Source organism: Mixophyes fleayi, chromosome 5 (assembly GCF_038048845.1).
Source record: "Mixophyes fleayi isolate aMixFle1 chromosome 5, aMixFle1.hap1, whole genome shotgun sequence".
In the NCBI taxonomy this organism is placed as follows: domain Eukaryota; kingdom Metazoa; phylum Chordata; class Amphibia; order Anura; family Limnodynastidae; genus Mixophyes; species Mixophyes fleayi.
The window spans coordinates 239,785,322-239,857,410 of NC_134406.1; the positions used below are offsets into that span (position 1 = coordinate 239,785,322).

A 72,089-nucleotide genomic window follows, 5' to 3' on the forward strand; every position below is an offset into this window, starting at 1 on the left:
TCCTGTAGTGCCCTCTCTACCTTCCTTGCGTTACCAATGGTTAGCTGTCTTATTTTATTTTGGATTGAGGGACTAGGCAAGGATTCTCCCTGATCCCCTTCTTTATGCCCAGAGACATTGGTGGCCAGATCCAGAGATCTCCCAGCCATGAAGGATTTATGAGTGGGAGATGTGTGTGGAAAAAGTGGGGCTTTACTCAGACAGCATTTGTGCCGATTTATTTCAATGGATGGAATTTTTTCCTCATGTTAAAATAGCACACTGTGTTCTTCCAAATTACCGCCCCTCCAATTCAATTTTTTTAAATATAGTTTAACATAATAAAATACTCATTAAAACCCCTCATTCACCACTTCAATTTAAAATAAATTATCTTTAATCTCGCAATCTAATGGGAAATTCTCTTAGTTTTTGTCAACGGGATAGAAGTCCTCAGCCCTACCTATGGAATCTGGGAAATATATACTGTGTATATATATATATATATATATATATATATATATATATAGCACGGTGGCTCAGTGGTTAGCACTTCTGCCTTACAGCACTGGGGTCATGAGTTCCCGACCATGGCCTTATCTGTGTGGAGTTTGTATGTTCTCTGCGTGTTTGTGTGTGGGGGGGGAGGGGGTGTGTGTGTGTGTGTGTTAGGGAATTTAGACTGTAAGCTCCAATGGGGCAGGGACTGATGTGAGTGAGTTCTCTGTACAGCGCTGTAAAATAATTGGCGCTATATAAATAAATGATGATGATATATATATAATATATACATGGTATATTTATTTTAATAATATAAGTGCTTTCATTATTTTTTTTAAATACAAAAATAAATAAATTATGAATTACAGTGGGATTTAAGCACAATGGTGCTGATGCACATTGGTCGCAAAATTGGCATAGTTTATTATTAAAAACGTTACATGCAAAAATATAAAATCTACATCCATATATGCATGGATCTTATGGATATAGGAATAAATGCATGTATATAAGTAAAACATGATGTTATGCTATTAAGCGCCCACCTGCCTGCTGTCCCAGAGTCTTGGGAGACAGCGGGATTTCTGAGAGTTCTGGCAGGGTTCCAACAGAGCAGTGCGCTCGCTAGGATCCCGCCCACTTCCAGCAGAGCAGTGCGCCCTCTAGGATCCCGCCCACTTCCAGCAGAGCAGTGCGCCCTCTAGGATCCCGCCCACTTCCAGCAGAGCAGTGCGCCCTCTAGGATCCCGCCCACTTCCAGCAGAGCAGTGCGCCCACTAGGATCCCGTCCATTTCTCTCGTCTGTTCTGCATTTTGCTAAATTCCCTAGGGGAAAACAATATTTGTGTATTGAAACTTGGTCAAGGAGCTATTAGATAAGTTCCCTCCAGCTGAAAATCGACATTTACATGCTGATTTACAACTGAAGTCTGGTAGAAATCCTAATAGAAAAGGGGGATTGCTTTTATGTTTGAAGATTTATATTGAAGTGGTTACATTGTAAGTGTAAAGAGTCTTTTTAAGTTATTTGAAAGTATTACACGATATGTGCGTATATGTGTTTTGGCCACCAGTGCAGCATAAACTCATAGAACTTGTAGACGAGGTCTTCACCTTTAGCAGCCGCCTTTCCCGTAGAGACTGGTTATACTCACAGGTACTCAGATGCCCCCAGGTCTTATGCTCAGAGTAGTATGAGTTTATGCTTACACGGTAGCGTACAGGTATAGGAGGTTGCACACAGAGCAGCGACAGGGCAGGTGTCAGCGGACTGGGCTGGGCACCAGAGGATATGTCAGGTATAGGCAGAAAAATCAAGGTCACAGGCACAGGTTCAGAGTCCAGGGACAGGCGTAAGATCAGGGTCACTAGCAGAGGTTCAGAATCCGGGTTCAGGCAATAGATCAGGGTCAGAAGTACAGGTTCAGAGTCCAGGAACAGACAAAGGTCATACACGGGTAATCAATCTCAGGTTAAACACCAAACACAGGAACAAACAGCAGGCAGCAGTACTGGAACAGGACGCTATAACCGGCTCAGATCTCACTGCCTTAAGTAGTACTAAGAGCCAATCAGGACAGAAGAGGACAGGGCTGACAATCAGCCTCAGGAGGCAACTAATTTATTACTAGCTAGAACTAGCATAGGTAATAACATAACCAGGAAGCATGTATAAAAATATAAGTGAACCAGTTTAAATCATATGAGAGCTCCCCCTGGTGTTGGAGGATGTCCCTACACCCTCCTACATCTATGCCACAAGGATAATAACAGAGCACAGAAACTAAAGCACACGCCCGGGTGCTAGTTCACGCCAGGATGTGGCGTACCGCCGCGGCTTGTGACAATATGGACGTGTGGCAAGAATCTGAAAATTCAGTCCCTAATATCATCAAACACATGAACCTATAACCTCAAATTTACCACAAACTACAGCAAAATCAAAGATGAGTTTTTGGTCCTACAAATTTTCATGCAAGACAACAAACCAGAAACAAAAACCTTCCACAAACAAGTAGATATCAACAACTACATCCTGGCAAACAGTGGACATTACCCAAACTGGCCCCAAAATATACCACGGAGCCAGTTAAATAACATAAGATGGCATTGCTCAACTCTGGATAACTATTCAACTTGCCATGTGGGCAAGTTGAATTAAACCTTCTGCGTCCTACAATATTTGAACTGTTGGTACTTTTAGGACACTAACTGGATACTCTGGACTTTTCTCCTATATATTTATATTATCCAAAGATGCTGATAACTGTAAGAACAATAATTTTGCTTTGTGATTGCACCCACACCATTGAGCTATTTGACATATATTAGGGCCTATATACAGTAAATACTGCAGTCAGTGCTGTTCTGGGGCATGTGAGGACTGAGGAGAATGCAAATGTATGCTGGTGTTACTGGAAGGATTGGAAGTCTGCCAATGTATTATTTGCTTGTGTTCTAGGAAAGTCCCAGGGGCCTCCCGTATATAGGTGAGTTTCATTTTGGTTCTCTAATGTTTTTCTTTGAACCTGCGACAAGATTTTTTACATTTTCATGTGTTCCTGTCTCTAAAATTCACTGCCAACAGATTGGAAGAATGAACATACAAACACAAGATGATGCATTGATATTTACTAAGAATCTTCTGATGTAATCTGCTTTGCAGAACATCCAGTCATACAAACACATGTATAAATCGAATCAATGTTAATTATTTAGGGTGCATTTTCCTCTGTATTCTCTCTATATATACTGCCATAATTCTCCGAAAAATGAGGGTTCCTTGACAGGCTTTGTTCATTTGGTTTGTACGAGTAATCTGGATAATGTTGACGTTATTCATGTTCTAGATGCATTTCATAGCATAAATATATATCAGGTTGTATTTTCCCTGGGTGCAGAGGTATTTGGCTAATTTATAAAACCACAATATACTACTCAAGGAACAAAGGGAGTAAGACATGAATTATGCTAGAGAACAGTTGTATTAGGAGATATTGTAAACATCTGCAGCCCGGCCCTCAGTACCCCTGAAGACAGTGATATAATCAATACTGTATACTGTCATTCCCGACCATGGCCTTATCTGTTTGTATGAGTTTGTATGATCTCCCAGTGTTTGAATGGGTTTCCTCCCACACTCCAAAAACTTACTAGTAGGTTAATAGGCTGCTATTAAATTGACCTTAGTATGTCTCGGTCTTTGAGTGTTAGGGAAGTTAGACTGTAAGCTCCAATTGGGCAGGGACTGATGTGAGTGAGTTCTCTGTACAGCGCTGCGGAATTAGTGGTGCTATATAAATAAACATTAGGTAGATTTATATTCTTTCATTTGAAAAAAAATGTTGACTGTGTAAATGATAAATAAGTGTGTTTGGTGGGGGGATGTCCGGGTCTATTACAGGACTGGTGCAGCTAGATGGGACAGTGTGTAGGATGTGGGGTCTCTATGCCATAGTGGAAACCACTAGTCAGCCTAGGGCTGGAGGCTCTATGCCAAGAAGCGGAGGCATAAAGAAACACATGCCCATACTTCCCAGCACTGAAAAGCGCTGGGGCTCTTACTGGTTTTAAGCCCCCCAGTTCATTATACTGAAACTACAGTTATTGTGGATGCATTGGCAACCCACCACTGTAAAGGCATGCTGATGTTTGTTGTTCTACAAGTGTCAGCATGCCCTTACAGTCAATGGCTGCAGTAAGCAGCTGGTGACAGTGTCTGTGACGTGCTGAGCCCCTGCTGATAAAATTTGCATGAAAAACATTTAGCTTTGTGTGCAACTTCCTTCTCGCCCAACCCCACACTTTTCACACAAGCTCCAGTGAGCAGATATTTATTTGTTACAATTTATTTAAGGAATACTGTGAGCATTATAAGTCGGCTAGTTATCACGCCAAATTAAATAGACCCCTCATCTAGAAATTAGTTTCCCTGGAACCCTGAATATATTAAGCTTTTCTTGATCATTGAAACCCAGTTACTCCCATTTCTATAGATAGACTAGAATATTACCATAAAATATTTTTTTAGGTTTTAAAAATGTAATAAATGTAAAAACGATTTACTGTACTCAAATACAAATTGGGGAACACTTTCTAGCACTGCTATGTAAAGCAAAAAGACATGTTTTAAGTTATGAACAAATAATCAATGGAGAATATTTTTCTTACTAGTACTGAGGCGTGAATCTAAATCTGCAATACTTAACGTCACTGATAGCGCAAACAATAGAGATAAATAAATGCATATTTGCAGAAAATATAATGTATCACATTCAGCAAGTAAGAAATTATGTTAAACAAATTGCTCTTTGAACTGGTTTTACCAGGAAGTTTTCTGTAGACAAAACTGTATTAATGCTCCTTGTGTCAGTAAAGCTAAGAATGTGTGAGAGATGGGAGGAGGGAACTGGCAGTGACAAGAGCGACTGTACGCTGTATAATGTTCATTGTTTCCTAGCGTTTCCAAATGACAGCTACTATATCCACAAACAAGGGACAGAATATAACCAGTCAGGTAATGGTATTTTATATTCTCTAATGAGTTTGAAGGATCTTCTGCTCCTGACCTCTTATGCTGCTACTGTGTAACCTCTGCTTTCTATTATTCTCTTATGGGTTATGTGCTAATGTTATTGATTTTTATTATTATACATCTGTTTATGTCATTTTTGTTATAGAAAAATTGATGTTCATAGAATTAACATCTATAGCAAGAAAATGTCAAACCAGATATTAAAAGATACTCACGGTTCAGAATTAAGCTGACAAATAGCCATAAATAATGGTTATTTTCATAAATTCTTAGAAATGACTTAGTTACTGTCTGTAGTTTCTGTGGTAAGGAACTAGAGCTCAGGCCACTGCTTTAATACATTGCAGGTTGGTCATTTCTAACATGTATTGTTGTGACTCACAAAAATTACTTTCCATGACATTAGGGTGAGTAAACATGATCATCTGTCTGAGAAATTCTAATGTAGTCAAAATAAGGAAACTATGGGGAAAGAAATGACAAGCAGTGCACTTTAAGTCATACAACATATGCAAAACACTATTATCATCATCATCATCATCATTTATTTATATAGCGCCAACATATTCCGTAGCGATTTACAATTGGGGACAAACACAGTAAACTAATAAACAAACTGCGTAAAACAGACAAAGAGGTGAGAGGGCCCTGCTCGTAAGCTTACAATCTATGGGACTATTAATCACTACACTATTAATTATTTTGCCATTTTAATTAACTGACTGTTTCAACAAGGAAAATTTAGTTTATATAGCATTGTGTATCCTTTATACCTAAATAGGGTTGTTCTGTCTTAATGCTGCATTTCCTAATTGCTGTGCCAGGTCAACCAGACATATGGGTTGATTGCTGTGACTCAATTGCCTTTTGAAAATGTTGTCTTGAGTTTGTGGAAGCTTTGCCAATACACTGCATGCATATACAAAGAATGCTATGAATAATATTACTAAAGTAATTGGGCAATAATATTAACAATGTGTTTTGCTTTTTAACTAAAAATGTCTATCAAATAAAGGGGAAATCAGTGTATCCAAGTAGAATTCCTGAATGTACAAATGAAATTATCATCATCACTAAATATTCTATAGAATATTATATTATTACAGAACCGAGTTATAAATAGCTCTGGACCCTCTTCCTTACTACTACAATTCAGTTACAGCCCTTACTGACTGTATAAGCCCTTTTACTGCACTACTGACACTTAGTGTCCCCACTGATTGTTTTATTATTAGTCTGTCTGTATCACCCAGTATTGATTCATTAATGTGTTTGTTCCCAATTGTAAAGCGCTTTTTACCTGTCTTTGAAAGTACCTATGCTGAGGATTATACAAGGAACATTTGAGTTATAGTCTGGGTCAAGGGCCAGAAGGCAGGGCCATAATTAGGGCTGTCCGATAGGGGCGACACCAAAGAGGGGGGGCAGTTTATGAATGTTTTAGGTTCATGTGAAGGCTTGGGGGGTTGGCTGTATTCCTTCCCACCTCAGGCACTAAAATTGTAAGTTAAGGCTCTGCCAGAGGGTAGACTCAGATCTTTCCCATATATTGTCATTAATGTTATTTTCACCTTGCCTTGATAAAGTGAGTTTGGGGTGAAGGACAATGAACTACTGATACTCTTGTTGCTTTCAGCAATAAAAAAAATTGCTTCTATCTTGTTGAGCATACTAACGATGACGTGAGGTGAGGGTTTTGCTATATGTTATAATGAAAATACTAAATCAGAACTGGTAGGTAGTGAAGAATAAAAAATGTAGTGCATTATTGAGCATCACAACAGGATACGTATATATGGAGTCGGGTCAATGGCTTGAGCATCGCTCATGGTGGCCCCTTCTTGGCCATTGAAAATGTTGGAAGGTGTGTACGAACCAATTAGTCAAGGGTTTAGCAGGGCACCTCTGTGCTGCTCACACTAATTGTGAAATATGTAAATGGAATATTGCACACAAATAGGAAAATGAATGTTAACACTTCATAACCAATGTAAATGGCAATGTTTGTGAGGCCTCCTTATATACATCGATGGACAGGCCATGGCTGCCTTGTTGGTTCTTGCCATGCCTGTCTAACTTATTGCTCAGATTTGGCAAAGTCTGGAAGATCTGTGAAGAGTTATGTAAAAAAGGGAAACCTCCTAGCCCAGAGTTACCTGTAGACAAGATGTATGCATAAAGGAAGAAACCATTGAACACCCTGTGATGAAATCAGAGTATTTATTATATATAGTTTCCTGGGTATTATAAGCTACTGCAGTAAGATTTTACTGATTTTACAAAATTATTTCTGAAAATGTATATAGCACTGACATACTCTGTACCGCTTTAAAATTGGGAATAAATACAGTAATAAAACTAGATTGGTTATTAACAAATAGACAAAGGTAAGAGGCTGCTCGTTTTGGTTTACATTACTGGTACTTAGACCAAACTCTGTAAAGAAGAAAAAAAATGACAGTTGTCATCAGTCAAATTTCAAGAGCTGTAAGTTTATCAGGTCAAACAAGATTGCAAAGTGTCAGGGGTGGAGATCCTAATGGGGTGACTTATTGGCTTGAATATTATTCATGAATTGCAGCCAGACATACTTCAAGCGCTGCCCTCCAACCTTCACCAGTGTCTCACATTACCCTTCATTTCAAGAATTAAAAAACAGCCCCAAAAAAACCTCAGCACCCCCACATCACTCATCCAAAAATGCTCCCACGTGCCACTCACTTTCTCTAAGATTACAAAACATGCCACGCAGAAGCCCCACTTGCCACAAAATGCTCCACAGGAACTTAGACCCCCACTTTCCATAAAATGCCTAAAGATTCTATATACCCCCAGATGCCACTCAGATTTCCCCACATGCCACACATATAGCATTCACACTTCCTCAGATGCCATCCAGACTTCCCCCACATGCCATTCAGATCTCCCTACATGCTACTTAAACCTCCCCACATGCCAGACTCATTTGGTGTGTTGTAGTCAGGATGCAGATAGAAGTACCAGCAGTAACATCCAACACTTGTTGTATTCAGCAGGAAGATCTCCTTACAACAGAAGCAGGGAAGATGGAACTTCCTTTTCCTAAACATTACTAAATCTAATTCTAACTAAATTCATTTTACACATACAACTAGTAAGTATGATATTTGAAGTGCAGTGTATACAAACAAAACAGTGTATGAGTAGTAAATAAGTAACAACATTTTCCTCATAACCTGCTAAGTTACAGGCTACGTAGTGTCTTGTCCACACCGGCAGCTATCTAACTCTAGCAGTACATCTTACAGGCACAGTGTCGGGTGTAACACCTCTTGCCAGTTTGGTACAATTATCCAGAGCTGTTGGGTTATCCACGGCCTCATCACTTCTCCTATGAGAAGCAAGTGGCAAGTATGAAGTGTTCCAAATACGTCCATCTGACAATTTGTAGGTATACGGGCCTTTGTGCTCCAGGTCCTGCAGTTCCAATGTAAACTTGGATTGTCCTTCGTGCATAATTCCAGGTTCTCGCACTCTGATAATGAACCACATTCAAAGTTCACATCCTTTGCTCTATGTCTGTAGTCAGTGCATGCTTTGTATTTATTTTGTTTCACTATGACCATGTGCTCTGTCTGCTGCGGAGAAGGTGCATTGGGTTGAAAAGTCTGCATATACGTGACATGCCGTTTTGAATACATTACTCTTCCATGCAGTAATTCACCCAGCGAAATCTGGGTAGAGGCATGGCTAATACCTCAGTATGTTTGCAGAAAGTTTGTAGTGAAGGTTTTCCATGCTTGTCTGTCCAGGTTAGCTGTATGGAAGCTCTCTTCAAACTTCTGTTTAAACATTCAATTTCCGACGGTGGATAGTAAACAGAAGATTTCCTGTGTTTAATATTTCTCTCCCCCAAGAAGGACTGAAATTCCAACAAAGTAAATTGAGATCCATTATCTGAGATTAACTCCTTTGGGTTACCTTCTCTGCTAAAAACTGTGGAGAGGAAGGTATTACTGTAGCAGAAGTTACTTGCACTGTGAAATCACCATTTACTGTTGGAAAATCAACTAAAAGACTAGAATGTTACGACAAGGCACTCCAGTCCACTGATTATCAATAAAATGTATTCTTTATTAAATTTCATTTAGAAAAGTTCATTTTACATATCTGAACCTACTAAAGGGAAAATATTAAAAATATATGTGCTCTTAGAACATTAAAAAAGATATATTTAATCCGTCCCTAGAGCCGAGACATTATGGTAAGTCTTTTAATCGTATGGTAGGTATTCACTCAGTATTAATATTTCAACTTGGAGGATTCAGCATTGCCATTTGTTATTTCAAATCATTACAGTTCATTCATTCTGTACATGTATTCCAACATGGAAAATCTTAACATTGCCATATTTGGTATTTCGAACATTACCAGTCGTTTATGTTGTAACCAATTATGGATTGTATGTTACTGACTCATAGTTATTAAAATCAAAAAAGTATTCTGTTGTTAATGTATAGTAATGATGTCATAAATGTTAATTAGCGTTAGCTATCTGAAGTGTTTTTCTTTCTCTTCTATGTTTTAATATTATTTCTCACAAGGTCCAAACTGAGATTTTTTAGAGATATTAGAAAGTACAACATACTATTATTTATTAATTATGATTGCCCAGTTGTAATTAATAAGTCAATGTTGTACTAAGGAACAGGGACAATTATTGTTGGTATTAGCACAACTGCGTGTGAGGAACACTCTCTGATTTATAATTGTACCGGGTGTCTTAAAACTTTTTTAAAATTTTGTGATAGATTTCCTTAAAATTTTCCAATTGATTTGAAAATAATAACTTGTAACAATTGACATCTTTCAATTGCCTATACATTTATTTTTTTATACATTGATGTTGCCCATAAAACAATATTCCCTCCCTTATCTGAGGGTTTTAAAACCCCATTGTCCCACCCTTCAAATTATCTAAGTAAAAGAGCAGATGAATTGAGTTTAATTGAGGGATCATCACCAATTGATATATCTCGAGGAGAAACAAAAAGAGAATAGTAAATTTAAATTAATTAATGATTTCTACAGTGTGTGGAAACATACTTAATTGCTACTGCAAAAACATTGGATGATCTTACTATCTGATGATGGACTAACAGGTGTTCTAGACAAGAGAGTCTCGTTTAGTTGGAGGAGGACAACCAACCTAAGAGACAGCCTTGTAAAGAGCCATTTTGTCCAATACAAGAGAACATCTAATCATATCAAAGATCCAATGGTTGCGGTGGTGGCAAAGCATGCAAATATATAAGAAGAAAACAAATTACAGACAAATATTGGGAAAATCCTATAATTCAGGAATATATAAATTGCAATACCAAAGGAGTAATTTATATAATAAAATGATCCTGCAAAAAAGTATATGTGGGCATGACCACAAGAATTTTAAAGCAATGCATATTAGAGCATGTGCAAGCAACTAAATATGCCCAAACATATAAGGAAAGATTTAAACAACTCACCTCTGCGGCAAGACACTTCCTGCAGAGCCATGGTGGGTGTTTTTATGGACTCATTGCTTTTAGAATTCAAAAAAATTAAACTTGGAATAATTGGTGGTAATCTAATGAAAAAACAATTGCAGAAAGAAACTAAATTGTAATTTCAATTTAATTACCTTCTACCATTTGGTCTCAATGAAAATACTAACTATGTAAATTTTTTGGACTAAGCTCCTACAGAACAAAGTCAACTATAAAATGATTTTTTATATGAATTACCTTACACAATTGATATGATAATATACCATATTATTGGTATAACAATCTGTGTCACTCTAATAATGAGTATGTAGTACATCGCTTTAATAATTATCGTGAGATAACTGTGTAATAAATTATCAATGCTTACCTAGAAAATACAGTAAATGTTTACAGCTATGCTATAATATTGTAATGTAATTACATTTGCATATGATACTTATATTTGTGATGCCTGTTTTGATTTGACTGGGGTGTGCTGGCTGCTGGCCTGTGTGGATGGGTGGACAAAAATGGTAGTACGATCAATTGTAAGATATCTCCAACACTTCATTGTGAATGATCCAATGATAGAACCCATGTGAAAAATTTGGACACAATTAGATTATAATAATAGTATTTTATCATTATGTTTAGCACATAGTACTTAGATCACTGACTACCACATAGATCACTGTTGCATTATTATTTTTATTTATTTATTGTTTCATTCATTTATAATGCGCCGCAGATTCTGTAGTGCCAGATACAGAAGCAAGTAGCAAATAAATGAGGTAATACACATAAGTAGCACAGAGTAATGCTATGGGGGCTTACACAGAGCGCAGCAAAATACATGACAGGACATACAAGGGAGTCAGACAATGGACAGACGTGGACAATAGGTAGAGTGGACCCTGCCCATGAGAGCTTACATTCTAGAATTTGTACATGATCTTCTAAGAATATATTAGTTTATAGAATAGGGATAGCAACTTTTAACTTTTCACAAGGATAGTTTAGTTTATAGGCTAATTTAGTAGAATATAATTGATATAATAAATATAGTAATAGTACATATAATAAATTAGTTTGAGCACAATCATAATACATGGGTCAATATTCACTATATGAAATAAAAATATAATAAAATAAAAAAATACAATAATTATTGTTAATAGGATATTTTTCACATAGATGTAATCTATTATCAAATGAGAATAAAATTGTGTTATTATAATAATGAAAGATTATTATCCTTTGCTATAAGTACAAGAAGTATAAGTACTCCTGGACTCAGGTTCAGCTTGCTTTAGTGCACTCCCCACTTCACCCTTTTTCTAGTGAAAAAAACAGACAGAAAATGGAAAACAATAATAAATAAATAAACAATATTATGGTTTCAAAATCCATTATCAGGTAGGATATATATATATATATATATATATATATATATATATATATATATATTTATTCACTAAAGATTTACCATAGGTAATGATGGTTTTTCCTAAGAGATTGTACCAATAAATCCAATGTAATTGGTAAAGATATATGCCTTTTGGAGAGTTGGTACTTAAGATTAAGTATTTTGCTGGTGCATTACATTGACAGTGGAATTGGAACTGTCAATAGGATAGAAGGGCTGCCAATTAAGGTGTAGAAGCTCTTATTGGCTGAACCCTCTATAAATAAGTACGATGACCTGTAGCAAGGTCTATCCATAGGCTAAGCCAATGGGTGAAACGTACGTTGAATAGGACGTCCATCCGCGACATCCCTAACCCAGAAGTAGAGCTCCAATATAGAGGCAAATTTGCCTAATACCACTCAGTAGAACGCTAAGAAGCGCCTGTATAAATATCATCTTCCTGATCAAAGTAAAACATCTTTCCCTGCAATATGACAGGGCAGAATTTGGCAACACTGCCAATCTAATAACTTAGTTTTAGCATTAGAAGTGGACTCAATATTAATGTTAAAGTGCTGAGAGATACAACCCATAATAATATCGCACATAGTTGGAAATCTGACCACAACAGTGCTTAGTGTTTAAAATAACAAGTGTGTATAACAACCGTTCTGTCACAAGCTGGGCTGAAATAAGGAATTTAAAACATAACTAATAGGTGGCAATGGTAATTCATCCTAACTAACCTTATGTTTACCAATAAAGGTTGCTGTTAATTGATGAACGAAACAACAGAAACATTTAGTTACTAAATGTTCATATTTCAGAGGAGATTCAATTCAGCGCGAGGTGTCTCCGGAACGTCTGTGGAGACACCTCACACCGATGTTATGGCAGGAATCTCCGCTCATTTTCTCTAGCATGCCATAGAGCTGCGCAGAAAAATTAGTGGAGATTCCAACCGTAATTGCCGGCAAAGTGCGCAGCCAGATATTGTCTGAAATTGAATCTCCCTCTTTATTTGCATTGCAAATATCCTCTAATGGTTCTTGTCCAATAGAAACAGTTTTAAGCTGTTTTGCACATACCAATAGAGGGCATTGGTAATTAATCACAGGAACAGCTGAAACATTCAATTAGTGAATGTTTATATCTAATGAGCAAACGATAATATATTCCAATAAACGGACTTCTGTAAAATAATATATTGACTCTCAAAAGGATTTGGCCTTTGAGCAGCTTATTAGGAGGAAAGTTGGAATAGACACCTTTGTCTCTGTTTAAAATGAATGCGTATAGAAGTCTGCTAATACCAACAACAATTGTCCCTGTTCCTTCATCGTCATCATCATCATCATTTATTTATATAGTGCCACTAATTCCGCAGCGCTGCACAGAGAACTCACTCACATCAGTTCCTGCCCCATTGGAGCTTACAGTCTAAATTTCCTAACATACACACACAGACAGAGCGAGAGAGTGAGAGAGAGAGAGAGACTAGGGTCAATTTGATAGCAGTCAATTAACCTACTAGTATGTTTTTGGAGTGTGGGAGGAAACCGGAGCACCCGGAGGAAACTCACGCAAACACGGGGAGAACATACAAACTCCACACAGAAAAAGCCATGGTCGGAAATCGAACTCATGACCTCAGTGTTGTGAGGCAGAAGTGCTAACCACTAAGCCATCGTTCTTTAGTACAACATACGAATTACTGGGTACTCATAGTTAATATATATTAGTATTATATCTCTAAAATATCTTAGTTTGGACGTTGTGGGAAATAATATTAAAACACAGAAGAGAAAGGCAAATGCTTTAGATAACTAATGCTAATTAAAATTGATGACATCATTAATATAAATCGACAACAGAAGACTGTTTTGATTTGAGAAAAATGCATTAATAAGTAACATATAATCCATAATGGGTTACAACATAAATGATTGGTAATGATTGAAATAACAAATATGGATATCTTACATTTTTCCGTGTTGGAATATGAATACTGAATGATCATTGATGATACTAAGCAGCAAATATAATTTCATGGCCATATGGATCGATTAAATATATATATTATTACACTAAGAGCACATGGCTTTTCAACTCTTTTCACACATGCCCATATATGTTTTTAATATTTTGAAAGATTTCCCTACACTTGCCTCACAATTCCTCAAACAACCTGTTGGACCATTTTCAGTGGGGCTACCAACACTCTACAGAGACTACACTTATTAAGGTGGTCAATGATTTGATAATTACTAAATCTAAAGGCCATTAGTTGTTTTTAATACTCCTGGATCTCTCAGCTATATAACTTTGTTGACCATTCTATTCTCATACAAACTACAATATGTAGGTCTTCCCATCCTTGTTCTAAACCTACTTATCTAGTCGCCCTTTCAGTGTTCCTTCGCTTTATCAGTTGGAGTACCACAAGGATGAGTCTGTACTCCATCTATACCACTTCTCTTGGAAAACTAATAAGCATCTTTTTATTTTATCATCTCTATGTGTATGATACTCAAGATTACATATTCCCTCCGGATCTCTAACCATCTGTATTGACCTGCATTAATGAATGTCTTTCTGCCATTTCATTTTCTATATCCTCCCACCACCTCAAACCCAATCTTTATAAAACAGAGATAATGATATTCCCACCAACCATTAGGATCTACGTACCAGACATCTATGTTTCTATTGAGACCATGACAATAAACCCTACCCTCAAGCTTGTTGTCAAGGTGTTATCCTTGACTCAAAACTATGTTTTGTTCTTCACATCCGATCTGTATCTAAATCCTGTTTAATACATCTAAGAAACATTTCCAGAATACCCACATATCCCTCATAAAGCACTACAAAAACTTTAATTCATGTATGCATTCATTATCTCTCCCATTGATTATTGCAATATCCTCCTTACTAGTCTTCCATGAACCAAACCCTCACCAGTACAATCTATTTGGTACACAGCAGTTAGACTGATTTTCTTTGCGTGTTCTTCCATTGCTGCTCCAATCTGTCAGTCACTACATTGGTTGCCTGTTTTTTACCAAATCCAATATAATATACTTCTACTAACATACAAGTCCATCAACAAAACTGCACCAACATCTTTTTACTTGTCTCAAAATATTTCCCAATCCAAAAACTCTGTTTTACATAAGATCTGCATTCTTCATCCACGCTCATTACCTGCTCCCATTCCTGTGCATTACCCTTCCTCGCACAACAAGACTAACCTCCTAACCTTCAGGCGTTCTCTGAATACCCACTTCTTCAGGCAAGTTTATCAAATTCTTTAACCACCCTCTTAACTTCCCCAGGCTATACTACTCGATATACATACTGCACACTAGTCAAACAACCCTCTGATCCCCTGACCAAAACTGCTGTGTAGCTGGATCATGTAGCTCACTAAGCACTTTTTACTATTGCATCTGGATGGACCAATATGCAATGTATAGCACTTACCCTCATGTATCAAACGCCTATTGTCAGATAGATTGTAAGCTTGCGAGCAGGGTCATTTTACCTCTCCGTCTGTATGTGTTACCCAGTATTGTTTTATTACTGTTGGTTACCAATTGTACAGCTCTATGGCATATGTTAGTGCTATATAAATAAATGTTTATAATAATAATAATAAAATATGAACTGTTGTGAAGCAGCAATGTAACGTGTGTGTATGTGTGTGTGTGTGTGTGTGTATTTGTGTTTGACAAGCTTATATTGTGATATTTTCTTGTGTTTCACAGATCATGAAAATAGATGCCCGAGGAAATAGCTGCCTCCAGGTTCGTCATCATTGCTTTCTTTCACAACGCTAGAAAACCAGTAGGCGAGGTCACTATTACAGCACAATCTGTGTAGCAAAAAAAGTATTTTTAAAAATGATTATTGCAGTACCGTGTTAGCCAGAAAAATCTATGTAATGTTAAATACTTTTTTTTTTCTTTTTTTATGATTTTCTGTATCTGTATTTTTAGAGAGCTCTAAGCGGTATAATGGCTCCCTCTATGCCTTTATAACTATTGGTATTACCCTTTGGTTATGTAGACATATGTCTGGTGAAATTGGGTGTATACATATGTCCTGTTTTAAATGTATAAATTGATACCTGTACCTTTAAGATCTCATAGACCACAACTGATATCTGTACCTTTAAGATCTCATAGACCACAACAGATGATCATGTGAGGAAATACTCCCTTTAAAAAGAGCAACACACCCACATGGGATACTATGGCTTGATAAAGTCTGTTTCACAGACGAAACGCGTCGCCTTGCTCTCTGTTGCCTGCTATACCCCGAGTGTTCTTACCGGGTTACAACTTCCATATTAGTGGGACTCTTTATGCCTGTTTGTTGTTTGTCTGGATCCGGACTAACGGTGCGCACCGAAGATTCTGTTTACTACCTGGATTCAGATACATGGTAAGGAGTCCTTATCCTCGCTTACGCTGACAAGCATTTGCCATTTGTTGATCACAATCACGGAACCACGGAATGGACGGTTATATCCTGGAGGTATGTGGAACGTTTATTTTAGTTAGCCGCTGAAGCGGTAAGAAGCTATATCTCAGCTGGATGTCCAACGTATGCTCTATGGTTTCACACACGGGATCCGAGTATTTTCTGTAGCCGCGGCTAGGGTAAGATATCCCACTTTATCCGAAATTACTCTCAGTCTTACTGATCGTATGACTGTATACCCGTATACCGGCTATTATTAACATCTGACTATAACAAGGATGGTTCTGAGGACCTAATTTCATGAAGCTTTAGTTCACTGCATGGACAGACATCGATCTATATACTCGTATATATGCCCAATTTCTTCAGAGTCATCTCTAGGGAGAGTTTGGTACCTTCTCTACTACATCTTAAAGGAACGAAACTTTATATATTTTTTCAATGATTTTTACCAGCTGGTGATATATAAATTATTGGAGTATATTCCTTTACATGTATGCATATTTGTAAACTAAGATCATGTGGTCTATATCTTATTGAACCTATATTAGAGTTCTTGTATTTTTCATCTCAAAAAGGACAAGTGTATACTTAGCTTATTTAGTTTATACCACTTCATTGTGGCTGTGTGTGCTTGCTATATGCACTCTGCACATTTTATTATGAATTTTTATTAAATGCTTATTAAGGTACTTCTGCGCAACTCTCTGTTTTCTTTCTCTATGTTAAATACTTTTGTGTCAAAAAAGACAAAAGTATTATAGGAGTGATACTGTTATTGGCTAACCCAAAAAAATATTATTATATTTGCTAGCGTTCAGAGCACAGAGGCCCCTTCATCAGGCAACTTTACAAATGAATGACTAAGAAATAGGCACAACATTTAAACCTCAGTTTTATTAATTTAGCTTATCTTAATGACAGGGCCGCCTTCAGAAAAAATCGGGTCCAGTACGGGCCCCCCGTGATACCCGGGCCCCCCCCCATGAGCAACACATACTTACCTGGGGCCCGCCGCTGGTCTCCGCTATTCTGTCTTCAGCCTGGCTGTCACCATGACAGCCAGGCACCAGGATTCGATCGCAGGGGTGGAGGAATCATTCCCCCTGCGATCATGTGATCTGTCACAGGCAGTTTCATGACCTTTATAAAATTTTGTGTGTTATATGGTAAAGGAATGCCATACTAGTTAATATGCTTTTACATAACAGTAGAAGAAACATTTTCCCACAACCTGTATTGTATATTGCATTTGCTATTTGCTCATTTTCTGCTGTTTGTTACGTATAAAGTATCTCTGCTTATAGATGCATTTTTAAGTCAAGGCGTATGTACTAACAAGAATTCTCGCTGAATGTTGACATTACAGTTGAGAACACATTTACTGACATTTATCTCATCACCATATTTTAGATTTTCATTAATCGATGTATGCTGTGGTTTTGCTGCATAGACAGAGGTAAAACTATAATGGATTTGTTATTCATGTATGTTCATGTTTATTGTAGCAGATCATTTAAAGGGTAACTTACTACAATATATTTAATAGTTGGCTCTGAACAGGGGAGGAACACTGCATGCCGTCGGTCATTCCGCAGCACGTGCTCTATATATGTTAGTGTGCATGGGGGCCTGTGCATATGCAATGAAGCCCCGTATTGCCTTTACGGTGTTTGCTCTGTGAATAGATTACAGCCAGTGGCAGAAATATACTGCTCTTACAGGGTATGCTGTGGCTATGGGCCCACCTAACCACTGAGCACTGTGTCTACCAAACCCCCTGCAATGGTGACAGTTCCGTCAGTGGTTCTAAAAAAGTATTGCTTGGCAAGTACAATATGAATATAAAAGGTGCCATTCCTGTCTAACCACATCACCAAGCCCAGCCAGCTTAAGCGTCATCAAGTTGTGTTCACCTCTTTACACATATTGCCTCTAGCTGAGATCTCACAATATTATTAATAACAGCTGATTTACTCGTTGACAAAGTGGTCACACCACATTCTATTCTGCCGAGTATCTTCAGTCTTTTCCTGTATAAGACATACCAAATTTGTGAGGTGGACCTGGAACAGAGTTTCCGTTAACTCCAATTTTAATCAGAACCCATAGGGGTTGTTTTTCAATTATGTTTGTCTGCAATAGAAATGCTTGTACAGGCCGTGGAGCAATTCTTAAAGTTTGATGAATCAATACAAAAATTCGAAGATTCGCCACATTTTCTAAAATGTTTCATCGATTCAAAGAAAGACGAACAGGTTCAACCATGATAGAGTTGGAGTTATGGAGCATGTTAGCGCATATGCAAACAAGTTCAAGCTTAAATTGAAACATTTTTAATGGGTTTTTTTTCGCGACCAGTGAATCTCAAGCGCGAACTTCGAATTTTAAACCCAGTAGTGTGTACAGTTTGCATTAAAAAAAAAGTTCAAATACCTTTTCGATATTTAAAAATATAAGTGAAATAGTTTTCGAATAAAAATAATTGTACAAAAGAAAATTTAATTGAACCACGAACGAGAATCTCGAATATCGAACTGTGAACTGTAAACGGCCACTGTGACTGTCAAATTGCAAGTTCAACTTGGGGTTCATAGATGATTGTACTGCAAATATGTTCAGGGCCTTTAAACTGATGACATTTCGAACCTGTTCCAAATCTTAGAGCATATCTAGTCTACAATATTCTCAACTCACGGTTAAATTATTTTACTAGAATTTAGATAAATGCAACAGTAGAAATATATATTGGTTATTGTTGTTGAGGCAAGCTTGTTTGTTTTCAACAGATAATTTCAATATAAGTACGGACAGCGACGTACCGCAGACACCGCCGAAGAATACAAATGATGACCTTGAAGTAAATATTTATCTTTATTTCTTTATATTTTGGCATGATCATAAATAGATGTATAAGTGGTAAGAAAGTGTAGTAAGGAGTACTTGGCTATAACTCCCCAAGCTAGTTTTAAATTTAGATGTAGTCAAATGCACTACTGCATTTTCAATGTGATCCATGTATATGGTTCTCATACCCTGCCCTATTTATAAGGAAAGGGATGGATACATAATGGCCTTTAGCAGATATCAAGTATTGGCCACCTCCAGTGTATAGAGCACAGTTATCCTATCCAAATATATCTTAGTCTAAAAATAATCCAAAGTCCCACATAATCAACTCAATGTTCAAATTATCAAACACAAACAGAATGGTATGGAACATATAATGAAACATGGACAAGATCTGTCCAGGGGAGGGAGTGATCTGAAGTTGAGATGTGGGAGATTCTCTATCTCTATCTGAGGAAATATATGGTGCTTTGATTTCAAAGGCTGACAGAACTCCAGACGTAATTCCTTATGGCTAATACCCCCTGCCATGTGTTACAGTAACATTGTATTTCCAATGGTAATAATTACAGTACATAAAGTAGAACATTAAACCAATTACTGTTATTTTTAACTATAATTATGTATGATTTGTTAACATACAAATGGTGCAAGCACTCCTGAGATTAATTGACCCCACTACTTTACATTAATACCACTAACTCAACATTATATTAATGGCCTCCCCCACACACATTACATGAAGAACCCACCACCACCATACTTTTCTGTATACATCCTCTGCAGGTGATTGCTGTGAGAGGCAATCTTCTCACTCTGACTTTTGCAGTCACTGGACCAGTGGGGAGACGGGATCAGCCCCATGTGTGCTGAAGAGTTGAGATAGGGGCTGGCCCACTTGGAGGATATGGTGGGGGAGGACTAAGCCAGAAGGAGAGAAGAAGGGAGGAATAGGAGGGGTGAGGATGGAGGGAGGAGGGGAAAGTGAGGGTAGGAGCAGACAGGAGGGAAGGTGAGGAACAGAGAGGAAGAGGAGAGGAAGAACAAGAGGTGGACAGACAGATCCCAAAGGAAGAGCCAGCCACTAGGAATGTTCCCAGTGCCAGGGCCAGCCCCTAAAAGCCTGGGCCGACCAGACCAAGGTCCCCACCATAGCTACGCAATCAGGGCAGTTGGGGCTGAAACTGTGCCCCCCCATCCCCTATTGCCCTAAATCTCATCCACTCTTATTAAAATCCACCATTGAATGGTCTACCACCAGAGATCCTTTCTTTTGTTCAGCAAGGTTATTGAAACCTCTCTCCTATGAATGTTCCACTGAATACAAAGGAGGTTCTCATAGGAAGGTCCACTGTGAACATAGTCCGAGAATGGAGAAAGGATCTCTGGTACTGGATCATTACAGGCACCCGGAGACCCATCACATATGGTGATCACAGGATACAGTGATATGTATTATTACTATTGCAGTGCTGCATGTATTTCATTTTACCAATGTATTGTCAGTATTCCATTCATTTGTGTATGCTGTTATCTTGTATGTCATAGTTTGAGTTCTACAAAAGTGTTTATATTTGTTACATTTAACTTCTACAGTTTAATGGTTATACTACTCTACATCTTTTGCCATTGTCCATAGAGAAAACCATTTACCCGAACAACTGACTTTTTACCAGCTGTCAGGTCATAGTTTACTGGGCCTTCATATTAATAAATGTGGTAACTGGCTTATCCCCTTTACCTGTGTGTGACCCTGCAAGTGGTTTTGAGGGTGTCAGGTAATAGTTTCCAGCGTCAGGTTTAAGACCCATCTCACCTTCAAGTGCAGGGCGGCTCCCGGAGGCACAGGGGCTACTCTACACTCTTAGTCCTGGGTAGTAATCTCCTTTTGAGGAATCTTTCATCTGTCTCCATATCAACTTTGTCTTCTCTATTTCACAACAATAGTGTTCTATGTGGCTGAAATGTCCTTTGTGTGTCAATCTTGTTATTATTGTTATTTATATTATTATTATTATTATTATTATTATTATTATTATTATTATTATTCATGAAATCAGAGTTAATTTTTTAAAAGTACAAACTTTTTGGAAAATGACACCTTCTTTGTGACCTCTCTATTTGCAATGCTGTTCAGAAGTTGCAACAGAAACAAGAAATGTTTGAGGATTTATGTGCGGTGAACAATGACTGCTGGAGTCTGGAGGACATACGAGAAGCTGTCTCTTCCAGCCCCGACTACAGATCTGCTCTCCAGTACCTATCCCATGCGTGCCAGATATGCAGTGATCAATACCCATATTCAAAGGTAACTTCTCTTGCGGAATTATTATGCATAACTGTGGAGTATTATAAAGGGAATGGACTTACATTTCTACAGTTATCTCTGTTTATTGAATATTATCAGTGTACTAACACATTCTATAGCACTGTACATATATGTGTACATAGTATATCACACCCCAACGGTGCAATTGGTACACAACACGCTTCTTGTAACAATCTGCAAAGAGAAAAAGGTCGAAATGAGTGAATGGGGACGTGCCACACAATAGGGGTTAATTTATTACAGTATTTGACACAGTAAAGCACTGTGTAGTTATTCGCCTATTAAAAAAAAAAATCAACCCAGTGTATTTTGCAAACATTGTCCTGGCTAATATTGTGTTTTTACCTTCACTAAAATATTGTATAAAAATCAATTACTCTGACATACTGCCTCAATTTCAACTTACTTCTAATATTATTCATTTAACATCTGCAAGTTTTTAACCACTTGTTTCATAAAAACATTTTTATTGTACAGACCAAGCATTCCATTACTTTTTATAGAGAAACTGTGATCACTGAAGATTTAGAATAGAGTAATTAAATTAAATGGCGAAAAGGTGAAGGTAGATTGGAGAATCATTTCCAATTTGCTTTTAAATAAATGTTTTTTTTTGTTAAAATGACTCATCAGTCCATTATTTCTACTGACTTCTCTGGCATTAAAAATGAGTTTACATTACAAAAAAACCTAGGACTTATCTGAGGAGTTTTATACCTTTATTAGATTTGGAGAAAACACCTTCAATGAATAGACTTGCTAAATAGGCAAAATAAGGTATGTTGTTTTTGGTGAGCCAAACAGCCAATTCATCAAAAGAGAAAATTAAACTTTTTTCAATCTTTAAAGGACTACTAAGCCCCAAGGCCAGAGACTAAACCACAGCAAAGAGTCAGCAATTAGATTATTTCTGTCTAGTGCAAATTAGACAACAAAAGCAAATGTCTGATTGCTTGTTACTGGTTTAATACAGATTTGAAATTTTGAGCTATGGTAAAAAATAATCCTTAACATATGAGAGTGTAAGGGATTGCCTGAAGAATAGTAAGCTCAGACAGTAGAAGTATGGCCACGTGCATATGAGCATATTTTTTTTGCCGTCTCCCCTCTGTCCCTTTTTTTGACAGCAGGAGAGGCTAATACTAGCATAGAGATCATTGAACATTAGGGAGAAAGGGATTGACTGTGGAGAGAAACATGGATGAATGAGCAAGGATAGATATAAGTAGAACCTACTTTATTTTACTCCATAGAGATCAAATGATCTAGGGCAGCACAGTGGCTTAGAGGTTAGCACTTCTGTCTCACAGCACTGGGGTCATGAGTTCGATTCCCGACCATGTCCTTATCTGTGTGCAGTTTGCGTGGGTTTCCTCCCACAATCCAAAAACATACTAGTAGGTTAATTGACTGCTATTAAATTGACCCTAGTCTGTATTTGTGTGTTAGGAAATGGATTGTCAACCTTGCACATATCCTTGGACACTGGTGATGCATACGTCTACTATTACTGCTCCTGCCCAGCATCACTGAGTGTCACTCAGCTGCCCCCGACGATATTTTACTAGCAAATCATGACAATAGGTGATTTTCTATCTTTGCAATAAGCGGCTATATAAAACCATCCCTATCGCCATTTTTATTAAATAGACCCGCATACAGTGTGTTCAGCACTAGACAACATTTGAAGTTGTAAATGGAAAGCACAATAATAGAGCAAGAAAATAATGAGCTTGGATACTGCAGAGGGGTTAATCTAAATGATTTTTCTTTAGTAAATAAAAGTGAGCATACTCTGGAACATCTGTACATGAGCACACATTGCTGAAAAGACCACATTTTGTTTTCATTCAGTTTGTGAAGATGACCCACTGCCATTGTTCCTTCTGTGAATGGTGTTTCGTTCGCCATTTCTCCTTTGTGATCAAAGAGAAGAGTATCATCTATTTCATGTGTCCCATCTGCAACAAGCCGGACCTGGAGAATGAAGGGAACTCCGAGGAATCCATGGAGTTTTTCAACTTATTGGACACACAGGTTTCATAATATCATAATATATTCATAAATACATTTTTGTGTATGTTATAGGGCAATACTCTGCTCTGCTCACAAACTGTAAATGATGTCAGACTGGACATGGAGCCAGGATGATGGAGCACCTACTTTCAGTGTAACAGTACCTGGCATTGTACCTATACATTCTGTGATAAATGTACACCTATGTCGCATAATATTGCTATGGTTTTACACCAACCTTCCTCCCACTTCACAAAAAACAAACATCTAACCTCAAACATCTCCCCAAACTCCACTGCCTCTGTACCCTACAATACACAAGTGTTACATAATATATTTATAAACCATGGAATATAATTTCATTCCTTATAATTGGTGAGTTCTGATGTCATCATGTCAGTGGTCATTAGAAAAACTTGTGTAAAATAAGGAACTACTTACTGTAAATGATTATGCATATTAAAAGTAACCTTTGATTTCTGTGAATAGTCTAAAAACACGTTCTACAGCCTCTTGCTTTTATTTTATTACGGAACGCTTTGGTTTCTTTTAATATCCATATAGTTTACAGTAGGGAGTTTTTTTTATACTATTTATAAGTTATTACAATGCAATGGGTGAAGCAATAGTAGTAGACTGTAGATTTATGACTTTCCTGTCATTGATTAAATCATCTAAGAATTATTCTGTGCAGCTACTAACATCTTACATACAATATGACATTTACAAAGGGAAAGGCAAACTTTTCGACCTGAGTCATTAAGGAGAGCAAAGCATAAAAAAGGAGTAACTTTGTACTTGGGCAAAACCATGTTGCATTGGAGGGGGAGGTAAATTTAAAATGTGGGGACAGATTTATATTTGGGGAAGGGCATGTTCTAGATCAGTTTTAAATTTCAGTGTAAAATTAAAGCTTTCAAGTATTTGTGTTCTAGATGAAAAAAACAGCCAGTATTTAACTTATGTGCAAAATAATAAACTCATATGCACCCCTTTCATTGTAACATGGTTTGTCCCAAAGAACATTTACTCCTTTTTTTGCCTTACTTTCCTTAATGACTCAGGCAATTTATGTCTATTTAGTGGCAGCTTCTGCTTGTGAGAACTGCTCTGTGTCCCACTGGAGATCATCTGGGATGGTATAGTGCAGTTTATTTGTGCTTTGACCTTACTTAAGTACATAGAGTCTGGACTTGATTGTCCTGCTTACCTTAGGAAAGTTGCCCTTCTTGTCATAGCCTGGGTCTATTATTAAATCATTTTTGGAAGTAATGGAAAAAATACTCCATTTACTTCACTAAAGTGTCAAAAAATGTTACACAATTATTGTTTTACTGTTTTATGCACTCACATCACAAGCATAGCATATTTTGCTTAGCGAAAACCAGATAACTGATATTGAAAAAACAGTTTTGCACTACCGACAAGCTATATGACCAACACATAAACGTCTGCAGGTTTTCCCACTCATTCGTCCTTTAGGTAATTTAAAAATGAGACAGACACACCCATTGTATTGGGTTGATATATAGCAAAATTTGTAAGGGCCCCATGAACCTTTTATACACGCATGGGCCACGTCAGGGTAGGCGTGGCCTCCTAAGCTGCATTCCCTATAGAAGTTGCACCCCCTGATACTATGAGAGCTATGCCTTTGCTCCTATGTTCAGGGGCTGGTATCTGTGGGAGGTTTGACTATAAATTGTTTAGCATCAATGATAGCTTTGAACTGACTTGTTTTCAATAAAGCAGTTCTGGAATGGAGAGAACTGCTTGGATATTCCTCCTTTCAGGGGCAGAACACTATATGTCTGCACTTTTGAGCATGCATGTTGGCCCGCGCATGCATTGTGAATCCCCATTTGGGCTTCACTGCACATGTTCTGAGATGATCGTGGGTGCAGGCAGTGGTGGAACTACAACAGTCGCAGGGTCAGGGACAGCACTGAATCTCCAGCTCCCCTTTACCCGAGCATGTACTGCATGCGCTGCTCCCCAATACCGCTGCACTTATTTCGATCCCTGCTCTGTTCACAGCGGGGACTCGGAATACAAGGAGGTATATCACCCGTGCCGAGAAAATATATATTTCCTAGCTCAGGCGGCCATTTACTCTTCCGAAGGCCCTCGCAACGTCTATTAGCTACCCTCATCTCCAGGAACCAAAGCAATGCTTGCTTAACATTAACATGTAAATTGTTCCTTATATTCAGCCAAACCAATGCACCCCTATATGATGAAACAATGTTTGATTATTCCATACTTGCCTTCTCTCCTGGAATTCCCGGGAGGCTCCGGAATTTCGGGGAGTCCTCACGGACTCTCAGAAGAGTAGGCATAGTTCCCGCATTTGCCGAAATTCACGGCAGTGAATGGAGGGGGTGGGGCTTAATCGTGTCATTAATCTCCGCCCCCTCCATTCAATGCCGTGAATTTCGGCTTTCCTCCTCCTACCATATGTCACATGACTTCTTCCCTGGATCGCCCGAGGGAGAAATTTTAAAAGTTGGCATGTATGGATTATTCCTTATATTATATCACAGTGCTGACGTATTATACCCATATTACCATATGTTATTTCTTTTTTGCAGATCCATCACTATCTTGACCAAGAAACCCATGAGTTATTTCAAAGAAAACTAAGGGACAGAGCATTAATGGAGATGCCCAATTTCCGATGGTGCAGTCATGTAAGCAACAAAAGCTTGTAATTGTCTAACGTGCTGGCACAGACACGATTAACACCAGGAATGTCAGGTTTCACTATGTTAAAATGTGCATGGCCAAAGTAGCAACAAAAATATAATAAAACACTTTTTCAAGATTTAATCTAAAATTAAGACTATTTTTAAGGGTAAATTTAAACATCAAAACAAATTACAGAATGTACCTTGGAGCAAGGCTCATTTACAGAAGTGCAGTAGTAATGCTGCTTTGTGACATCACACCCCTACTTTTGTGCAAATGCACCCATTTCCCCTAGGAACCACATAGATTTTCAGTCCAAGATGTCAACTTATGTCTATGTGCAAAATTTAGTTCCAATGGAAGAAGCTGGACAGATGGGGAGGGTGCTCTTTGCTGAGTTTGAACTAGGTACATAAATTCTTATGCACACACTTGCAATAAACAAGATTTTGTTTTTTTTACAGACAAAGAGGTAAGAAGGCCCTCATAAGCTTACAGTCTATAAGAAAATATGAGTTTGATATACAAGGTTAAATGCCACATATTGGTACAGTGAGAATCCAATGGGAAAATTGTTTACTGCGCTAAATCATCCAGTTACACAGCAATGTTGATTTGGGGGTCAGTATGTTGTTTGAGAATAGAGAGTAATAAAATTTACATTTTCCGTGAACTGTATGAACTTTAGAGAGGTGTTAATTGGGTAGAATAGCCATGGAGGGGTTAAGAAGTGTGAAGGTGCAAGTTCCTGCTGGACACTCTGAGCAGATTGCACATTCACAAATTCAATGCACAGTGCTGCGTTTTGACTCAGCTTGGATCAGTGCATGGGCAATACCACATGTGCCTACTTGTCACATGACCAGAGGCATTGTATGGGTCAGCTCCAAACAGCTCATACACAATGGAAATGCATGGCTAGGTGCTATTGTTGATAGGGAGTGCTATGCTCCATCTCCACGTTGTGTTGTGTTTTTTACCCAGTGGTCTAGTGAGGAAAGGAAGTGAGGCATAGTCTGAGTATCCGCTTTGCACTACTGTGCATGCGCCGACTGTAAGTTAAACTTTACTCACCGTTTTTCTGTGACTGTTATTAGAGAAGCATTCAGCTGAATGAAATATATAGTGACCTGAGGCTCTCCACTTATATATTTAAGAGATCTATCCATAAAACTGTTTAACAACATTATAAGTATACTGCACAAACGTATAGCACATAAGTGCTATACAACTTATATGCTATACATTATAGTATAGTGCTAAATGTGTGTTTGGCTTAACATCCATAACCAACACCGATGACACCATCACAGACATCGGCCATGTTTTCTGCCAGTAGCTATGAGTCACCTGCGATATGCAAGGAGCATCCACATGTGGGTGATGATTTAATCGCACACACATGGGTGCAAAGAGCTGTGGGTATGTAGGTTTGAGCTTTGTAAACCCAGATTTAGCACTCCACAGTCTCTCCATAGATTAGTCAGATAGAATAATAATGGATTAACATTAGAAATAAAGATGGGTCTATAGTGGATAAGTATTCTAAGGGAGGATTTGTAGTTGAACCTGAGCTATATGTGCACATACATAAACGAGGAAAGTGCTTATACATATTTATAAAACAGGCAAAGAATTCAGAGTAATGGAAACGTGATAATGTATCATCTGAGCTAAACTGTTTTATATTATATGTATCAGATTATTATTGAAGATTATGTTAAAAAGAATATAAATCTTAAATGAATTGCCACATCTCTGTGCAATCTTTCCTGATATAAATATCACTGTGCCTGTGATGTGTTATGTGTATCTAAGCATACATCTACTAGAGTATAAATGTATAGCTGAATCCAACTCTAACGGAGCTCCAATATGATTATTCCTGAAGGAGCGATGCTGGTTGAATTATGCCCAATTTTAACACTTCAAGCAAGGAAGACTCATTAATATGTATTTTAATATATCTATGTTTTCATGTAATATAAATGTAATGTATCCGTAATTCTTTTAGTGCCCATTTGGTATTTCGCATGAAGAGGACACATTAAAAATGGAATGTCCAGCCTGCCATAAAAGCACATGTTTCAGTTGCAAAGAGCAAGTAAGTGCGAATGTTGTATGAGTCAGGGCTACGTGTGCAGCTTGTTGTCAATACTCCCTACATCATCACCATTTATTTATATAGCGCCACTAATTCCGCAGCGCTGTACAGAGAACTCACTCACATCAATCCCTGCCCCATTGGGGCTTACAGTCTAAATTCCCTAGCACACATACAAACAGACTAGGGTCAATTTGTTAGCAGCCAGGAGCACCCGCAGGAAACCCACACAAACAACATACAAACTCCTCACAGATAAGGCCATGGTCGGGAATTGAACTCATGACCCCAGTGTTGTAAGGCAGTAGTGCTAACCACTGAGCCACCGTGCTGCCCTACTATGCATTAGTAAGTGTGGGGCCCAACAATACCATTAAACACTCTTTACTGTGTGAAATCCAAAACTTGATTAATGATTGTTTGATTTTCTGGCACACAGTGGGAGGACGTACATGAAAATCTGAGGTGTGATGAGTTTAAATTGTTGAAGCTGCAACATCAAACCGAGGAACTGGACACTTATCTTGATCAGCATGGGATTGGTAGGATTATTATAGTAATTCATTTTTCATTTAAACAAAAACAAAACTTTAAACATCCCACCGTAGAAAACATCCAACCTTTGCAATGTCTTCTGCAAGTGGCTGAAGCTTGTCCATTGAGTACATATGTATGAACAGGCAGATAAGATGAGCTTAGTATTTTTCACACAGTATAGCAAAGACACAAATACAGACTTGATGCTTAGCAGTATATTTACTAAAATGCGGGTTTGAAAAATTGGAGATGTTGAATATAGCAACCAATCAGATACTAGTTATCATGTATTTAGTATATTCTACAAAAGGACAGCTAGAATCTGATTGGTTGCTATAGGCAACATCTCCTCTTTTTGAAACCCGCAGTTTAGTAAATATAAGAATGTAATTTCAGCTGCAGTGAAAATGCTAATAGTAAAATGTGTTAAATTACCATTCACTTAAAAGTAAAGATGAGTTAAATGTTGAAAATTATTATGCAAATATTCATCTAATCTGTGAAATTTTGTATGTTTCACTGGTGGAATTTGGCCTGTTCATAGTTCTATCCCAATTATACTACAAAGCAAAAGGAATTGACTGTTGTCATTTCAGCTCTATTCATAGACTATAAATTCAGCAAAATTGGTACCTCACACATTGGCAAAAAGTCCTGTTCCACTACTCAATTTGCGTGAAATTTTGCTCTGCAAAGTTTCTTTGCAACTTCACTCATCTCTAATTAATAAGACACTCAAACCATCAGCAGCAGCTATTTATATAGCGCTACTAATTCCACAGCGCTGTACAGAGAGCTTACTCACATCAGTCCCTGCCCCATTGGAGCTTACATTCTGAATTCCCTAACATACACAGTCACACACACAGAGAGGCTAGGGTCAATTTGATAGCAGCCAATTAACCTACTGGTATGTTTTTTTGGAGTGTGGGAGCAACCGGAGGAAACGTACGCAAACATGGGGAGAACATACAAACTCCACACAGATAAGGCCATGGTCAAGAATCAAACTCATGACCCCAGTGCTGTGAGGCAGAAGTGCTAACCACTAAGTCACCGTGCTGCCCAAACCAGTTAGCTGGAAACTTCTTCACAATTATTATTTTGCATGTGTTGCACTTGCCTGAATAACCTTTTGATCAATCTGACATAGAATAATATCACTTTTATGTAAAAACATTTGTTGAAAACTTCAATGGTCACTTCATTAATGTACATTTAAATTTTTCATACGTTTGTCTAGCTTGTCCTTCTTGCAAGTTTCGGTTTGACTTGTGCAAAGGTGGATGTTTACACTTTAAGTGCACGCAGTGTCAGTATGAATTCTGTGGTGGATGCGAACAACCGTTTCACCAAGGACCTGTAAGTGAAATCTTTTACTCTACTGGTTATCTCATCCTACATATTATATTATTAGCAATGCAACTGAAAACAGATCTTATTTCAAGAAATTCTATAAGCAATAGGTTCAGATAATTAGGAATTGAGGAAAAAACTATTTTTGTTCATCAACTACTGCCTAAAATTGATACTTCAGCAGCAATACTTCACTTTACCCCTAGCAGAAAAATTACAATTACCAATGTAAGAATATTATCCAAAGCTATATACTATGGAATCAGTTTTATACATTAAGGGCCTGATTAATGTTCAGACGTACGTCCATTTGTATGCCGTATCTTGCTTAAAAAACTCTGCTCGTGCTTAGAAATGGACCTTATGCCAATGAACACAAGTGCATTCAATTCATATCTGAATGCAAATGACACTTACGGCTGCCTATGACTTGAAGGGTGAAATGGGGGGAGAAAAGGGGCCATGTACATTAGGAGTGTGCCGATGCCTATGTGGCCAGTTCAAGTCCTGGCTTACTCTTAAGTACGCTGGGTTTCAGACATATCATTTGCATCAGCTACAGAGAAGGTGTAGGTGCCCACTGATAGTGATAGTCACAGCATAGTCTTTGTTTGGAAAAGTACCCGTATACTTCCCAATAGCTAGAAAAGAACATGTATATGCCAGTAACATAGACCATAAAAGCGCATTGTATGTACATTACACATTAAGAACATCTTGTTTTATGTATTTAATGTAAAAGATTTATTTTATTAAAACCAACCACATTTTAATTAATTAATTCTACTGTTTAGAGTTGTTCATTTATTTTATCATATTTTTTTTTGGTATGCGTTCAAATGTGACCTTATAGTGCACATATGCTCGTGCGCATACTGCACTCAGTTCTGTCTGACTACGTAAGGAGAGGAGCATTTAGGCCGAGCGTACGTACACCCAGATTCAAATAAAAACACATCTTGAGATCACTTGGATTTGGATATGGTCGGAACTACGCTCAAGTTCTGTGCTCTGTTGTAAGCCTCAAGTTGCTCATTGGGTCTGATCCTTTGTCTAATGTGTTCCAAGTCCTGTCCATTCTCTCCCTCATATATACTGCCTCTTTCCCTTTAATTTTCTATTCAATTTATAACCTTGTTATTGCTATACTTTTTCTCCATTGATAAATGTTGTGTAATTTATATAGATTATGATGATGATCTGTTCTTTGTATTGTCTGCACATGATCTGAACATGTTATTACTAGAAATGCTATATGTAAATTGAACAATTGGTCTGCACCTATTATTGTCATCTCTCAGGAATGTGATTTCTCAAATGATTGTCACGGGAAGGGACTACACGCTCATCACTCTCGTAATTGTTTCTATTATTTGAGAGACTGGGAAATAGAGAGACTTCAGCAGCTTCTACAGGTGACTATGTTTCCACTGAAATACTCTATTGAGAGGCAAATCAAGACATGTTTTATATTATCTGCTTGTTACTTACAGGAAAGTGGAATAGAGTACAAGAGTGATCTCATCGAAGAGCCTCCAAGTCCATTGGAAGGTCAGTGGACCTGTTACTAGTCACATTTACTCTTTGTATATTCTATGTAGAACTAACTATACACTATGCAGGAGAGAGCTGACAAATTCTAGCCTGGGCTACAAGACTCGAATTAGCCCATTTTAATTGAAAAAAAATGCAGATGGCCCAGTGACCCAGCCCAAGGTAGCCCACTATGGGACTGGCCCGGAGGGCAGATGCCCCCCAGCCCAGCCTGCCCCTGATACTGTGTCATCCACCAGGAATGCTTGTGTTTATATCCATTATGTTCTTATTTGCCTTCTTGTCAGACAGGAGACAGCATTAGTATTAAACAAAAGATCCCCTGTTAAAGCATCTTTGGGGAGAATAAACAAAAGTCATTATAAAATCTATGTTTTAGGCAACTATTTATCATCATAATCAACATTTATGTATATTTTTGATGTTCAAATCACAAACGTGGGTATATTTGACTGTAGCTTGCTGCATTGACCATGAGGCACGGTAAGTCCCTTGCCTTAGGCAGGAGTGTAAAAGAGGCGGCAGATAGTACTCCATATGAAGCTCAATGATGCCGCCTACATTACTACACCTATAAACTGCAGAGATACTCAGGCAGAATCACGGAGGGAGAATGCACTTTGGAAACAGGGACAGCCTCAGGCAATGGAATACTAACAGTGGCCACAAACTGGTTGATCCTGAACCTTGGCCCGCGTGCTGGGTCACTGGATCCATGTCTAACATAGCTATACACACATTGGGGGTCCAGTTGAACAAGAGCTGGCACTTGGAACATGGTCCAAGCAGCTACTTATCTTCCTATGTCACTGGGGCCTGTTGAAAGATGACCACACACAGATCAGTAACAGTGATCTTATAACTACATTTACCAACATGCCTGATAATGATCCATTTGATTTTGATCAGATTATTATTGCACATAGGGATAATTTTGGGATTACACAGTGATACTGAGCCAGTTGCCTGATATTGCTGTCGATATCACAGTGTATAGTCCTCTTAAGGACTGCTACTGACAGGCCACTTCACATACAAGGTCCACATACTACAGGTTGTGTGTTCTATAATTACTTACTTACAGTACCTCATTTCATACCAAACACAGTCATTAAGCTGCATAACTCACAATCTCTGCCAGCGTCTCCAAGTAGAAGCAGCGTTCAGTTCAACCCTAATTGGCTACAAGTGGTCATTTATATTAAGTGCATTTATACTGTAGAATTATCTAAACCATATTGTAATTTACTAACTTAACAGACAATATTTATATTCAGATAATGATGGTCATGTAATAATTTATCTGTAAGGAGAAGTTATGCGGTATTTTTGATAGATGAGACAAGTTTTACAAAATCTTTCATTTTCAGAAACTCCTCCAGACCACGATGAACAGACAGGAAACAAAGAAGAGAATAGTTCTGATGAGTAAGATACGACAACTTAATTTTTGTTTCTTTGGGGTTTGAAACAGGCACAGACCCCCAGCTTCTGGTTATTTACATGACGACATTTTCCCATAGAGGATTGCTCTCGTAATTGAGATACAAATTTAACTCTCACGCTATAAATGCAGGGTAATAGGACAGAAAAGTTTCTGTGAATGACACAACTGAGACCAAGGAGTAAATGTATCAAGCTGAGAGTTTTCCGGCAGGTTTGAAAAGTGAAGTTGCCTATAGCAACCAATCAGATTCTAGCTGTCATTTTGTAGAATGTACTAAATAAATGATAGCTAGAATCTGATTGGTTTTTCAAACGCGTCGGAAAAACCTCAGCTTGATACATTTACTCCTAAGTGCTGGCTCTGTAACCGTTATTTCCACATTCTTACCACTGTTGCCTCTACAGCTTAACCTAATGGGAACTCAATCTCAGAGGCTGCTTTAAGAATATGCTGTTGTAGGGACGGTACTAGACATTTATGGGACCTATAGCAAAATGTTGTACGGACTCCTATGAACCACTCAATGGTGAAAAACCCACATAAATACTGTTGAGTACAATGATTTTTCCATAACACTATCACTTCCATAGCACAGAACATAGAGGAAACAGTGATTCTCACCATTCTTTCCTCTAGCAATCTGCAATGTTAATGCAGCCCTTCAGAGTGGAGTTTTCATTAGAGTAAGCTTGCAGCTGTCTCATTACACCAATGTTGCATATTATGAGAGTATTTTCACAGCCATAAAGCAAGAAGAGTAATACAATAAAGATAATCGCAGCATGAATGGGAATTCATCCCTGTACAACTTCGTGGCTGCTCTAATTGCATGAATACTTCATACTTGCCAACTTTTTGCAGTTGGCTGCCGGGAGTCTCTCTGGGGGAGGGGGCGGGTTCAAAATGACGCAATTTCGGAGCCCCGCCCCCCGCATGCCCACCTCCCCCAAAGAGGCGTGACGTAATGACGCAAACGCTTCATTTTACAGCGGGCGGCGGGGCCAAATGCCGCGATTCCCAGATAATTGCGGCATTTTGGCCATAATTCTGCCCACTACCTTTTGAAGTGGACAGATGCGGGAGATTGCCATACACTCCCGGGAGTCCGGGAGACCCACCCGAAATGCGGGAGTTGGCAAGTATGGCTTACTTTATATCCCAATTCCTCCCATCTACGCAAAACTACCAGAGCAGTTCAGCCCATCAGCTGCCAGGCACTTTTTGGGTAGGCCACATTACTCTTTCTAGCTAAGACAATGTGGAAAATAGTCTGATATAATTGATACAGCTATAATATACATGTGGAGCAGATGCAGAGCAAAAATATAAAAATGTTATCAACTTTTTTAAGCTGTGGAGCACTTAAATGCACTCACCATGGTAAGTCTCACTACAAGCCGAGCTAGCCATATAGTTATTATCAATATCTATAGGCTGGACTTTTGCCAAACACATCACTCACCCAAAAGAAATACATTTTTCTACATAGTGTTAGAGGGGCCACGGGCTACAAAACAATCCATCAAGACCGGAACCTGATCTTAGAGATTTTTTGCCATTCATTTATAAACCTATAATTTTCTTGATGATGTGATTTATTTCAATGGTATTTTAATTTTTCCCTACAGAGTGGACCACAAGGAATTACTAGTCAGAATAATAAACGCTAATTCTCTGGATTCAGTGGATCTGTACACTGAGGCAGAAATGAAAGTAGAACTTCAGCGATGGAATATAACCATCCCAGAAAACAGCGGAGATGATAGTCAGGAAACATATCTACAGAAACTGAAAATGGTAAGAGAGGATGGCGTGAGACAGACTAGTTAATGTATCCCTAATTGGTACATTGACTAAATTATCATCAACCAGAATTCTGTATCATTTACTCAAGTTGCCTTTTGGTAACCTGATCTATATAAAACAATGAGGGATATACATTTAGCTTATTTGGAAATCAAACTATATAAACAAACTTCTACCGCAAGTGTGTGGTTCCTGAGTTGAAGCAATTAACATTTCATCATGCGTAAACTTAGGTATAAAAATTTTGGACAGGTCAAGTTGACCTATATTATAATCTGTACTATTCTAAGATGTGTGTACAAATCTACTTAATTGTGACTTATTTATTCACATATCATTTGTTAAGATGTAAAGTCGTATATCAAACAATATATCTTAGCTCTGAAATGGTTAGACATAACCATGCTTTTGTTTTAAACTGCACGTAACTTGGCACTGTATACTCCCAAAATCAACAAGGAATGGATCAGAAGAGATAAAAAAATTATAAATATCCAATTACCATTATATGACAATATTATAGTCATTTATGATTATACATGGAAAAAAAACAATTTTTTTTCTTGAAAAATATTCATTAGGGTGTACTAAATATTTACTGTACATAATAGACATTTTTACGGTTGCTCATGATTGCAAACACTTTATAGCATGCATACGATACTGACATAACTAGGACTCAGGACTTAGACTAGACCCCTAGCTGGAGCAAGAGATACGGCAGAAAACCAGCGTACTTCTGTGTGCGCCTGGACCGGACTTGGACGCTGCTACACGAGAACGTACATTGCCTTTGTGTATCCGCCCATTCCCCATCCCGTTCCCTCCCCGAAATCATAGACTGTAGTAAGTGTTGTTTATGCTCGGAGATGACTTGGACGTGGCTGCGATCTGTTGCGCATCGTCCGGTTCTGAGCATAGAATGATTTTGCAAACGATATGCACAAAATCGGCAGATACGTTCCTTTATGACGCAGGCCCCACAACTCTACTGCTGTGTGAGTGCTATAGCAAGCCTGCGCAGCACAGAGCATAGTGTGCTCAATCAAATACTGCCTTCCTGGCAACACCTCTCTGTTTAAGTAATACTTTAAACTGTTTGGTTTTTTAATTTATTAGTAAACTAAATACAAAAATGTTAATGATGTTGTGACATGCTACAGCTGTACATTATTTTGTTGCAGATAATAAAGCAAGAAATACCTCTGGCTGGGAAATATGAAGAATAATAATATGAACAGTGCCTATACAGAGAAAACCTAATATTTTATTCAAGCCACAACTAGCAATATTGAATTGGTGTTGACTGACACGGGGACGAACCTATCATCTAGTTGACTTAACTTATTTAAAAGCACATTACCAAGGATGGAGTTGTTTCTAACACAATTACAAGCATGGAAAAACAACTATACATTATTTGTGGGAATTCTCTGCATACAATAGAGATGAGTGAATTTCCTGAGAACCGGTTCACCGAAGCGTTAAGCCCACCGATAGTAAATTTTATGTTTCTTGCTAGGTTTTACAAATGTGTTATAGGTATGAAGATGAGAGTCATGTGGATTCAGAAGACTGGATTTAAGACTACTTAAGCAGGGACAGTCTTTGTAATGCTATATAGCTCTATATATATATATATATATATATATATATATATATTTATACACCAATCAGCCTCAACCTTAAAACCACTGACATGTGAAGTGAATAACATTGATTATCCTGTTACAATGGTATCTGTTAAGGTGTGGAAAATATTAAGCAGCAAGTAAATAGTCAGTTCTTGAAGTTAATGTGTTTAAAGCAGGAAAAATGGGGAAGCGTAAGGATCTGAGCGACTTTGACCAGGACCAGACTGTGATGGCTAGATGACTGGGTTAGAGCATCTCCATAACAGCAGGTCTTGTGGGGTGTTCCCGATATGCAGTGGTCAGTATCTACCAAGAGCGGTCCAAGGAAGGACAACGGTGAACCAGTGACAGGGTCATAGTGCACCCAAGGCTCATTGATGTGCGTGGGGAGCGAAGGCTATCACGTCTGGTCCAATCCCACAGAAGAGTTACTGTAGCACATATTGCTGAAACAGTTAATGCTGGCTATGATAGAAAGGTGTCAGAAGACACAGTGTATCGCAGCCACAGACTGGACACAGTGTCCATGTTGATCCCTGTCCACCACCAAAGACTGAAATGTGCCATTAACATGGACACACATTACTGCAAATGTGCAGGAACTCACAGCAAACCAATCAACAGTTAGCTTTAATCGATCTAGTACATTATAGAAAACAGAAGCACATGTCTGACTAATTGCTACAGAGTTTTGCACATGCACTTTTTGGAGTTAATGCAGAGCTGGCCGCAATTGTGCCCTAAATGGCAAGAGCAAAATGCGTTCACAAAAAAAGCCATAATATGCAATATTGAAACTATCTTAAGATCCGTACAAGTCCGCGAGAGTAGCATATGCTCCTGGTTCATGCCCGACACACGTTACAGACGCTTACATCCCACTTGCGCCCAAGTTTTGCTTAAACACGCACACAAAATGCCCAAATGCACAAACGTCCCCTTACTGTACTCGGTTCATATTAGAACGTACACATTCATCTAGGCACAGGCTGGCACACGTGGCAGAATCACCCAAATCTATATGGGAGCATAAGCACCTGTTGCTCTGGGCATTCGCAATGCAAATTCACACAAGATGCACTACACCAACAGGCATAGTACACACTCTGCATCAACCCCTTTGTTAGCAAATTACTCCCCTTGCAAAGAGATGCAGAAGAAACGTTTAAATATACTATTATAATGAAGCCCTGATGCGAAGTGAAACCAAAGTCTAAAACCTTTATGAATTGTATGAAGCAATAAAAATTATGTTTACAGCAGAATGATAGGCAGCTGTACAGTGCTACCAATATCAATGATTGACAAATTGTCTAGGAGTGGGTACAAGCAGACAGAACAGGCATGCTCATCCATTAGCTTTTCAATTTACCCTTGTAGCCTTTTGAGCCAATAACAGATTTATGTCATATAAGTGATCAATGCCGTTAATACTTGGTGTAACAATAAAATAGCAGCAGCACAATGCTTCTTTGTCACACTTGCAGTTTAGAATGAAAAACAACATTTAGGGAGAGGAGGAGATAATGAAAACGGAAACTGTGTGATGAACTCCCGCGTTATGATTGGTTAGTTTGTTTTGGCTTTCCAATTTTTTCAGCAGTTTTCTTTAAGAACCACAATTGAAACTGAACTCAGAGATAAGAAAAATTTCGAAGTCTTAGGGGTATATTTACTAAACTGCGGGTTTGAAAAGGTGGAGATGTTTCCTATAGCAACCAATAAGATTCTAGTTATCATTTATTTAATACATTCCACAAAATGTCAGCTAGAATCTGATTTTTTTTATAGGCTACATCTCTACTTTATCAAACCCGCAGTTTAGTAAATATACCCCCTAAGGCTGAATAACATAATCACTTAAGAATGCAGACTTCAGATAATGAGAAAAGATGGACAGAAATGTGTTTACCTGGATATACTTGGACACTGAAATTAATATGTATTTGTAACATTATGTATAATATTAGTATAGAAAAAATAGAAGTGTTAAAATATAGACTACCTGATAAGCACAAATATGTGTATTTATTTCCTATATTGTACAAAATAAAACTATGTAAGTTGTTAGTGTTTATATCTGAGCATTTAATAAACACCACACAAACTTAATGTTTTTATTTTTATACACATTTAGAACATATCTTTTAAAGGGAGCTACATTTTTCATGTAAACACTGAAACCGTCACATATTAGTAATCAAAATAAGGCCATGTTGCTAGATTGGGGTAATTCAGTCATGCAAAGGTTATATTCAGTAGGATGGACATATGCAAACATGTAGGACCATATAATAACATGGAAGCTGGAGTTATTGCATATTTGTGATATTTGAACCATGTGGGCTACATGTTACCCATAATGCATTATCATTCAGCAGGGTAGCCTGTACTGGACTGATTCAATCTAATAAGGTCACCTGACCTTAATGCTATTTCAACCATGTTTTTTAAAATATTAGATGTTATTAGAAAGCAGAGTGAGGCATATCCATTATTTTTTATTCTTAAGATATATTTCATAAATCATCATCTACCTTAATGGAGATCTGATTACAAACAATATGGATGTGCTCTGTAGCATTAGTTTCATAAATTGTTTAATACATTTGTAGTGTATTGCAGTATATGTTTATCTGTAATTATTCATCACATCGCAGGACTGACACTGTCATTAAAAAATTAATTCTAAAAAAAGTGCAGAAAAATATCTTCCTAAAGGTACAGACCGCATGCCCCAAAAATACTAATGAAGTTTTTTTAACATATTACGGAGGCCGACATCTGTCGTCGTAGAAAGGGATAAACTGGGACTCCCCTCTCAGGCTCCAGCTTTGCGTTACTACAACTCCCAGCATGGCAGAAGGAGCATGATGGTTATTTCAAGTTCTACACCATGTACAGGCCCACAGGGGGCATAAGCCTGGTCCATAACATAGCGTTATAACATTGCTCCTTCATCATTATTTACTCACATAACTATTGTGCAGAGTTATGAAGCCCAAATTACAACCAGCCACTCACATTCCCAGGAGAGCTGCAGAAATATTGCAGAACTTGACTGGTCAACATGCTGCATATATTGTGCCTTGGTAGCTGAACACAAAACCATAACTTACACAACATGGGGTCAATGACGGGCCAGGTGGGCCCTTGATACGGGATACCGGGTCGGAGGAGGGTCCCTTAGAGCAATTGTCCCATCCCATGAGGGAATGTCTGATGCTCCAATAGAACATTTTTATACTGCCATGTGTTGTTCTTTGCTTCTATTGTTACTACTGTTAGTAATTTCCACAAAACACACTGGTCTGTGTCATGATCTGAAGACCAAGTGGGTAAAGCATTGATTGAAAGTGTTGCCATGTTAATTGCATTTCTCTGAAGTCACTTCTCCTGCACAGTGTGAGGATTCACAACACTAGCTCTAGATGCCAGCTGTCAGAATACTGCTCACAATGACAGTTACAGATGTGTAATCAGCACTCTGATTGTACATCGTGATTCTACCTTCTCCAATACCTTGACTTCGTCCATCACTATCCTACCTCCTACAAGCCCATGACTTCAGCTTGTGCCTTACTACCAGTCCTCTCAGGACTAAGCAGCCTAGCAGGATGTGGTGTGTCTCTAATAGCTACCCCCAGCCAACTGACTCTTTTCTGGGAGCTGCCAGCACACTGACAGACAGGAGTGGCTTATTTACATCATTTTACTTTGTATTACCTTACAATTCTCCTTTAACTAGAGGTGAGTACAATTTCACTCGTATAAGGTTTAGCAAAAGAACAGAGGTGTGAAGTTCCGGCAATATAAACCTTGACTTCCACTTTTGCTTTTGCCATTCCACACTGTATTTCTATATTCACATTCACTATATTCACATTTCACAGAATAGAGTTGAGACGATGTCTGTTCATTATGTCTGCTGTGTCTAAACATTTAAGGGTATATTTACTAAACTGCGGGTTTGAAAAAGTGGAGAAGTTGCCTATAGCAACCAATCAGATTCTAGCTGTCATTCTGTAGAATGCATTAAATAAATGACAGCTAGAATCTGATTGGTTGCTATAGGCAACATCTCCACTTTTCAAACCCACAGTTTAGTAAATATACCTCCGAAGGTCAACTTCAGCTTGTGAAACAAGCAAAGTTTTGCAGCCAAATGTGTTAGATGAAATTTTAGTGGAACAGTTTTGAACATTACTTCTTTGCAGCTCATCCCAGACACCAGTGGCATAGAGCCAGGGCCTTAACTAGGGCAGTGCGACAGGGGGCGACCACTCAGGGCGCAAAGCTGAAGGGGGGCACAATTTAGGAATATTTTAGGTTAATTTGGTTAAAATTGAGGGCTAGGGGGGCGGCATTTGTCTTTCTCGCCCCGGGCACTAGATTTCTAAGTTACAGCTCCGCATAGAGCCACTGCAGGAACATTTATGGTGGGATTATATGAGGTGGTCATAAACCATTTGCATATTTTGTGGCCACAACACTGTATCTACAAGGCATTTAGTTACAAGAGTCATAAACTGTACATAAATAAAGAGACGTGACTGCTGAAATCATTTTTTGGTTTGTATTTTGCGTAAGTAATAAATATGCAGCCACATTCATGGAAAGTGTAATTTTGCCGTATACAATGCAAATAAAGTTAAAGACAAAATTTTACAAAATGTTTCCCGAAAACAATAACATAAACGCTGGATACCCTAAACATGGTTGCAATCCTCTGATAATACTTTTACAAGTAGTTTTATAAAAGTTGTCCGATATTATATGGATATTGTTTTTAGTCATTTAATAAAAAAGAAAGTAACGGTATCTAGAGGACAAAGGAGATCAGTGATGAGAAATAAAGGTATCATAGCACTATTCAGACTGGTGTGGGGAAGGTTATATGTAACGTAGTAATGTAGGCAGGGTGCTGGACTTATACTAAATATATATACATATATATATATATATATATATATATATATATATATATATATATATATATATATATATTTAACTAACAGTCCAAATTTCATTAAGGTTTTTTTTGCCAAACAATTGCAACATAATAAATAAATGGAAATAAAATGAGTTTTTTCAATTTAGTTTTTTCAATTTAGCAAAAATTCTGAAATTGATCAGGTCACCAACATGAAAAGTTTCCTCTGTCCTTTAAGGCATTAAACACATTTTCATGGCTGTATACAAGGGTGGGTTGTCCATTGTGAAGGGAATTCTATCATCTGAGTGAAATCTTTTACAATCTAACCCCCCCTTCTTTTGTTAACCCTCACTTAACCAAGGGGTACTTGTGTTTTGCTCTGTAGAGGCCTGATTTGGTGCATACTGCAAGAGAGTCCTATGTGGCCCTGCCTTCTGCCCCTGTCATTACGTCACAATTAACACAACGAGTAGGAAAATTTTCAACCCAAAAGTAGGGATTATTCCATTAAGAAGAATGGCTTATTCTGAAACAGACGGATCTGGTCACTGTTTCCTGCCATCGTCCCGTACTAGTGGTATGAGCTGGAGTTCTTTAGAGATCCTCTCTCCGATTTCCTTGCTGCTTGCTGCAATAACTCTACAGGACATTAGGTCAAACGGCCCTCCTGCAAACACAGAGAGACAGGAGCTGATGAGATGCCTTTCAAACGGTTTTAACAACTGTTTATGATATGATTAGATACACATATGAAACACAGAAGTAAAACATACATTGTATAGAGCATTTGCAGATGATTAAAATAGCATAAAATGCTTTTGAGCTGTATTAGTCATACTAGGTAATTTACTGGATGCAGTACACACTGGCTGCCCATAGATGGTGCTATGTGGTTTGTGGAATGGAAAAGTAAACTATAGAATTTAATGGTCATATAAAGAAGAGCAATTTACTACCTACATCTAATCACAGTGGATGCAGACAGTTTGTCTATCACTTCACTAGTAACATTGCTCCACTTGTGAGCTTGTTGGCCACAATTGAGTAATATAATTACTTGAAAATAACTGACAAATTTGTAAGTTTTTAGCTGCTGTTGCTTTTGCTACAATAATGCTGTTTTGGGCTGTTATTCCAGTAATCAATGAACTGAACAAGTTCCAGGAGGCTGGGTAATGATAGCGCTGTAAAACAGAAAGGGAAAATTTACTTGCACTCCTGGCTAAACACATTGTGTCTGATTCATTAAGCAAAAAAACAAATGAGTAACTTTGCACCTTGGCAAAACCATGTTACATTGGAGGAGGGGGAGGTAAATTTAAGCTGTGATGGCAAATTTATAGTTGGCGTAGGGCATGTCCTAGATCAAAAATAAAATTTCAGTGTACAAATAAAGCAATCAAGTATTTGTGTGCTATATTAAAAAACAGACAGTATTTAACTTACGTGCAAAATAATAAACTAATTTGCACCCCTTGCATTGTAACATGGTTTTGTCCAGGAGAAAACTTACTTATTTTTTTGCCTTACTTTCCTTAATGAATCAGGCCCATTGTGTTATAAAACTTGGCCACACTTGGCAGTTACCGACAGTCAATTCGGTCCCTTCAACCGAGTTATAATGCCCCAAGTATGAGCAAAAAGAGATCAAACAAATATTGACTTAAATACTGGAACCTACCCCTGTCCTGCTCACTCATGTGATTATTTAGTGGTTATGCCAAACAGCCAGATAACAGCCTGGGTGGGGACCCTGTTTCTGAGATATTGTTAGGTAAGTAAGAACTCCATATAAAACTTAAATTCAGTAGTGGGTGGAGATAACGGAACTGAAGGTGTCAGGGACCCAGCGGACCTGGCAGACGGAGGATGGTGGGTAAGTAAAACCTGTTTATTTATTTTAACTCTGTTAAGACCACCCAATATTAAACTCTTGTCTTTAAAAAGGTACAAAAGACAAGAAATAAAAATAATATAAATACATTTATAGGACAACAGATATTAAGAGGTGAAATTAAACAACCCAAATTACATGAAAATAAGGAGCACTGTATTGTATGCCTGGTATCTGTGATTCTTGGAAACATACAGATATAAAATATATATATATATATATACACACACACAGATATAAAATATATATATACAGATATAAAATATATATATATATATATATATATATATATATATATATATATATATATATATATATATATATATATATATATATATTACACATATATACACACACACACACACACACACACAGTACAACAGGTGTGGGCTCTGGAACAACAGTTATGAGCAAGATCTCTGTGATGTTTTACTAACATTTTAATAAATAAAAAAAAAATTAAATTCTTCTTACACTAAACAGTGACGCACAAGAGGAAAGTACAAACCTTTTGCATCCAGGATAACTCCTCCAGCCTCTGTAACAATGACGGACGCTGCTGCCATGTCCCAGCAATGGATTCCCATCTCATAATAAGCGTCAGCCCCTCCGGTAGCCACCAGACACATGTTAACAGCGGCTGTGCCCACCGCCCGGATCCTATGTCACAAATGTAACATTCAAAACATTACCTACGGTTAATCTCACGTGAAATATTAATACAGTATGTCAAATACAGTATGTCATTTAAAGAATTACATGCAGGAATGTTGTTATCACAGCAAGTCCTTCTCCCACTATATAATATCTATAACTCTGCTTTTGTTCCAGTTTGGTAATCTAACCGAAGTCATAGGGCCTGATTCATGCTCGGCCTTACGTCAGTTTGAGTGCCGTATCTTGTGTGAGATAGCTCTGCGCGTGCTAAGAAACCTTATCCCAGTGAACGCAACTGCATGCAATTTAAGACTTTAAGGGTGGATTGGGGGTGGGAAGAGACGGACGGACACAGGCCTTGTACAGTAAGGGTGTGCCAACACAGATACTGACGATTTAAGTCCTGGGTTTCTCTTAAGTATGCCTGGTCTCAGACCTATCATTTGCACCAGCTACAGTGCAGGTGTAAGTGCTGACTCATAGTAATGATAGGGATGGCAAAGTCTTTATTTGGAAAAGTACACTTATGTGTTACTAAATAGCACAGAATGTGTGCATTATACTGTTTGTTCATTTATTTTATAATATAATTTTTTTAGTACTGATGTGACCTTATATATATATATGCAGTCTGTTAACACACACCAAGTACCGTGTAGGCAGAGTGTACTTACACCCAGATTCAAATGAAAATACAACTTGAGATCTGCTTGGATCTGAATACAGTTCATGCTCTGTGCTCTTTTTCAAACACAACTTCCGTGCAAGGTGCATTCTGATTAGTAACAGGTTCATAGTGCACAGCATACAAACCTCCCTATTGCAGGGTCCGTGTATATGACAGTAGGGTTTATTCTTCATTCAACTATTACATTTGTTGAAGTTTTATTTATCTCACTAAACGTGTTCAACCTTAGCATAAAAGAGATAATTACCCATGGATTGGGATGCACAATAATCTCTCCATGTTAGACAGAATAGTTGCAATAATCTCCGGGTTACGATTTGATCCCAGTTCTGTAATGATCATGGATTTTGTTATATCTGGAAAACAAAAACAAGGCGATTTAATAAAATACTTCATATTTAATTGTCAATAGACCATTTAATAATGGATCATATTGCATTATGATCTTTCCCGGGAGGCTTTTCTCATCTAGGGAGCTACGACATAGAAGAGTCGGAGAGGGAGCAGGGGAGCACGCGGGGGGGGGGGGGGGGGGTTCTGGTTCTCCAGCGAACGAACGGGCACTAAACATTGCCCCTACACAGCAGCACTGTACTGTACAGCAGCCACGGCGCTGTCACAGAAGTGTCTGAAACGGTGTTGTATTGTACTACAATACAGCACTGCCGCGGACGCTTCTTTGACAGCGCCGCAGCTGCTGTACAGTACAGCATCGCCAAAATGGAGCTGCTGCGCATGCGTGGCCGCATGCGCAGCAGCTCTCTCTCTCTCTCTATATATATTTTTCTTGGAATGGGGAGGAAACCCCCCCCCCCCTTAAAAATCCTGCGTTTGCCCCTGGGGAGTATTAGAGTGTGTGCCCACAAAGTGCAAATTATAGAGGTAGTGTCAACAAATAGATGGCTCCCCACAGTATTTGGAAGAGACAGGTAAGGAATTACATTTGATTTTTTTTAAAACACTAAATAAAAAACTGGCTAGATTACTCAGCGGTAAAGATAACACTACACGGGTATGATAGACACAGTAAAATCAAATAATAATCAAATAATAAATCTTTAGCACACCAAATTGCTGGGGTCCATTGTGTGCATTATGCACACCGCAGCCATTATGCTGCTCTATACTACAGCTGCTTTCAAATCAACAATAATAACACATCACAATACTACAAAATCACTTATATCCTTGCAGTGTACATTAAGAAGTACCTTGTGCCCATACAGGTGACTAATGACAAATGTTAATGATTGCAGTAGTTCTGACTCTAAGAAGTGGCAACAGAGAATTTTATAAATATGAATTGGACTAAAATAAATATAAATGTAGTATTGAGTAGAAATCACAATGTTAAAATGAAACACAGAGTTATAGTTACCTGAGTTCTAATTGCCTGAATTTACTTAGAACCACCATAAGTATCAAAATCTGTGTATTACTGTGGTATATAGCAACCACAAAATAATGTCTGCTAAGCTAAATATGACCAACATGCTCTCTTTCAATCGTTTGCAGCAGGTTGTCATCTAAGAAGGGTGTGTTTTACTTATTGGAGCCAGCAGAGTGTGACTTACAACCTTGCACACTTGCTCTGTAGTAAAGCACTGGGTGTACTGGTGGAATCATGCAAAGGACCAGGACTTGTAATCTCACAGCAGCTTAACTGACCGCAGTCTCAGCATATTGAGCTGCATTTGAGCTCTTAAGGACACCTCCTTAAAGATGAGGCAAGTGACTGCCATTGTCTTTAATTTAAGAGTTGGGATGTAAAACTCTATTAAGCGTTACTTTTTATTTACTAAACTTCTTATATAGCTGCAGTGGGATGTCAGTTAACATTGAACATTGTATATTACATTCATACTTGGTGGTGTTTTTCACTCACTGATGAATTTAGATTAAAGATGCACGGTCTGTGTAGTATGGAGCAGTGTCAATATTAACACAAGCACATTATAGCACATTAAAACGCTACAGAATATGTTGGCGCTATATAAATAAATGATGATGATGACGAGATGGAGATTACCTTTCTGTCCAGAGACTTGTAATTTCTGGCCATTGCAATGTGCCCCTTTTCCTCTTCTGCCAGTGTACATCTTGTCTTCTACGCAGCTGAACACAACTCCAAATTCAACCTCAGGAGAACAAAATCAACAAAAACTTACATTAATTTTATTCAGATAACCAAAAAGCTCATTAACTGGAACTTCATGCATTGGGCACATGAAGTTCCTACAAAATGCAGATCCTACAAAATATTACAGACACTATAATGCAGCATAATATATGCTGGAGTAAGGTGTCTGAGAATAGCGCCTTTATTACACGGTATCAAAGAAACCAATCATCTTAAAGGAGGCCTCCAACTTCAAATCATACCTTATATTTCTATGGTGTGCTTAATGTTCATCTTAGCCAATACAATATACTACCTTCCATAAATCATATAAAATGTTTTATGCCAAGTAGGTTATTGAATTGACCAAAATGAGTCAACACCCACTACAGACTGTTGCAGAGTTGGTCGGTAAATGGAAATAAACTAAATTTTTTTTTTTTTTTTTTTAAATAATTTAAAAGAGAATGGATAATTAGCGTATATCTGCCCATATGCCATCCTGTGCACATTTCAGGATGCGTCTGTGTCGGCATCAGCACCATATATGCCTAATCTACAACAAGCCATCATCATTAGTAACTTTCTGGGCATGCACAGAGTAATTTCATGCAAGATACGCTACGCAAACTCGCTGCATAAGCCCCTACACATGAAACAGGGTCTACAGGTGGGCATTCTAGTCTATCATATACTACAGAATAGGGGGTTTCCCTTAGGAGGCAGTTTAAAGCTCTGTCTAACCATCCTCATTATTTCAGTAAGGCTGCCTCTGCAACGCAGCACTTGGTGAGCAGGAGTCAGGCTGCATTTAGGAGAGAGTTCTGCCTCAGCACTGGCACATCCCAGGTTATGAATCCGCCGGTAAAGCTTTGAGTTGAAAGGTTGCCATGGAAATATCATTCTCCAGAAGTCTCTTCTACTAATTAAGTTTATTTATTTAGACTTATTCAAACACTAAAGATGAAATTTCTGCTGTGAAGTTTGATGGGCATTGTATAGCCATCACATCCTCTACATTTCACCCAAAAAAGTTAAACCCCAAATAAACACAAAAAAAAAGTTCAAAATATCCCATGAAGCTTTCAGTAGATATAGACATATAAGGACTTATTTAGAGTTAGGAATACAGTGGGAGGAGTGGGGGTAAATTTAAAACGTGCAGACAGATTAGGACATGGAAGGGAGGTGCGTCCTAGCTCAAATCTAAATCTTCTGCTAAAATAAAGCGATTACATGCAAAGTAGTCAGTCTTTCCCCTACATGCAAATAAAAACAGAATTGCAACACTTGTATAACATGGTTTGTCCGGGGGCAAATGTGCAGCCTCTATCTGGATTTGCTCCTAATTGTAAATGAAGCCCACAGTGTTCCCACTGTAGTAAGATATTTTTATAACATTTTAGTGCTTTATAAAAGTACAATATTTTACATCTTAATGAATCCCAGCAGTCAGACTTGTAAAGTAGAACTTATAATTATGGCTAGAATGTTCGCTAAAAATAAGATTTTATTTTACAAACGTCTTGCAAGACACATAATTAATGGGTGTAGTCAATGTGCAGAAGGGTACGTTTGATTATTTTAGTAAAAAGGAATCATTGTAGGTTCAGCAGGGTTGATATTTTTAGCACTGTGCCTGGCTCATGGCCATTAAAGTGAACACATTTCCCACACATGGGACATGTCAGATCCAACAGGACCCTTAGACAAATCCAAGACGTTGGAATAAAGTTTTCTAGCCCCATGAATATCCTTGATTTCTACATGATGTTCTGATCTTGAAATGTCACATCCTAACAGATAGGACACTGAGGAGTTTACACAACCCATGATATCATCTATGGGACAGGAACTGAGACCATCCATAGACATATGTAGCATTTAGGAAAGCACCCGTCGGTTTATGAAGCTGTCAGGTTGTTCATAACTTGCATTAACAAGAACACTTCTCGAATTTGCACCTACAGTAAATACATATGTCACATAAGAATGGCTTAGTGGTTAGCACTTCTGCCTCACAGCACTGGGGTCATGAGTTCGATTCCCGACCATGGCCTTATCTGTGGGGAGTTTGTATGTTCTCCCCGTGTTTGCGTGGGTTTCCTCCGGGTGCTCCGGTTTCCTCCCAAACTTCAAAAACATACTAGTAGGTTAATTGGCTGCTAATAAATTGCCCTTAGTCTCTCTCAGTCTGTGTGTGTATGTTAGGGGATTTAGATTGTAAGCTCCAATGGGGCAGGGATTGATGTGAATGAGTTCTCTGTACAGCGCTGCGGAATTAGTGGCGCTATATAAATAAATAGATGATGATGATGATGATGAACCACACTACTTACTCTGTGCTTTGGAATTAAATTCATGCTGGATACACAGAATAGGTTGAATTGAGTGTGCCGTGAATCCCTTGTATTCATTATATTTTATCTACACATACTACACTTGTTACTATTGGGATACTCTCAAAATGTGGAGGATCTTAAAAGAGGAGGTCAATTTGATGTCAATAAACTCCATATTCCGTAAAATGTTCACACTGGTACCGGCAGTTCATTACCACAAATGTAACTGGTGTAAAAATAGTATTTTTTTTCTAGAATGTAGAAGTACGTTTTTCTCACTAATTTTCCTCCATGTTCTGCCACCCCACTGTTAGAGAAGCTGACTAAGAGATCTATAGATGGAGCAAGTTACACAATTGGTCAAATGGTGTGACTCCCCAAGTACCAAGCTGCCATATCGCACTGCCTCTGCCTACTCCACAGTGTAACATACAACATACAACGACACACAACATACAATCAAATTTTGTAAAATGTTTGAAATGTTTTTGTGCTGCAAGTCCTACCGACTAGATTTTCTTCACTCGTTGGGCTTTTTTGGTTTGCTTTATTTAGGCATTATGGTGGCACTTACTATCTCTATCGACCTTTGCTATTCCCAATTGACATGATTTTCTATCCATTCGTTTTATTTGCACTTAGTGTTAAATGTATAGGAATATACTAATTGATTTAAGCAATAAAGTGTAACTGTGATGCCACCTAAAAGACGAAGGGCGGAGCCGGATAAAGCTCGCCGACAGACTATGACTGATGACCAAAGAGAACACGAACGCCATCGCATATGCAAATATGACGCCTCAGCAAATTGCCCGTCACAGAGAAAACAATCTAAGAGCGAACAGGACAGAGGCGATATCACGTCAACTACTACAAAGTCAGCCAACAAGATGCCATTCTTGATTCTACATTCTTGCAATAAATGATGCACGGGATTGAACCGTTACCAAAAAAGGGTCCAACGTGATCTTACACTTATTTTTTTCATCATTTTGAGGGGCTTTTAACTAGTAAAACCATAATTAGCAGGCAACTGTGTAGTCTTATATTTAATTACATTTACATACCTGTTTATTCACTGCAAAACCGATGGATACGCACACAAATGGAAACCTAAATAAATGAGAGCAAATAGATGTGATATTTACAACATCATAAGACGTTACACCAATTGGTGCTAGTGGGAGCTATTCTGGCAGACAGAAAAGGCTCTCTGAGCTTTTATATCAACAATTTGTCTTGGTTTTATAAAAATATGCAAAATCATCTTCCTACATGATGCAAATTATGTAATAGAGGGCAGATTGCCAGGACTCCCACAGAATCTTACCTTGGCGAGATTCTGGACACTATCCACCTATGATTCTATGATCCATGTAACACCAACGTCTAATATGTTTATGGCAGCCCCATAAGCACTTCAGAAAGGGATAGCTGGCCTTACTATTTAATTTATATTTCCTATAATTCATGGCTAAAAAGTCCATTTCCCCAATTTACTGCTGGACTCACACAGAACCTACCTGTGCACAAAGTTAGTAGTGCCATCGATCGGGTCAATGATCCATGTTGGTTTATCCGTCAGAGTGGATTCCTGACCCGCCGCCACAGATTCCTCACCAATGAAGCTGAAACAGTAAAACAAACATATTATACAATTGTTATGTAGCAGAATGTACAGTCTGGGAAGATTGTATATCTTCATATTCAGCATAAAAAGTCTAATAAATTTTCAAAAAATGCAAGAAAATGGAGAAAAGCAGCGTGACTGTAGGTGAACATAGTGATCACTAAGATCACTGGGAAGTGCACGCTTAGTACACACGGATACTTGTTACAAGCATTGGCTAGACCGAGAAGCAGCTTATAGAGTTTGTGGTAACTTCAGCTCTTCCAAAAAACTCAGAGTGCTTATTACACCACAGTATAGATGCAACATATTGCAATCAATTGTTAATTGATCTTTGATCTTCTACGGTATTTGGTTTATCTGTGGATAACACTTTAAGGGCTTCAGATATTTTAACCATGGTTAAATTTAAAATAAAAAATAAATAAATTTAAATAAGAGATTTTGATGCATCTCTAGAACTTGTTTATGAATCAGGGAGGGGAATATAAGGGTAAGACACAACGGGGACTATTTATCATTAGTCCCCTTATCAAGGTGAAAAGGCTGTTTTCTAATAAATTTGTCCCCAACATACAGAAAGTTGCTACGTTTGTAGAACAATGAGTCTTATTTTTTGTATTGAAAGACATAAGACAAAAATTTTACCAATGTTTCAGTATATATATATATATATATATATATATATATATATATATATATAGTATCATAATAAAAAATATACTATGCTTGCCCAAAAAAAATGTACATTATACAAATAGCGTAATATGCATAATTCTCCTATCACAATATTTATTCACCTGACTGTCAAAGTGAATACACATCTATATACAGACTTGCCTGTGTGAGGGATATTTCTCTTTGAATGATGAGATTATAATTTCTTCTACTCTCTGGTCTGTAGCGGTCACCAGATCTGCCGGAGAACTCTTTTCCATCACGGACATCTCCTCCTTCATTGCTGCACATACCACCTGCCAATCATTAGGACTGTAAACTTAGGATGTCATTTACTTATAAATGGAACAAACATTAACCCTATGTGAAATTTGTTTTCTATATTATGGAATAAACGCAGCATGATTTCCTGATCAATATTAGAGCAGCCAACTATTACAATATACTGGAAGATTGAAAAATAGCTATCCTCCATGTTTTACAAATATATTGTATTATAACAGACAGTTACTGCTGATATCTTCTTGGCTGCTGTTACATCACTTAGAGCCAAAAACACTATTTACCTTTAAGCAATTTATCTTGAAATAACTTGCAATACAGAGGTCAAGAACATCAGAGGCAGCAGTTTGTGTATTCACCAGTCCGTTTGCCGGATGATATCTGGTACACAAAACCTGAGCATATATGGAATTCAGATGGATGAACCTGCCCCTACCACAGTGATATAATTCTTTTCAAATACTTGGCGATTACATGGCGCTGTTCTAACTCATACATGTGCTACACATGTAGCCATAATTGTCAGATCCCAATGAATATTACTGCATCATCAAGACAAAAATTGAACATAACTAATCCTACAGAAAATTAAAGGAAACAGGAAATATTTTTTAAAACAGTGTCATCTAGCAAATATAGTATCAATAATATTAGCTGTGCACTTTTATTACTGTGTTAACCACCAAGAAACACTAAATATGCCATAAATAACATTATTTCACAACTGAGCACCCATAATTATCATCACCATTTATTTATATAGCGCCACTAATTCCACAGCGCTGTGAGTGAGTTCTCTGTACATCAGTCCCTGCCCCATTGGGGCTTACAGTCTGAATTCCCGAATATACACAGAGACTAGATTAAATTTGTTAGCAGCCAATTAACCTACCAGCATGTTTTTTGGAGTGTGGGAGGAAACCGGAGCACCCGGAAGAAACACACGCAAACACAGGGAGAACATACAAACTCCACACAGATAAGGCCATGGTCGGGAATTGAACTCATGACCCCAGTGCTGTAAGACAGAAGTGCTAACCACTTAGCCACCATGCTGCATAACATCTACTGCTCCAATGGTTCACCAACATTTCCATCTTGATTAGTATCCCAAATTTTTTTTTTACTGTGGCTACATCAACAATTATCTAAACAATATTAAATTCAATTTCTTTTCGTATGGAAACATCATCCATTATATATACACGGAAGGAAAAGGGTAATGATATTCCTGACATGAGTGCTGAATTATTTAACATATATATTCTTCTGCAATGATACATACTGCTCCGGCTTTCCTTGCAACTTGGACAGCAAAGTCCATACATTCCTGCCACGGATCTGCCATTTCCACCTAGGAAAAACAATATCATCAGCATAATAATCTTTAACATGTTTGAAAACACAAACTATAGGTAAACTGTTAACTGCGGATTTAAAGAGATTTTATTATCAAAAGAGGACATTTAAATCAGCTGAAATATATTGTATTAGAAACAAATGCATAACATATTTATTATTTTGTATTTAGATGGTGTGTACTACTTAATCTAGAAACAAAATTGTTTTAACTGCTATGTACATAATTTACAAGATTTAGCATACGGCTAGCTTTCTCTATTGACAGTGGAAACTGTAAGGCTCATTAATGAACCACAAAAATGACAGGCCCACACATGTAAGTGCGGCTACTTTTCTGACTGGCGCATTTCAGTACCAGTGGTCAAGAGAAGGGGACAGGAAGTGGGAGTCAATGGCAAAGCAGAGGTCAGCAAATATCCATCAATAACAGGTCCAGGAAAGACAAGCAAAACCTTAACCGGCATCAAGGCGATAACAGACCTGGAGCTACAGACGCCGAGCGCCAACTAAAGTGCACATCACGCCAGGAAGCACGTTCATCCGTACGGATGCTACTGCACAGGCGTAGGATGAGGACAACTGGGTGAATGCAAGCATAAAGGACGACAAACAGGTAAGAACATTTCTACACAGGGTAGAAAATTGGGTCAGATGAAGATCTCTACCAGTGCTTGTCAACGGTCATTAGCCAACCTGGAAGTGGACGAGTTACTCAGAATGAGACAGCTCCTGATTGGCTGCCCATCTACTATGTAGGCCAGGCTTACAATACATTAACTCAATTCACATAGGGAGCAGTCCGGTTCTCCTCTATAGGGTTTAATTCCACTTACGGATTACATTGGATGAAGAAAAGAAGACGATGTTAGATAAGTATTCAGTAATACCGCTGCACTACAGAAAATATTAGGGAGGACATTAATATTAAAAATATTTCGGCCACAATATTTAAATGTGAATTCATCCAAAGGTGGCATTATTCTATCTGATTACATCTAAGGGGACACAGTTACTTATTATTTAATAAGGGGAGGACAACGGATTTATTTTATTACTCTGGTACCCACCGGCCAAGAGTACCAGGGAGAGACGAGTGTTACCACAGCGTGATCATTTTTGTTGTTTACTTTTTTAATATGATGGAAAAAAACATAATCGGGATGGTGATGTCTAAAGTGCTGGTTTGAAAACTAGCGTTTTTTCAGCAGTAAGTCTGGAGGTTATAAAACCATCAAGAAAATTTCTGATAAACTGGGGGTTTGACCAGAAAACACTTCACTAAATTTACCTCCTATTCCAGTGGTTCCCAAACTGTGCGCCTAGGCTCCCTGGGGTGCCTTGGAGATCTCACAGGGGTGCCAGGGCTAGTGGTAAGCAAGGCGGGGGACTACTTTGTAATTATTTTGGCTTAGGGGTGCCTTGAAAATTTTTTGAAACCCCTAAGGGTGCCTTGAACTGAAAAAGTTTGGAATCCATTGTCCTATTCTATTAACACCCAGATCACCTCCGCCACAGCACCCCTAGTGTCAGAAGATGTATTTACATGCTCCAACATTGGCTTAGATATCAACATTCTAGTCTGTGATTTGTTTTCACAGGTCTGTGTTGATAAACAAAAGTGGTGGGGAATTTTTTTAAAAAAAAATTATTTAAAAAAGTGATAAAAAAATAAACACCAATATATATATATATATATATATATATTTCACGGCCCAAAGCAAAGATCAAATATTAAATAAATTACACATAACTGGTATCCATGGAAACATTATTTTATAATACTCATAAAATAAGATATTTAATCTATTACGGTGCCAAAAAAAACAAACCCTTTCAGTCCTGGAAAAAATCAATAAATTAAATAAACATAAAATAAATAATTATTCTCAATAAAGGCAGCAGAAGAAAAAATGTGAAAATGGTGGTGTCTCATCTTGGAATGGATCTCTGGCAGCTAAAGGGTTAAATCGCAAGATGGAGCTGGATCACAAAGAAAATGTGCACATAAAAGTCCTGCGCATTGAAAACTACTGTAAGCTTTCATTAAAAGAGCCATTTATGCTCAGTTCAATCAATGCACGACGCTTATTAGGTTACTGACAGTATGAGCAATAATACTAAGTAGTAGGAGCCACAAGGGATATCAATGCACATGAAAAACGACGCCTGTATTATTTTGTTTTTGTAAATTGTATCACATAAGTCAGATATATCCGTAGAGGATGTACTATACTATTTGTGGTACATGCTATAAATCAAAGAACTAACACAATGTAATCCTGCCACAATACCAGGGTGATTTTTCAATCATAAATTATGTTATCAGCATATATTATGGTAACTGCTTTATTCTACAGATCTGCAACTAGTAACATCGGGATCAGAAGACGCAGAATACTGACCGTTGTATGGAATGACTCGGATCAGACTTGTACAAAGATCAGTCACTGGATGAACAGATCCAGACCCGAGATGTGATACAGTGATCGGCTGTTTCCTGGTGTAGAGCGCAGGCTCCCAGCCCGGCCGCTGACAGGACGCTTCCTTCCGATCTGTCACACCTTGTGTGGGAGGTGGGCTGATGTGACGCTCTCTGCGATTACACTGCGAGCGTTCTACTGATGGAACGTTTACAATTAGTCATTCTGATTTATATACAGACAAATGCAGAGGAATACCTGAAATCCCATACAGATACAAATTACTGAATAAACGATAAGAAACCTACATTACCATTTGTAATATAAACATGTTTTATTTCACATAGCTATCTCTATATCTTTATCTACATCTCTCTCTCGCTCTCTCACTCTTTATATATAATCATTCAGTGATATATTTTTTGTTATTTTGCATAAATAAAACAAAAATACGCTTTTAGTGTCACCATTGTACATATGACACTGTAAGGAACTAGGATATGCATTATTCTAATTAAAAATGGATATATGGCTGGGATCTGAGGCGGAACTAGTGAGCTGTGAGCCCTGGTGCAGTGAGGCGGGGAAGAGGAAACTGGGGCCCCTGACCCTCTGCTTCTGCCATACAGGTGGCCCCTTTATCACCATGGGCCCCGATGCACAGCACTTACCGCATTAGTGGTAGTTACACCACTGGGTGGGGTATTGAGTCAAAAATAAGGCAGTGCCATCTTCAAATTAATACACGAAAACATTAACAGGGATTGGTCCACACACCCTTATTTCTCGAATGTATAGAAGGTATTATGTTGCTGTGACTGAGATATTAGCATACAACAATGCAAGATGCAGGTGCACACTTTAAACACTAAGGGGACCACCAGGATCATGCATGAAATCGCTCTGCGCGTGCTCAGAAAGTAAGTAAACACAAATGCACTGTTCTCCCCGGAGTCCTGAAGAACTCCCAGAAATTCAGGACATTCCCGGACATTCCAGGAGAGTCGAAAATTACGTATAATTATTATGGACTGAGATACCGCCAATAGGGTGAATAATTTGGGATAGAGGGTGTGACAGGATGAACCTCCTATGCCACCCTGTCGTGTTGCTAGAAACCGGCTTGGCTGGCCTTGCCACTGTCCGCGATCTTTATCCCAATTGCGCCACTGTAAACGCAATAGGGATCCCCAGGATCTGTGTAATCCTCTATCCTCTCCGGCAGCAGGGGCGGGCTGGGCAGTCTGAACCCCCCCCCCGTAGATGCATGTTTTTCTTTAATATTATCTGTGGCTGCATCACAAAACAAGCGATGCGGCCGTGACGGTGCACAGGCGGCCGCATCAAATGACAGGCGATGCGGCCGTGTCATCAATGACGCGGCCGCATCGCATGTCATGTGATACGGCCGCCTGTGCGCCCCCCGGGCTGAACTTTGCCAGCCCGCGCTTTTCCGGCAGCCAATGCAAGCTGGCTGCCGGTGGGTGAGGTAGCCCCCGCTGGACCACCAGGGCACAGTTAAGTACCATTTTTATTAAATACACCCATTTAGTTTAAATACACATTTTACATACACCTAGTTAACTACCGTCGCTGCAGCGCCTATAAAATAAATATACACATTTTTTTCACTCCCTGCGTCTAGCGCTAGGAGGTAACCCTTTCGGCGCTATGCACTGGTTAACTAACGGCACCGCAGCACCCACACACAATAACTATTAATTTATTTATTTAATACATTTAAAAAAAAAATATATATATATATATATATATATGTATACACATGCTGGGAGATAGCCCCTCCATTGATATTAACCCTCCCAGCCCAAAAGTCCATTTAAACATGGCTGCCACACAAGTGAGGCGGCTGGACAATCAGGGACCCAGCCACACTGGAGAATAGCCCTGAAGAGGCTGGCTGCTTTGAATTTGGAGTTCTTGTGACACTAAAGGTGCTAAAACAACCACACAGAGGCGAGAGATATTGCAGGCGGCCATCTTGGTACAGACAACGAGGAGCAGATAATTGCACACTGTTTGTGCACATTAATATAAGTCAATTTGTGTGTTAAAGAGAGTCAATATTGCGGCCGTTTTAACTTCTATTTAGAAAGGATAAGGTACCAAAGCCCACAGAGCTCCAGTGCAAAATAATTCATTATATTAGGTTGCATGCTGTTGGTACAGGATGGAATGTTGTGAGTTGTAGGCATACTTGCTTACTTTTTAAATCTGTTCCCCCGGGAGATCTGAGTTGTTTTATTCGAGCGATATGGACAAACGGCAATGAACGGTTTCAGATGCAAAGTAGTTGATGTTTATTCGGTACAGGTTACAGCGTTATTGTCATAACACTATCAAAATCAGCTGGTATTTTATAAGGTACAGAGTCTATTATTAGCATACATATCTTTTATACCCAAAATGACATAAGCATATCCTTAAACCAATCAAGAATCTTCTTGATTACGTAAAATGTTTGATTCAGCAATTATGGTAAAAGTTCCATGTTTCATAACATTAGACATTGACCAGGTGTCACGTCATTTCTTTATCTGGCTTTATCAGACATATTGTGCTGACATTTTTGAATGTCTACCCCCCATCCTGGATATACGCCTTATTCCTGTATTAAAAAACCCTTATCCTGCAATTCTTTATATGACATTTATCTCATTATTTATTATGTTGTTTGTTATCAGCTGAGGTCATTTTGACCTTGCTCAAGATTAGTAAACCATTTCTTAAAGTGCAAGTATTAAATTATAATTTTTCTGTGCTTGGTAATATGTTAGTGCATATATTTAATATTTATTGGAATAATATGTATTATTGTAAATTATTATTTCCACAGAGTACAGATCAGGGTAGGAGGGGCGTGACAACATCATTATGTCACTATAGTCCCGTCCGTACCATGAAATACAGAAATTCAAGGTATTGAATAGCGGAGGCGGGGCTTAATGATGCGATTAAGCCCCGCCCCACTATTCAATGCCGAGATTTTCGGCATTTTACAGGATCCGGGAGGTATGCCTACTCTTCCAGGAGTCCGTGAAAACTCCCCAAAATTCAGGAGCCTCACGTAAATTCCGGGAGAGTAGGCAAGTATGATTGTAGGTGAGCGGCATATATTCAACACCGTTATTGTGATGAGTTAGATATATCACAGTATTTAGATTGTTGCTTAAAAGTTAGACTGTTTATTTGCATTAAATTATAGTTCTGCAGTGTGTTAGTCTAAGTGCGTGCACACAAGTAAAGATGAAAAAAGGGCCTGATTCATTAAGGAAAGTTAAGTAAAAGTAAGTAAGTAAGGCAAAACCATGTTGCATTGGAGGGGGAGGTAAATTTAAAATGTGGAGACAGATTTATAGTTGGGGTAGGGCATGTCCTAGATCAATTTTAAATTTCAGTGTACAAATAAGATATCAAGTATTTGTGTGCTACGTGAAAAAACAGTATTTAACGTATGTGCAAAATAATAAACTCAGTTACACCCCTTGCATTGCTATATGGTTTGTCCAGAAAACGTGAGTAAGAAAACTTACAACATTTTTTGCTTAATTTTCCTTAATGAATCAGGCCCTCTGTGCATCTGTTAGTGGTGGGCAGGGGGTTCCCTGAGCCTCCTACTGGTGTTCATGGTCACAGACATTCCCTAATAACCCAGGTCTGAAGGCACTGTCAGCTATATGTTTACATACAGACCATTCCCATGGCGCGGGAAAGGGGTTGTTATATAGAGTTCTGATATGACTCTATTGGCACTTCTGTTGTATGCAGCTGATAACTGAATAAATCTGTTGTCTGCTCACTAATCTGCACAAATCATTTCGGCCTGCACAAGTCATATCATCGTGCAAGCGTTTCTTTCCGATGCCAGATCGCTGTTATCTTGATGTTATTATCGTTGGTGTCTCATTGTCAAAACAACTGTCACAAAGTCATACATGAAAATCCATCCTATTGCCGAATTGAACAAACCCACTGTCTCTTGATACCTTTATTGAATAGCATTATCTACAGTCATGGCCAAAAGTTTTGAGAATTACACAAATATTGTTTTTCGCAGTCTGCTACTTCAGTTTTTATGATGGCAATTTGCATATACTCCAGAATTTTATGAAGAGTGATCAGATGAATTGCAATTAATTTAAAAGCCCCTCTTTGCCACGACAATGAACTTTATCCCAAAAACAACATTTCCACTGTATTTCAGCCCTGCCACAAAAGGACCAGCTGACATCAGTTCAGTGATTCTCTTTTTAACACAGGTGAGAATGTTGACAAGGACAAGGCTGGAGATCACTTTGTCATGCTGATTAAGTTAGAATAACAGACCAGAAGCTTTAAAAGGAGGGTGGTGCTTGAAATCATTGTTCTTCCATGTTAACCATGGTCATCATTGCTTTGCATAAAATGGGCTTCACAAACAAGGATATTGCTGCTAGTAAGATTGCACCTAAATCAACCATTTATCGGATCATCAAGAACTTCAAGGAGAGAGGTTCAATAGCTGTGAAGAAGGCTTCAGGGCGCCCAAGAACGTCTAGCAAGCGCCAGGATAGTCTCCTAAATGAGATTCAGCTGCAGGATTGGGGCACCAGCAGTGCAGAGCTTGCTGAGCAATGGCAGCAGGCAGGTGTGAGTGCATCTGCACGCACAGTGAGGTGAAGACTTTTGGAGGATGGCCTGGTGTCAAGAAGGCCAGCAAAGAAGCCACTTCTCTCTGTTACAAGCTGTGGCGACCCATCCTTCCTACTTGCGTCCCAGCGCGCGCAGGTGTAGCTTAATTAATTATGTATTAACAGCCAGGTGACTGATTTACTTGACAGCACATCCTAAATTCTGATTGGGCATCCTATGCATTTAAGGCAGGAAGGGCTTAGCTTCCCTGCCGGTTATAGTGTCCAGTCCCTGTTAGTTTGCCGGCTCCTATTGCTGAATATTTTGGATTGATTCTCTACAACCTTCTGCTTGATTTCCTGGATTTTGGATTGTTAGCTTGTTGCCCTGACCTCTCCTTTGTTATTTGGACTACCCTTAATTGCCACCAGCCTTAACTTCTTGCCTGTACCTTACCATGTTACCTGCCTCACACCCTTGTCCTAGGCCTGTTCCTGGCTTCGCTTACATCCTATCATCATCCCCTTGCCTGCGCTACGGTTATATCCATAAGCTTGTACTATGCAGATTTTAAGACCTGGGGGCATCTGAGTACCTGTGAGTGTGACAAGCTCTACGGGAAAGGCGGCTGCTATAGGTGAAGACATCTACCACCTGTTCTACAAGCTCATGACAATAGCCATCAGCGCTTGTCCGAAGAAGGAAAGGTGAGCGCTTCTCAGCCATGGGAGTGGGTTCACTCATAATTTTGCCTAAGTTCACAGCCATGAATAAAGAATTGTACCAAAACATACTCCAAGAGCAACTTCTCCCAATCATCCAAGAACAGTTTGGTGATGAACAACGCCTTTTCCAGCATGATGGAGCACCTTGCCATAAGGCAAAAGTGATAACTAAGTGGCTTGAGGATCAAAACATCGAAAATTTGGGTCTATGGCCAAGAAACTCCCCAGACCTTAATCCCATTGAGAACTTGTGGTCAATCCTCAAGAGGCGGGTGGACAAACAAAAACCCACAAATTCTGATAAATGCCAAGCATTGATTAGGCAAGAATGGGCGGCCATCAGTCAGTATGTGGCCCTGATGTTGATTGTCAGCATGCCAGGGCGAATTGCAGAGGTCTTCAAAAAAAAGGGTCAACACTGCAAATATTGACTCTTTGCATAAACTTAATGAAATTGTCAATAAAAGCCTTTGACACTTATGAAATGCTTGTAATTTTACTTCAATGTTATATGTTATAGTAACATCTGACAAAAAGGTCTAAAAACAGTGAAGCAGCAAACTTTGTGAAAACCAATACTTGTGCCATTCTCAAAACTTTTGGCCATGACTGTAGACATATAATGCTATCACTGACTGTGCAGGCAATTACGTGGGAAAGGCAGGTGAGGAGCTGTTCCTTACCTATCTACCACCTCAGGGTGCACTTCCTTCTCCCTCTCTTCTACCTCTATTTCCTTCCACACACTAACCGGAAAAGAGATTAGTGGCCACTAGTTATAACAATGCAACTTCTAACATCACTGTAACCTTGTTCTATAATTACTAAACAGTGTGTTCCCAGAGGCCACAGCAAATATCAGCACATTCAGGTACCCATTGACTTACAATTTGCAAAAAGCCACAAAACAAAAATTAAAAACACTGGCCCTGATTCCTTATGGAAAGTTAAGTAAAAAATTGAGTAAGTAGTTTCCTGGACAAAACCATGTTACAATGCAAGGGGTGCAAATTAGTTTTCTATTTTGCTCATAAGTTCAGCGCTGTCTGTTTTTTCATGTAGCACACAATTGCTTGATAGCTTATTTGTACACTGAAATTTAAAGTTGATATTTGTGTACTACAAGAAAAAAACAGACAGTATTTAACTTATGTGCAAAATAGAAAACTTATTTGCACCCCTTGCATTGTAACATGGTTTTGTCCAGGAGACTACTTACTCAATTTTTTACTTAACTTTCCTTAATGAATCAGGGTCACTGTCACTTTTGTTACTGTAAAAAGTACTCACTGCGGCACTAATCACAAACAATAAAACACTGAGAAGAAAGCATGACGTTGAGGGGTGTCTCTGATATCTGAAACTCAGAGCAAACAGCCTAATCTTCCTCCCAAACACCAGACATTTGTTTCTGATGCATATTTAAATGATGTTCACCTTAATGTAACCTTGTACTATGAAAAGCAAAATTTTACCAAAACCTTCCACCAGGTGTCCTTGTCATAGCAGAAAAACACAGTGACCACATTACTAGTGAAGAGGAGAGTGAATTAATATTTCCGCCAGATGATAGAGCTATAAGGTGCGTTTCACAATAAGATGAAATACTGAGCACAGCGTCTATAGAAAGAAAAGACTTGTAGAAAGGTCACTGTCAGTCACAATGACAAAAATAACAAAGCCTGACACCTTACTTTGTGCAGTTTTGTCCTACAGATACCTTTCCACCGCTGTTACTGTAATGTACTTTGGACACAATTTTAAGGTAATTATTATGTTGTATATTTGTACATAGGTGAAATTTAGTGTTCCATAATAAATACTTACATAAAACTTATTACCTACATGCTGATTATCACTACTTCTACTATGCTGAGATATCTGGAAATGACAAGAATTGGACCGAACAGCAGATTCTTAGTGAAACTGTTCAAGGTGCATTTTTATATTAAGCTTTGAACTGTATTATTTCCTGATGGTTCGACTTACAGGAAACATTGCCTGCTGTGCCTCCCCGCTATCCTGGGTCTGATTCATCAAGGCACGCATCCTGAACGCAACGTGCATTTGTTTTAAAGCATATCTGAATACAACAAGGAGCGGAAATGAAGATACATGCGCTGATGAATTCGGGTGTAGATCTGCTCAAGACACTGAAGGATACGTCCAATAATTATGTGGAATATAAGTATGCAAAAGAACGCACAGAAAAAAAACCTATTCAATTAATATTACCTGTTAATAGTATAAGTATTAATGATATAGCAGGTTTTTTTTGTATTTTTTTTAAAAAAAGTGTTTTTTTAATAAAACAATTTCCATGAAATAATTTTATTTATTAAGATGTTCTTAATGTCTACTGAACATAAAATACATTATTACAGTTGCTCCTGATTACAGACACATGTTATAACATGCATACGTGACAGTCATCACTAGTAATCAGGACTTGAACTAGCCCAGTGATGAGATGTCCAATGCTTGAATTGAAACAGGGCTGTGTGCGCTCAAGTTTGGCATGACCTTACTGTACATCAACTATGGGCGAATGCTCCTTCCCTCCCAGAAATCGCAAGCTGTAGTAAGGATCCTTTGCGTGGGAAGATGAATTGAACGCTCCTCCATTTAGCTGTGTATGGTCCGGTTCTGAGTATGTGCAGATTAAATTTGCGGATTATGCGCACACACTCAGCATGTGAGAGTTACACTACAGAACCTATGAACACATTCTAGTGGGATTTATTTTCTTAAAATCCCCATCATTCACTTGCCAACTTCCGGTATTTCAGGGATGCTCCATTTCCCTCCATCTGTCAGTGTATGGGTTCTAACACATTTTTTTTTATGCTCCAATCATGCCTCTTCCTCCATCGTTATCTGGCAGATGTGGTAGTAATTTCCCAGTACCCCATTCTACCTCTTATGACCTGCACCAAATAATGATCTGTCAGCTTTGGCAGTGCATATCTGTGAGTCATCTCCTCTTGCAGTTACTGTGCTCCCAGAGGCCACAGCAAATATCAGCACGTTCATGTACTTTTTCAGATAATCTTTGCCTAAGGTCCCAAAATAGAAATGGCCACTTCAGTAGTTAGCACAGAACATGTGTATGCAAGTAAGTCAGAGCCCCAAAAAATGCATTGTATGTACAGTACGCATTAGGAACATCTGATTTATATATTTATTGTAAAAAAATTAATTTTAACAAAATATATTTTTTAAACCATTTTTTTCATAAATTATTATACTGGTTACAGATGTTACTCTATTTTATATTATAATTTTTTTAGATGCGTTCTAATGTGGCCTTTTATTGCACATATATTTGTGCATATACTGCACTCTGTTCTGTCTGTAAGCAGAGCGTACTTACAGCCAGATTCACATTGAAAAGTATCTTGAGATCACAGATGATGGAGACCATGATCTAAAGATTGGAGTCTAAGGGGACCCAACTAACACCCTATTCTTGTCACCAAATGCTATACTTGTTTGAAGCTGTTTGCCTCTGATGGCTCCAAAATACAGAAGTGAGAGAAGTTTAAAGAAAAATGTAATGTGATTGTACTACTGGGTGAGGGTGTATTTGTCTCTGATGTAGAAGTATTTAACATGAGTCCATCTTCATTTACATTGCACCACGAAATGTGAAATTATACCGAATGCTTCCATCAGGTATCCTTGTTAATAGAAAAGTTACATAGTGGCCACAGTACTTTGTATCTCTGCATGTCCCAATATTCATTTTTGCTCCAAATCCTGGATTTATCTTACTGGGAGTGTGAAGAAGCTGTAATGTATTGAATCTGAGTATCCGGTGATCCAAGACAGCTGCCAGGTACTGAATGTATCTTGATTGACACACAAAAGTACTTGTGTATGTGATAGGGTGATGATCAAATAACGTTACCAGCCTCCATCACCTGCTTATAATTTAAGCAGGTTAAGCTGTTTGAAACACTGACATCCGTCCTGTTTAACAGTTTGCCCTAAAACCAGTTCTTAGGAAAAGTTTCTACTATAATATTAGGGCTATTAAGATTAACCGATTAGTCACAGGTAGCAAATCTAGCATTAGAAGACTGAACTGACTACAGCAACCACCTTCCAGTCACTGTTTGAGACTTGTTTTGCTGTGGAATGTATTACATTTTTGTTTTACTCACAGTCAATGTTTAGTAAACTAAATGTTGCCAAAATAGTGATAATAATAACAGTAACTAGCAACAGAATGAGACACTTATCAAAGAGCACTTCCTCAGAGTCACAGTTACTTAATTTCCCTCTTCCTCCACTCTGTTCATTTTCAGATGATTGAAAACAATGAGCACTGGAATGATGTTCTACTGCATGTTCACATATATAAAATATACATCCTGTGTAATTGTGTGCATATAGAGTACTAAACATATACTGATGTAAAAAAAAGTCAAATAGTGGTAATATTAATATATTTCTTGTGTTAATATTGCAATCTTTAGACTCATAAAGAAAATATTTGGGTATAGATAGCACATAAGCAGGACCAATGAGTGCCTGAGAGGCTCCTTTTATAAGGCAATAAACATATGACATTTGTTGATACTTAATTGTTGGCTGCATTCCATGCACTATATTTGACCTGATTCTCATGGGGGGTGTAAATTATTTGGTAAATGTTATGCCAAGCGTCACGAATTACAGAATTGGCTAGAGCGATTTGACCATTTGTTTATGACATGCAGAATCAGCAATGGTTCAGTGTGTACCACACCCTCATCACTGTACATGTAACAAGAATCAAACATAAGAATATTTATATATCACTTCCAGCAATCTCCATGCATATGTTTATCAACAGCAGACTTTTATAAACAAGTATGTAACTTGAATTAATAAATCATGATTAAACTTGAATTAATAATAAACTTGTTACAATGCTGATTACAGCATATAGCCAGCACATTTGAAACAACATAGCTACCAAAAGGATATACATTTGTAAGATTAGTCATTTTGACAGTATACAGAAAAAGGCTGTATAGAAACTGTTTTCAGTCTAATTTCTAAGTTTACTGAATTGTGACCTGAAAACCTACAATACCCAACTATCCAGGTCAAAACTGGACATGTAGCAATGGTTGCTTCTAACTGGGTACTTATTAGGCTGGACAATTTTACTAGAAGGTGATACTTCGTCTGTCTGTGAAACACATAATTAATAAGAAATGCAGATTTTATTACAGCTAACCAGTGATGAATTAAAACTACTATTGACCTAAGGGTGTACTCAAAGTACATTTTTGTACTCATACTTCCCCATTATCTATTCTACTTCAGTGGTTCTTATACTTTTTTTACACTTTTTTTAGCTGGGTCTCTAAAGGACTATTGTTCCAGATCTCCAAATGCCAGTGTTCCATTGTTCTAAGACCTCAAGTATCAGCATTCCATTGTTCTGAGTCAGCAAAGTGTGTCAGTGTGCCATTGTTCTGAGTCAGCCAAGTGTCAGTGTTCCATTGTTCTGAGTCAGCCAAGTGTCAGTGTTCCATTGTTCTGGGTCAGCCAAGTGTCAGTGTTCCATTGTTCTGAGTCAGTCAAGTGTCAGTGTTCCATTGTTCTGAGTCAGCCAAGTGTCAGTGTTCCATTGTTCTGAGTCAGCCAAGTGCAGGGCTGGACTGGGACTAAAAATCAGCCCTGGCATTTAAAGTACACAGGCCCACCTCAGGTCCAGAAGGAAAAAAATCGTGAGCTGTCGCGCAGCGGCTGCGCCAAAAAGGGCGTGGCCAACATGGGGCATTGATACATACATTATAATAAAACATTACATTTATCATGCCCTCCCAGCCACATCACGCCATCCCCCCAGGCACATTATGACACCCCCAGCCCACTGTACTTATCTATGCTGCTGACATCCATCAGGGTGGGAACTTCCTGTAGAGTAAACAGGGAAGCTCTTTGTCTCACGAGATTACCAAATCTTGTGAGACCTAGAGCTCCTCGGCTTGCTCTGCAGGCTGTGTCCTGTCCAGGGACTGAGAGCAGCTATCCGCTCCCTCCTGCTAACCAGAGCTGGATTAACGCTCGGGGGGCCTGGGTTATTTAAGACAGGGGGGCCCCTATTATGTAACATGGTTATCATATTAGACACAATGTTAGACAAATAGACAAGCAATACTGTGTGCAATACTGTTAGGTGCCCGCAGCTTTGCCTTCACAAGCAGTGCAGTGTGAAGTGGGACTTACCTCCCAACTGTCCTTGTAGTCTGATCAAATCTCACTAAACGAGACAGTCATCAAAATTCGGGACTTCCCCACCTGTGTTCTTGTCACTTACACCACCTGTGGCTGCTGGTGTCTTTAGTTGCTGCTTGTCTGGATCCTCGAATGCTGGAGGCCCTATTTGGAAAAAAAAAATGGGTACATGTAATTTAGAAACCTCCAACCAGCCCTGGTGTTTAATCAATGCAACCCATGTTTTATAATTAGGCCTCCCTTCAGCCTCAGCATTAAAATTGTAGTATTCACGTTTAATAAATAAACCTATATACCTCCCTCCAAACAACCCCAGCAATAAATTAAATCGCATTTACTTTTAAGAAATATACCTATTTCCCCCCATCAATGCCATTAAATAATTCCTATTCACATTTAATAAATAGACGTTATTTTTTCCCTAAACGGCCCCACTTTCAATTAATAGCCCCCAAATCATATTATGCTACAATAGTGCCCCAATTCGTACAATAGTGCCCCCAAATTATTTTATACCACAATACTGCCCCCGGTTAATATTATACCTCAATAGTGCCCCCAAATCATATTATGCCATACAGTAGTGCCCCCAAATCATATTATGCCATACAGTAGTGCCCCAAATCATATTATGCCACAAAGTAAACATATTAACAACACTAAATTACATTTGCATAAAATGTGAGGTTATATAAATATCCAGTAGGAATATACAGCCCCCCCCTCCCCCGAGTGGCATCCTCACTTTTCTCCCCCCCCCCCTGCTTACTGTGTGCCATTCTCTTCCCCCTTTTCCAGCTTTCTGTGTGCCATTCTCTTCCCTCTTTTCCAGCTTTCTGTGTGCCATTCTCTTTCCCCTTTTTCTGCTTTCTGTGTGCCATTCTCTTCCCTCTTTTCCAACTTTCTGTGTGCCATTCTATTCCCCCTTTTCCAGCTTTGTGTGCCATTCTCTTCCCCCTTTTTCTGCTTTCTGTGTGCCATTCTCTTCCCCCTTTTTCTGCTTTCTGTGTGCCATTCTCTTCCCCCTTTTTCTGCTTTCTGTATGCCATTCTCTTCCCCCTTTTCCAGCTTTCTGTGTGCCATTCTCTTCCCCCTTTTTCTGCTTTCTGTGTGCCATTCTCTTCCCTCTTTTCCAACTTTCTGTGTGCCATTCTCTTCCCCCTTTTCCAGCTTTGTGTGCCATTCTCTTCCCTCTTTTTCTGCTTTCTGTGTGCCATTCTCTTCCCCCTTTTTCTGCTTTCTGTGTGCCATTCTCTTCCCCCTTTTCCAGCTTTCTGTGTGCCATTCTCTTCCCCCTTTTCCAGCTTTCTGTGTGCCATTCTCTTCCCCCTTTTCCAGCTTTCTGTGTGCCATTCTCTTCCCTCTTTTCCAGCTTTCTGTGTGCCATTCTCTTCCCCCTTTTTCTGCTTTCTGTGTGCCATTCTCTTCCCTCTTTTCCAACTTTCTGTGTGCCATTCTATTCCCCCTTTTCCAGCTTTGTGTGCCATTCTCTTCCCCCTTTTTCTGCTTTCTGTGTGCCATTCTCTTCCCCCTTTTTCTGCTTTCTATGTGCCATTCTCTTCCCCCTTTTTCTGCTTTCTGTATGCCATTCTCTTCCCCCTTTTCCAGCTTTCTGTGTGCCATTCTCTTCCCCCTTTTTCTGCTTTCTGTGTGCCATTCTCTTCCCTCTTTTCCAACTTTCTGTGTGCCATTCTCTTCCCCCTTTTCCAGCTTTGTGTGCCATTCTCTTCCCTCTTTTTCTGCTTTCTGTGTGCCATTCTCTTCCCCCTTTTTCTGCTTTCTGTGTGCCATTCTCTTCCCCCTTTTCCAGCTTTCTGTGTGCCATTCTCTTCCCCCTTTTCCAGCTTTCTGTGTGCCATTCTCTTCCCCCTTTTCCAGCTTTGTGTGCCATTCTCTTCCCTCTTTTTCTGCTTTCTGTGTGCCATTCTCTTCCCCCTTTTTCTGCTTTCTGTGTGCCATTCTCTTCCCCCTTTTCCAGCTTTCTGTGTGCCATTCTCTTCCCCCTTTTCCAGCTTTCTGTGTGCCATTCTCTTCCCCCTTTTCCAGCTTTCTGTGTGCCATTCTCTTCCCTCTTTTCCAGCTTTCTGTGTGCCATTCTCTTCCCCCTTTTTCTGCTTTCTGTGTGCCATTCTCTTCCCCCTTTTTCTGCTTTCTGTGTGCCATTCTCTTCCCTCTTTTCCTGCTTTCTGTGTGCCATTCTCTTCCCTCTTTTCCTGCTTTCTGTGTGCCATTCTATTCCCCCTTTTCCAGCTTTGTGTGCCATTCTCTTCCCTCTTTTTCTGCTTTCTGTGTGCCATTCTCTTCCCACTTTTTCTGCTTTCTGTGTGCCATTCTCTTCCCCCTTTTCCTGCTTTCTGTGTGCCATTCTCTTCCCCCTTTTCCAGCTTTCTGTGTGCCATTCTCCTCCCCCTTTTCCTGCTTTGTGTGCCATTCTCTTCCCCCTTTTCCTGCTTTCTGTGTGCCATTCTCTTCCCCCTTTTCCTGCTTTCTGTGTGCCATTCTCTTCCCTCTTTTCCTGCTTTGTGTGCCATTATCTTCCCCCTTTTCCTGCTTTCTGTGTGCCATTCTCTTCCCTCTTTTCCTGCTTTGTGTGCCATTATCTTCCCCCTTTTCCTACTTTCTGTGTGGCATCCGTCACCCGCTATCTCCCCCCACCGTTTTACTGTACTTACCTTTTCATCTTCTTTTCTCCTCCTGTTTCTGTCTTCTTTCTTCTTCTGATCCACGCTCCTCAGACCCGGCCGACTCGACAGTGCAGCGCGCAGCGCTGCCCATGTGATCTGGTGGCTGGTTCCTGGGGAGGAGCCAGCCACCAGGCTGTCAATGCACGCTGTGTCAGTGCATGGTGTATGCTGTCAGTACACCGTGCACCGACTGCCAGGGACCGGACCGGCCCATCTGCCGATCGGCCCTTCTGGCATTTGCCAGAAGTGACAGATGGCCAGTCCGGCCCTGGCCAAGTGTCAGTGCTCCATTGTTCTGGGTCAGCCAAGTGTAAGTGTTCCATTGTTCTGTGTCAGCCAAGTGTCAGTGTTCCATTGTTCTAAGACCTCAAGTATCAGCATTCTATTGTTCTGAGTCAGCAAAGTGTGTCAGTGTGCCATTGTTCAGAGTCAGTCAGGTGTCAGTGTTTCATTGTTCTGAGTCAGCCAAGTGTCAGTGTTCCATTGTTCAAATACCTCAAGTATCAGCATTCAATTGTTCTGAGTCAGCAAAGTGTGTCAGTGTGCCCTTGTTCTGAGTCAGTCAAGTGTCAGTGTTCCATTGTTCTGAGTCAGCCAAGTGTCAGTGTTCCATTGTTCTGAGTCAGCCAAGTGTCAGTGCTCCATTGTTCTGGGTCAGCCAAGTGTAAGTGTTCCATTGTTCTGTGTCAGCCAAGTGTCAGTGTTCCATTGTTCTAAGACCTCAAGTATCAGCATTCTATTGTTCTGAGTCAGCAAAGTGTGTCAGTGTGCCATTGTTCAGAGTCAGTCAGGTGTCAGTGTTTCATTGTTCTGAGTCAGCCAAGTGTCAGTGTTCCATTGTTCAAAGACCTCAAGTATCAGCATTCCATTGTTCTGAGTCAGCAAAGTGTGTAAGTGTGCCATTGTTCTGAGTCAGTCAAGTGTCAGTGTTCCATTGTTCTGAATCAGCCAAGTGTCAGTGTTCCATTGTTCTGAGTCAGCCAAGTGTCAGTGTTCCATTGTTCTGGGTCAACCAAGTGTTAGTGTTCCATTGTTCTGAGTCAGTCAAGTGTCAGTGTTCCATTGTTCTGAGTCAGCCAAGTGTCAGTGTTCCATTGTCCTGGGTCAGCCAAGTGTCAGTGTTCCATTGTTCTGTGTCAGTCAAGTGTCAGTGTTCCATTGTTCTAAGACCTCAAGTATCAGCATTCCATTGTTCTGAGTCAGCAAAGTGTGTCAGTGTGCCATTGTTCTGTGTCAGCCAAGTATCAGTGTAACATTGTTTTCAGCCAAATGTTAGTGTGCCATTGTTCTGAGTCCTCAAGTGTCAGTGTACCAATAGTTCTTAGTCCGCCAAGTGTCAGTGTGCCATTTTTTTGATCCCCAAGTGTCAGTGTTCCATTGCTCTAAGACTTCAAGTGTTAGCGTGCCATTGTTCTGAGTTTGTCAAGTGTCAATGTGCCATTGTTCTACGTCAGTCAAGTGTGTCAGTGTTCCATTGTTGTAACTTCTCCAAGTATCCCAAAATGTAAGGCTGACTGCATTTCTTTTTGTGATAGTTGTTGACCAATTGATTACATTAAAAAAAAAACTAATTTGTGGCCTCTTAGAGCACTCTGGTTCTTAAAATGACAGCAAGGCAGGTGCAACAATGCATCCAAATACTAAACTAAGGATCTGTTAAAACAGGAGTACAGCCCCCTCCCAATCAAACATTGAAACATTTTAACAGACTTATTTGGTAAAGGCATCAAGCGACTTGCCACTACAGATGTAAGGACCCCCAGAAATTCTAGTCGCACTGATTCAACCAAAGTCGGACGTTGTGATGCAAAGCGAATTTTGCAAACCAGATACCTGCGAATCAATGATTTGCTGGTTAGAATCGGTGAATCTCAATTTTCCTCACACAATTTTCATTGCTGGCATAGAAGGCTAAGCCTAACTCTAAAAATATGTCTACCTTTAGGTCCAAAAACTAAAAAGTGGGCCTACGTCCACAGGCATGCAGACAAATCTGAAGAGGTACGTTGTTCAAAAGTGTAAACGTCACATCAAAGTCCAACCACTGACCACTTTAGAACCACCCCTTTTT

The 72,089-nt window shown here is 38.8% G+C and overlaps 2 protein-coding genes across 4 annotated transcripts; one reads left to right on the forward strand and one right to left on the reverse strand.

Annotated features, from left to right (window-relative positions):
- The first annotated feature begins 4,871 nt into the window (after nucleotides 1-4,871).
- On the forward strand, nucleotides 4,872-38,805 carry LOC142159110 (E3 ubiquitin-protein ligase RNF31-like). Of its 3 annotated transcripts, XM_075213716.1 has the most exons (16): nucleotides 4,948-4,996; nucleotides 8,050-8,147; nucleotides 15,697-15,735; nucleotides 17,828-17,873; nucleotides 19,204-19,274; nucleotides 21,402-21,572; nucleotides 23,448-23,630; nucleotides 26,201-26,299; nucleotides 28,312-28,401; nucleotides 28,841-28,943; nucleotides 30,182-30,300; nucleotides 31,596-31,709; nucleotides 31,788-31,845; nucleotides 33,219-33,276; nucleotides 34,924-35,092; nucleotides 36,286-38,805. In XM_075213716.1, exons 3-16 carry the CDS (start codon nucleotides 15,700-15,702, stop codon nucleotides 36,328-36,330), a joined length of 1,362 nt encoding a protein of 453 aa, XP_075069817.1. In that variant the 5' UTR covers nucleotides 4,948-4,996; nucleotides 8,050-8,147; nucleotides 15,697-15,699; the 3' UTR covers nucleotides 36,331-38,805. The 3 variants fall into 3 exon arrangements, with proteins under 3 accessions (XP_075069816.1, XP_075069817.1, XP_075069818.1); XM_075213715.1 differs by lacking the exon at nucleotides 8,050-8,147 and having other exon boundaries at nucleotides 4,872-4,996; XM_075213717.1 differs by lacking the exons at nucleotides 4,948-4,996; nucleotides 8,050-8,147; nucleotides 19,204-19,274 and having other exon boundaries at nucleotides 15,700-15,735.
- Nucleotides 38,806-41,297: 2,492 nt separating this feature from the next.
- On the reverse strand, nucleotides 41,298-55,862 carry IMPA1 (inositol monophosphatase 1). Its single transcript, XM_075213718.1, has 9 exons — nucleotides 55,726-55,862; nucleotides 53,247-53,315; nucleotides 51,842-51,975; nucleotides 50,895-50,999; nucleotides 50,439-50,484; nucleotides 46,940-47,048; nucleotides 45,158-45,266; nucleotides 44,074-44,225; nucleotides 41,298-42,338 (listed from the first exon to the last, which is right to left on the reverse strand). The coding sequence occupies exons 2-9, from the start codon at nucleotides 53,307-53,309 to the stop codon at nucleotides 42,217-42,219; spliced, it is 840 nt and encodes a 279-aa protein (XP_075069819.1). The 5' UTR covers nucleotides 53,310-53,315; nucleotides 55,726-55,862; the 3' UTR covers nucleotides 41,298-42,216.
- Nucleotides 55,863-72,089: the final 16,227 nt, after the last annotated feature.

Coding starts and splice junctions, on each gene's coding strand:
- LOC142159110 (XM_075213715.1), top strand. CDS start 4,949: ATGACAGCTACTATATCCACAAACAAGGGACAGAATATAACCAGTCAG. Junction 26,300..28,311: donor ATTTCCGATGGTGCAGTCAT/GTAAGCAACAAA, acceptor TAATTCTTTTAG/TGCCCATTTGGTATTTCGCA. Junction 28,944..30,181: donor TCTTGATCAGCATGGGATTG/GTAGGATTATTA, acceptor ACGTTTGTCTAG/CTTGTCCTTCTTGCAAGTTT.
- IMPA1 (XM_075213718.1), bottom strand. CDS start 53,309: ATGGCAGATCCGTGGCAGGAATGTATGGACTTTGCTGTCCAAGTTGCA. Junction 51,000..51,841: donor GAGAAATATCCCTCACACAG/GCAAGTCTGTAT, acceptor TTACTGTTTCAG/CTTCATTGGTGAGGAATCTG. Junction 50,485..50,894: donor ACTACTAACTTTGTGCACAG/GTAGGTTCTGTG, acceptor TCATTTATTTAG/GTTTCCATTTGTGTGCGTAT.